This window comes from Mustela nivalis (genome assembly GCF_964662115.1).
Source record: "Mustela nivalis genome assembly, chromosome: 13".
NCBI classification, from domain to species: Eukaryota; Metazoa; Chordata; class Mammalia; order Carnivora; family Mustelidae; genus Mustela; species Mustela nivalis.
The window spans coordinates 14063803-14135323 of NC_139032.1; the positions used below are offsets into that span (position 1 = coordinate 14063803).

At 39.2% G+C, this 71521-nt stretch overlaps 2 long non-coding RNA genes and 1 pseudogene across 4 annotated transcripts; 1 reads left to right on the forward strand and 2 right to left on the reverse strand.

The window, feature by feature from the left end:
• Window positions 1–24682: 24682 nt before the first annotated feature.
• Window positions 24683–41869, forward strand: LOC309846950. Its single transcript, XR_014302216.1, has 3 exons — window positions 24683–24758; window positions 40593–40676; window positions 41654–41869. It is a non-coding gene; the product is annotated as an uncharacterized lncRNA (long non-coding RNA).
• LOC309846947 lies at window positions 40609–60059 on the reverse strand. 2 transcript variants are annotated; one of them, XR_014302212.1, is made up of 3 exons: window positions 59882–60059; window positions 54280–54384; window positions 40609–40712 (listed from the first exon to the last, which is right to left on the reverse strand). It is a non-coding gene; the product is annotated as an uncharacterized lncRNA (long non-coding RNA). The 2 variants fall into 2 exon arrangements; XR_014302213.1 differs by having other exon boundaries at window positions 54280–54468.
• LOC309846165 (ATP synthase F(0) complex subunit C2, mitochondrial pseudogene) lies at window positions 58688–59215 on the reverse strand (annotated as a pseudogene). The gene has a single exon. The product of its transcript is annotated as an ATP synthase F(0) complex subunit C2, mitochondrial pseudogene (transcript).
• Window positions 60060–71521: the final 11462 nt, after the last annotated feature.

Here is a 71521-nt window from a genome sequence, read left to right on the forward strand (position 1 = left end):
AAGATTTATTTACTTTTTATTTTTTAAAAGATCTTATTTATTTATTGGAGAGAGAGCACAGAAGGAGAGGGAGAAGCACACTCCCTGCTAAGCAGGGAGTACAACATGGGGCTCGATCCCAGGACCCTGAGATCATGACCTGAGCCAAAGGCAGACACTTAACCCACTGAGCCACCCATGTGCTCCCCAAACCAGAATCTTAATATAGAGAACAAACTGATACTTACCAGAGGAGAAGTGGGTGGGGCGGACAGGTGAACTAGGTGATAGAGGGGGTGAAAAGTACAGGTTCCATGATAAGCACTGAGTAATGCATAGACTTGTTGAATCACTGTATTGTACACCTGAAACTAATATAACACTGTATGTTAACTACTCTAGAATTAATATTTTTAAAAATTTAATTAAAAATGAAAGAAGGTTCAGAAAAGGCTAGTTATTGTTTGGTTTGGAAGAATTTTTTTCAAGCATATGTTTAATTTCTTTAGGAATTGCCCTCCATAGCTACTGGCATGGTACTCTAGTCCCACCAGTGAGGCGCAGACGTTCCAATATCCCCACGACCTTGACCACACCTGGTATTCCCTGGGGTTTTTGTAATGGCTGCCCTAATGGTGGGAAGTCATATCTTACTGTTTTGATTTTCATTTCTCTGATGATTAGTGATGTTGAGCAAATTTCATGTGCTTTTTGGTCATTTGTGTATCTTCTTTGGAGAAAGGCTCACCCAAGTCCTTTGCCCATCTTTTTCTCTTGGGCTGTTGTGGTGGAGTTGTAGAAGGTTTTTTTGTTTATTTATTTGTTTGTTTTTTAAGTTCTGGATATTAATCCCTTTTCAGGAATGTGATTTGTAAATATTTTCTCCCATTAGTTAATCCCACACAGTTCATTAGTTTCTCTTATACAGTCAATCCAAGTACTAAGTTAACCAGAAATTCACATTTCTAAACAACTTGAGAGATCATTATATGTTAAAAATCAGTATTCTGGAGTTCTGAATATTGGATTATAAAGTTTATCTTATGTGAACGGCTTCCTACTGAATACTGCTGTATGATAAAAGCTTACTACCTGATTCATTTTATTTCTTTGCCATGGTACCAGGTATTAGATATAGGAAGTATTAGGCTAATAAACTGCATCACAGACCAATATATGTGACTGTGATTTATTTGTCAAGCCTGAACACACACACACATGAAAAATTAAGGGGAAACTCATTAATGCTGCCCTTGCTTTCAACACAAGCAGTTTTTAATAGTAATATTTCACACTGGTGATACGAAATTTATCAGAATGAAAAATATTCTGCAGTATATGAAGGAAACTGCTTTTGTGCTTTGCGGAAATTGAGACTGAAGAAAAAATTTAGCACAGTGCAGAATGCGCCACGGACTAAGTCTTGCCTATCTGAGGTAAAATTAATTGTCTGGTTCCTACACAGAAAATTGGATTTTCTAGGAAAGAAGTAGGTGCTGTTAAATTAAAATTTACATTTTATCACATCCAAGTGAGATATAGAAGAAAAAGTTCTCCCTTTTAGGCTGAATCATTCTGAGTAAGGAAGTATAGAAATTTGGTAATACTTAATGTTTTACGAAAAGAAAGAAATGTCCTGCATAGTGCAAGACATAGTTCTTCCCCTCCACAAACTACCTGTTTTGAATGGCCACATGATAAAATTCAGCAGGTGATTTTTCAATGTTAAATTTCTTCATAGCAACACTTCTCAGTAGCACATAGTAGCCACAACATTAACAATAATAACATGTAAAAGTATCATCCATTAAAAGCCTAACTATCAACTGGGCATTGCATACACTTTTTTTTTTTTTTAAAGATTTTATTTATTTATTTGAGAGAGAACACGAGCAGGGGAAGGGACAGAGGGAGAGGGAGAAGCAGACTTCCTGCAGCAGGGAGCCCGAGGCAGGGCTCAATCCCAGGACCCCTAGATCATGACCTCAGTAGCAGGCAAACGTTCAACGGACTAAGCCACCCAGATGCCCCAACACAGATTTTTCTAGTCACCACAGCAAACTTCAATGTACCTTCAGAAAGGACAGAAAAGGAATGCACCTTTAGAAAGGACAGGTGGGTTACTCAGCTAGGATCATGCTCAGTTTCCTCTTCTACATTCTTTGATGTTAAAAATTTTGTATTTCTGGGGTGCCTGGGTGGCTCAGTGAGTTAAAGCCTCTGCCTTTGGCTCAGGTCCTGATCCCAGGGTCCTGGGATCGAGCCCCGCATCAGGCTCCCTGCTGAGCAGAGAGCCTGTTTCCTCCTCTCTCTCTGCCTGCCTCTCTGCCTACTTGTGATCTCTGTCAAATAAATAAATAAACAAAATCTTAAAAAAAATTTTTTTTGTATTTCTTTTTGATGCCAGCTTGTCTACCACCTGACCATGACTGGAGAGGCTCCCCAATCATATCTGCATGTTCCCCCCTAGTCTGTATGCCTTGGAGGATGGGGGATACACTCTCTGCCTGCTACCAGGACTGGTCAGGTCAGAGCACAGGCTATGTGTGTCAGTCCTATTTCCCGAAAGGTTTGCAACCCACCAAAATGGTCTCTTCAAGTAAGGTGAAGTGTTGTGTCATTAATAATCAGAACAACACAAATAATAGTATAACAGGTAAAAACAAGTAATAAGTATAGCAAGTATAGATATGAACATGCTGATAAAAAAGCATGACTTCTAAAAGCATGATTTAAAAATCAAAAGTAGATTTTTAGACATTTTTAACTGAATGAAATGACACATGCTCACTGCCAACAAGTTTAATCAGTACAGCAAAGTCTGAAGAAGTAAATGGTTTCTGCAATTCTCATATGATCACAGAGGATTATGTTTCCAGATATCGTAACTTTATGACTATGTGTGTGTGTCAACTTGGTTTTGCATGGATAATTTTAGAGATGATTTCTTCCTATGCATGTGGTATAGCATCTTGTTTTGTACTAAGCAATACGGTATATACATCTTCATGGTTATAAATAGTGAATTCTTACTATACTTTCTAGGGATGCAAAGTACTCCTCAAAAAGAAGTTATACTGAACAAAGCTCCCTGTCCTAATCTTCGAGCCCACATTTTATGTCCTTGGTTGATTATCTCTTTATGACAAGTCCAAAGACATTATCTGTCTGGGTCCAAGGACAGAAGTATAATATTGCAGTCTATAACCATAAGCCACTCTTAGAAGGATAGAAATGTGTATTAGCTACTTTAACTGCTTTGCCAAAGTTTATACACAATACTTGTAATATGTGATATATAAGCTGACTTCTGTTTTTCATAATTTATTATTGAATAGTTATTGGGTTTTAATGAACAAACTGAGGCTCTTCTAAGGCTACGTGGTCCTTTTTGATGAAGACTTTTGGTTCTCTAACAGAGGCATCAATTACAACGGCCTTTGCGAGCCACAACCATCAGCTGACCTCACAGGTCCCCAATAGGGGTACAGTAATCTACTGATATACTGGAAATACTTGCTTAATGAGGGCATTTCAGATCCTAACACAGATTGTAGCCTAATAGAATGATCTGCGGACCCCTTAGTTCCTGATCTCAGACTCCACCAGATTGAAATACCCTTCAGAAGGTGTCTGCACTGCGAATATTCAAGAAGACATCATTTCAAGGAGTCTAGACTGAGCACCAAAATAAAAGCATAAAGCTCATATTTTACTGCTTCCTTTCCCCATATCTGGTAGCCCCCAAGTGGTTATCACAGAGTTAACCTTTCATCATTCCCTGTGCTGGTTCTTCCTAGTAAGAAAATGGTTGGATCTTGGGAGGAGCAAAGATACACAGACAACGTCTACTACACTTCATCCACAGTTGGTTACCTTCAGTGCTTGCACCAAACTCCATTTACCAAAATGGGTAGCAAATCAGTTTTATTCTATATGATATGCCTACCTGGCAAAGAGGTTAAAGCTACTTTTCTGAGAAGGGGCCCATGTAGGTGGCCTGTATTTGAGACCTCTTGTATACCCCCTACTCACTGTCAAGGACACGCTAGATGTTTATGTGGGAGGGTATTGATGTGTGTGGTGGCGGTGGGGTGGGCTCAGGCTCATGAGGGCATAATCAGATAGAGGGGTGATGCTAAAAGGTAATGTAAGTCTTCTGTATGGATACAGACCTTTGTATTCGTAGATTGTGGCTTTTATGATTATAATTTTGATAAGACAAAAAGAGAAGCATCAAACAAAAGCTCTAATATTTTAAGGAGGAAGCGCAAGCCTTTTTAATAGTACTTTCTCTAGAAAATGTCTTCTGATTTTAAACTTTGAATGCAAGATGCAAAATCCTCCTGGTTTGGTAGGAGTCCAGACCCCTGCCACAAAGCTGATGCGAGACAACAATCAGTTTATAAAAATGCTAAATATCCCTCCAAGGCCGAGACTGGCCAAAAGATTACATGCAGTTGGTCACAAATTCCAAGAGTTGTCTTCAATTGGGTCCCCAAGAAAAAGATTCTGAATGGAAATCTCGACCTAGAAGTCTTGTTGAGGAGGACTTCCAGAAGATACATTTGCAAGGAAGTGAGGAAAGCAGATTTGGGCAGCAAGGGAACCAGGTGGGTACAGCTGTGACCACCAGCTCAGTGGGTCCTCTCAGGCAGTGATGGGGGCAGGAATGAGCCTTTGCAGCTCTCCTAAAGGGAGTGAGGGCAAGGGGGGCTCTGCTTCTCTTCATCAGCCAACCACCAGCTATAGGAAGGTGAGAGCTAGGGATTTTCCTGAAATCAAGGGGCTCATCTGGAAAAATAACTTTGTAAATATAATTAGGTTAAGGATCTCAAGTTGAGACCTGAGCCTTAAACCCAATGACACATGTCCTTTAAGAGCCACACAGAGGCGAAACCGAGGAAAGAGAAGGCCACATAAAGACTGAGACAGAGGGGCGCCCAAGTGGCTCAGTGGGTTAAAGCCTTTGCCTTCGGCTCAGGTCATGATCCCAGGGTCCTGGGATCGAGCCCCGCATCAGGTTCTTTGCTCCTCGGGGAGCCTGCTTCCTCCTCTCTCTCTCTCTCTCTGCCTACTTGTGATTTCTCTCTCTCTCTGTTAAATAAATAAAATCTTAAAAAAACCCAAAAAACAAAAAACTGAGACAGAGGTTGGAGTGATGCAGCCATAAGCAAAGGAGGCCTGGAAGCCCCCAGAAGCTGGGAAAGGCAGAGTTCCAGGGAGCTGGGTCCTGCTGAGCCCTTGATTTCAGACTCCTGGCTTCCAGGCTCTGAGTTAGTGACTTCCTGTTGTTGGAAGCCGTCAAGTTCATGGTAACTGCTGACCGCATCCCCAGGAAACTAATACACAATCCCCCGGCGACACAGGGCAAGGGTGGAACTCACACCCTGCCAGCTAATTTGGAGGAGTCGCCCACGTGATCTTAAGTGAGCATCTCTCACATTAGAAGTCACCTTAATGAGGACGGCTGTCATTAGCGGTAGAAGCCGCAGGTTTCAGCTGAAGATTTCTCCAGTATGAGGTGGGACCCAGACACTAGAGCTATGCTAACTGAGTTCAAATCTCTTCTACCCCCTACACCACTCTGTTCATTTGAGCAAATTTTGTAGGTTCTCTGTGCCTCAGAATTCATCATCAGTCAAAATAGAGAAAAAAGGAGCAGTTCTGTCCCATCTTGGCTATGAGAAGTAACTGGAATAAAATATAAAGCTCACAACATGAACTGCCACAATTATTTTACAATTTCTCTTGACCAATAGGAATACAAGGAAATTCTCATTATCCTCTCTTAACAAACCTTTTAATTAACAGATTTGTCAGGCAATTATTTTCAATTGTCTGTAATATGAGTACTTGCACAAGGAACTAGATATGGGTACATAATGTCTATACACGAATCCAGCGTGGGCTTAATTATATTAGAGAAGGTGACGCTTCATGGAGAAACACTAGGAGTAAAAATATTTAGCTTTGTTTTTCAGTAGCGTAGTATGACACGATTAAATGCTAATTAACACAACTTCTGCCAGGGGGTCAGAAAATCCCTATGGTTTGTAAGTCTTTGTCTGATTTTTTTGGCCATGTGACTTTTAGACTTTGGATATTAGAAATCTATGCCATATATAAATATATATATAGATATATCTATATATATTTTTTAATAGGAATATGTAGCTCAGAGTCTGAAGGTTACTCTTGAGGGAATATGTCAGGTTTCCCGTTCCATTTGGAGGCTTGCTTTCTTCCCTGTGTGAGAAAGTGGGGGCTCCCATGATCATTCTTGGATGTTCTTATTAAAAGCTGACCTCAAAAAAAAAAAAGTGACCTCAAAACCTCTAGTATTTACTCAGCCCCAAATTGCAAAGCTCTAAGAAAAAAAAAAAAAAAACCTCTCATATATTAAGTTGTGGACATCTTGATAGAAAGATGTTCCTAAACCACAGATTGTTTATCTGGTCACAAGTAGAACAAGGAGTCTTTAGGTAGAAAAATTGGTGTTTATCCAGGTTGGAGAAAAGTGCCTAGACACAGAAATATCTTTTCGAGCCAAAGTTACGAATATCATATTCATAAGGTAACTGTTCTAGTTGTGGAAATACAGATCTGTCTAGTTGGTGAAACTCCCAACGGCCTACCCAACCCACCTGAGAAGAAGAACCTAAATGTCCTGGATTTTGTATTTCGTCCATCTTCCCAACACTGTGCCTGCGTGTTTTCCTGGTTTCCGGAAACTCACAGCAAAACGATGCCTCTGTCCCCTGTCTTCTTCCTCCCTGCCCCTTCCCTCTCTGCTACAGGTCTTTCCATCGACCCTGCTTGTCACCAGCAATTTAGAAATGATTAGTCTTTCTGTCTCCTCTGTTCTGTCTTGCTTTTTCCCTAGTTTCCCTAGTCCTCTTCCCTAATTGCCATCCTACCCCCTTCATCAGAGCCCATGGTTCCAGATGTGACGTCTCTTCCGTCACTCACGCTGAATTCTCCCAGCTGCCCAGGCCCAAGTCTGACTACAGAGACCTCCCATCCCTTCGTCCAGCTCTCAAATGCCTTAATGCATCTCTGGACCCCTCTCTGCACAGATCAAAGGTCCGTCCCTCACCCTCTCTTCCTGGAATATTCTCCCCAGCCTTTCCCCAGGCCTGCTGTTGCTGCTCTGACCAGAATGATCCTGTTTCCTAGGATACCCACGGCTTTCCCCCAAACCTTCTCTGTCTTTTGATTCCTCTGCCAGATTCCTCACACTGATGGGCAAGATTTCTGGGCACAGGTGAGCCTTCCAAACTTCATTGTGATTTGGCTGAATGGATTTGTTGATCTCCTTAGCAGGTTGTTTTTCCCTACAAAAGGTCCTCAACCTAGAATGCCCTTTAGTCATATTGAGGAGCTTTTTAAAATGCATCCTCCTAGACCGGTGGGATGTGGACATTGCTATGGCTTAACACTAGTGTGCTTGTCTAGGTTTGAGAATCAGTCCAGAAGCTTCAACCTACACATGCTCATCTCCCCTGGCCCTTCTCCAAGGAGGTTAGAGTTCACCTTGAACTTTTGAGGGCATAGCAGCCCACCTGTAGGAGGCTTCACCCCCTGTCCTCTGCCCTAGTTCACCCCAAAACAACAGGAACAGAATGTGCCTTCAGAGCTTTCCAAGAAAGTTGCAGGGAAAGTTGGCAACCCATCTGGGCCTGGTGAACTACCAAAGAAGATTTAATAAAAGAAAGGAGAAGGGCCCTGGCTGAAAAGGAATTCAGGGTGATCACACAACAGTGACTTACATTTTTCGATGAACTGTGAACTTCCCTGGAAACTGGGGCAAAACAATGGTGCTGGGCAGTATCCCTGTGTGTCACCCCGGAGTTTCTGCCCCCTCTTCCCTCCTAGGTTTGATTGCTGATGGCTGGAGCTGGACTTTGAAGTCTTCTAGTCTGAGGGGTCCATTTCACAGATGAGAAAAGTGAGGCCAGGAGAGATGATCATGATTGGACATAGGTTCACAGCTGCACAGGGGAAGAGGGAGGCAGGAATCAGTCATCTGCCTGCGAGTCCACTTCCTTCCAGCAACACCCATTCTCCACATTTAGTCTCCTTTGGAAATGGGGCCGCCAACCGGCTACATAAAAATTGGTGGTTTGGTAAATGCCTAAGAGAAATTGAATTTTGTAAACAAGCAAGTGCTAGCGGTAATTGGTGATTCATTATTAAACTCGAAAAAAATGTGGGAAATAAATGGGAAAAATGACTCTATCTCTCCAAACCTCTCCACAGCAAGAAGATGCATTACCTCACAGAGGTAGGAACTGGAAAAGAGGGAGCGGATTTAGTGCTTAGTTTGGGACCTGTCATGTGGGAGGAGGACAACATATGGTTGTAGTAACAGGAGGGGTTTTGCAAAATCAGCCCGTTGCAAAGCAGAAACACAATGAAGATCTCGCTGTTTTCCTTCTGAACAGAGAGAAAAAGGAATTTTTGCAAACTGTAGCTGTTGCATTGATTGGGGACTCAGTTTTTTCTTTTCAGTTTAAAAGCACACTTGGGTGCTTTACCCCAACTCCACACCCTGTAAAAATGAAGCTGATCTCATGCTTTTAATTCAATCCAGTTCATTCCTTAGGGAACAGTGCAAACCAAGCTAGAGTAGTTAGTCACATTTGTGACCTTGCAAAGATGAAATAAACATATAAGATAGGTGACAAAGAATCTATTTGCATATTTAGAGTGGAAGCTTTAAAGCATCTTTGATGCTTGGTGCATTTTTTTTTTTAATAGAACACAAATGTACTGGTTTTTACCACCTTATCACTTTCCTCTAAACTGGAAAACAAATTCCTTGCTGTTTGCAAGAATGTTTTTCGGTTTATTAAGACCCCCCCCCCTTTTTTTCACATGTCTTATAAGAAACGATTATACATTTTTAACTGTTTTATTTTGAATTGCTATAAAACATAATGTTAAATAACGATCTTAAACATGTAAAGTGTACAGCTCAGTGGTGGTTAAGTAAATTCGCATTACTGTGCAATAGATCGCTAGAATTTTTTTTTCAAAACTGAAACTCAGTTTTGACAATTAAACTTCAATTTTGCTACCCTACTCCCAGCCGTTGGCAACCACTTTTCTGTTTCCTGTTTCTTTAACTTTGACCCCTTTACATAATTCATGTGTGTCCAGACATCAAGGATTTGTCATTTTGTGACTGGCTTATTTCACATAGCAGTGTCCTCAAGGTTCCTCTGTGTCACAGCCAGTGACAGGATTCCTGTCTTTTGTAGGCTACCTAACATTCCACAGTATATATAGACCAAATGTTGTTTGTCCATTCACCTGTCAATAGACATTTGAGTTGTTTCTACTCCTCGGATTGTGAATAATGTTGCAGTGAACTTGGGTGGGCAAGAATCTCCTCCAGGGGCGCCTTCGGCTCGGGTCATGATCCCAGGGTCCTGCGTTGGGCTCCCTGCAAAATCTCCAGACCCCACTTTTGATTTGTTTGGATGCATACCGGCAGTGGGGTTGCCGGATCCACATGCTAATTGTTTTTTTAATTGTTTGAGGAATCTGCGTCCTATTTTCCACAAAGACCAGACCATTTTACCGTCCCGCGGGGACTGCAGAAAGGTTTCGGTTTCTCCACATCCTGGCCATCCCTTGTTTTCTGCCCTCTTGATGGTGGCTATCCCAATGGGTGAGAGGTGATGCCTATATTTTGAAAGAAACTCTGATGTATAATAATTACTTTTTTGTGATCGGATTAATGTGTGGTTATACTTGTATCAATTCCCCCTAATCCTAAGTGTTCAAATATAAAATAAATTGAAGATAGCAATTTTGCCAATAGACACTTTGTCTCATTTCTTTTTCGAGGTTTGAAACAGTATCAACATGTCTATTTTGGAGTTTTCTTTTTTGATACACTATTCAGAAATTCAGGCCAAAATTCAAGAAGAAATAAGTAAAATGCTTTCAGTTTACAAATATAATTTGATGTAATTATTTTTCTTATTAAGTTAAAATAATACTTTTCTTTCAGGTGAACACTTTGGGCTGGAGTCAGATTTGAAGGCAGGAGAATTTTACCCTGCAGAGAAGTTTCCATAAATGAATTATTCAGACATCTCTCTTTTCTCCTTTTGACTATTTCACATTGGTCCGCATATGAGTCTCCCCTGAAATGGCAACTGATGGTAGGGTAGGAGCATGAGGCATCAAAGGCATTAGAATATTTTAAGAGCCAGGGCACTTGGGTGGCTGAGTTGGTTAAGCCTCTGCCTTCAGCTCAGGTTCTGATCCCAGGGTCCTGGGAAAGAGTCCCACATCCGGCTCCCTGCTCAGTGGGGGGTCTGCTTCTCCCTCTCCCTCTGCTATTCCGTCTGCTACTCCCCTTGCTTGTGCTTCCTTGCTCTCTGTCAAATAAATAATTAAAATCTTTAAAAAAAAAGAATAAGTGCTTTAAAATCTCTATTATATTGATTATTTTAATCTAATTTCACTTTGTTTTGAAACCCTCTGCTGAAATATTTACATAGAACGAAGGCACATTTTGTGACTATTTTTCATAACTGAACTATGACATCATTACTTTTCATCTTATATGGACTAAGTGAGGGAAGAGAAAGAGAAATTCCAAACAATAGATAATCTGGCCATAATATGTATCTGGCTATGAGGTGTCCTACAGACACACTTAACTTTCTCTTATGAACAGCTATAGTCACCTGTGGATGGGGTTTTATATTCAGCAGCTCACAGTTTTACTGGGTGACAGACTAATAAAACCAGTGTGACCACAGATAGAAGAAACAGTATCCATTTGTAAATGTCTTAAAGTTGACTAAAACTTATGCCAGGCTCCCCAGCCTGCAAATGCATGACCGTATAGAGGAGGCAGATCGGCTTTATGGAATCGTAATGCAGAGAGACAAAGTTCCCATAGTTTGACTCTCTTCTCATTGCACACAATTAACATTAAAAAATGAAATTCTCGGGTTCTTTTCTCTTCGCGTCTTTAAACAGTGAAGGAGTAGGAATATCTTTCACTCCAGGAAGCTGCTGTGATCATGTGCTAATTGGCACACCAGGTGCCTAGTGCCCTCAGCCCAGGTGTCCTCCGACACAAGCTGAGCAGAGTCAAGGTCGGACTGTGCCACACAGCTCCTTCTTTGGCATCTATAGCTGCTCTCCATACTCACTCTGTCTGCAGTGATCCCTTTGCTTCAAATGTCCTTCTGGCTGAAACAAATTTCATCTTTAACCAGGAATATATATGTAGAGAGAGAAACCTTGTAATTAATGCATTTCTATACTGAATCAATGTTTAGAATAAATAGTCACTTTTATATTTCAATATTGGTAAAATCAAATTTTATATGCTATACATGTAACGAGACATGGCATGCTATACATGCCATAAAATAGGAGAGTGTGGGTTTTATTATTATTTTTTAATGTAGAATATAATTTGAGCAGCTTATTCCACAGAGGGTGTGTGAACAGGAATGTACTGAGATAGGGAAGTGACCATGCATAGGAGGAGGTAATCCTTCCAAAACGAGATCTGTTGTGTGTCTACCTCCCCTTTGGTTGCATTTTGGGGGCACGCAATAAATCATGTCCATATTATTTGGCGAAGATCAGCACTAGTTGCTTGTGAGGACCATCCAGGAAGTCATGGAGCACCAGATGGAAACAAACAGATCTAATCCAATTCACATATGATCACAGAGGCATAAGGGGAGAAGTATACAGTCTGTATAAAGAAGTCTGAGTATGGGACTAAAATATAGACTATTTGTTCTAGAGGCAACTTAGAGATCACCCAACAAAACTAACATCTATTTCACAGGTAGGAAATGAAATCATAGATTAGGTATGACATTTTCCCAGGTTTTGTTTTGTTTTGTTTTGTTTTTGGTTGTTTGTTTACTGTTTATTAACCTGGGAATGATTTACATTCTTCCTAACCAAACATCATTCCTTCTGTTTCTCTTAAAAGAAACCGGAGAGAAATTCAGTTTTCTCCCCTCACTGATAACGGGAAAGATGAAGTCTTAGTATAAATTCATTCAGGGCGGGGCGCCTGTGTGGCTCAGTGGGTTAAGCCGCTGCCTTCGGCTCAGGTCTGATCTCAGGGTCCTGGGATCGAGGCCCGCATCGGGCTCTCGGCTCAGCAGGGAGCCTGCTTCTCTCTCCCTCTCTCTCTGCCTGCCTCTCTGCCTACTTGTGATCTCTGTCAAATAAATAAACAAAACCTTTTAAAAAAATAAATTCATTCAGGGCCACCCAATTTCATAAGCAGGTTCCCGGGAGATGTGCGAACCTAAGATGTGGGCTCAGCCTGTGTGTGGGTATGGCCCACTGATATTGGAAAATGTAGCCTGAAACCCCCACTGGACCATACGTCATAATGCAGGGTTTGTTTTTCCCCTCTCTGTTTTTGTTTGCTTTTTTGTCTATTTTTCAGTACCTAGATTAATGTCTGGCACAGAGTAGGCACTCAATACACATTTGTGAATAAAACGTCGCTAGAGACTCACCGCTATCAACAATTAACAGGCAGGCCAAGCTGAAGGTGTGTCACAGCGTAAGTGAGGGTCATGACGGGGTTCTGGTGGGAATCTTGAGCTCCGCAGCTAAGACTCATGGAGCCCTACTGTGTGCTGAGCCCCAAATCCTGAACTGCCACCTCTGACTCCCAATAATCACCCCATACTGTGGGACTACCATCACCCCAGTTTTGCAGAAGAAATTTTTCAACCAAGCTAAACAAATCGCTGAAGATCACCTGTTTAGCAGGTAGCAGAAGCAGGACTCACATCTAGGTGCTTAAATCTTGTTTAATGGAAAGCAGATGCCCCATGTGGTCCAGGCTCAGTGTTTCTAGAAAACTAGTAAAGACGACATCCTTATGCACCCAGCGGGCTCTACATACAGCTCCTCTGTCTTCGTCCTCATGCAAGACCTCATCTGGGTGATATCTCCTGCTCCAGGCTGGGGACTGTATTCTGTGCACCTAACTGCATCTTCATCATCTCTGTAGCCAGCAAAACAGAGGAACACAGCATATGGACAGTCCCACTGGAAAACTTAACCGTCAGCGAGAGTGATGCTTCCATTCACTAGACCTGGTGATTATACTGAATGAAACTAAGCTTTGTGAAACCCAGTATGAGAAGAAATACAGTTGGTATAAATTTAATGGCATTTATTCTCAGTGAGGACAAGCTCAAGTATCCCAAGGGGTCTACGATGCCAGGCACTTGTGGCTGTATTGAATATTAAGTCATGTTCAGACAGAGTTTTAACACAGCTGTTGATAAAGAAATGCCCTTGGCAGGAAGGCACTCATTGAAGCTAAGTAAGTATGTGATTCAAGACCTGATATTAATGGAGAAAACATTTCAATTTAACATATTAATGTTTAATCGAAAACAGAGGTCACAAACTCAAGCACCCACTGAGCAGTGGAAAATACCAAAAATAAGAGAATTGCATTCACTGAAACACGGGGAAGTGGTCATTTGTTCTTTCTAATCTAGCCCAGTAAACTGCCATTGTCCCTGTGTTGTCCGCTCTTTCCGTTATGAAACAGAACTTGGAAATGCAGCTTTTCATGTGAAATCTTCTGATTTTTAAATGTTAGCAACAATGAATTACATTTAAAAGATTATGAGAGGAAAATGAAATTTATTAGAAGACCAACTATGACTTCTAGGTCTCCAGATGGCATCAGGTGCAAAGAGAAACATTTTTTTTTTTTTCCTCCTAGACAGAGGGATGACATCTATAACGCAAAAAAGCCCATTGCTTTGTAAAGTCAAGTGGGTCCCCTAGGATGTACTAGGAGACATGCTGGCATTCGTCGTCACAGATAAGCCAAATATGGTGCCTGTTAACAAAATGTGGAGGGGGAAGAGAGAACCAGATGCACAAATTGGGAGCTGTGGGGAACCCGGTCAACCAGGGCCACTTTATGGAAACATGGTTTCTCTCTGTGGTGATGCATGGATGCCATTTCTTTCTTTAAAAAAAAAAAAAAAAAAAAAAAGATTTTATTTATTTGACAGAGAGCGACACAGGGAGGGAGGGAACACAAGCAGGGGGAGTGGGAGAGGGGGAGCAGGCCTTCCCCGGAGCAGGGAGCCCGAGGCGGGGCTTGATTCCAGGACTTTGGGATCATGACCTGAGCCAAAGGCAGACACTTAACGAACGACTGAGCCACCCAGGCGCCCCAGGAAGGTCATTTCCTAAATATGTTTGCAGCACAGTGAGAGGTGTGGCTCCAAGTCTGATCACTCTGGCTCATTTTGCTTAAAGCAGAGCAGACGGGGGAGATTACTCTTCATTTATACCATAATTTTGGAAAGTTCTTATGAGAATTTGGGGGGAAGTCTTGATATAACATTTTAAAAAATTGAAATAAATACTCAAATATCTTATTCACTAATGACTTAGAAGTCATTTTAGTGAAAATTAAGTATAATTATACTAAATCTAAATTTGTCAATAAACTAAAAGGAAAAATGACTTTTACATCCACTATAATTATATATGTAAAATTATATATATTCATAATTACGTAGATACATATGACACAGGTATATATGTACATACATACTGTGTGTTTGTGTATATAAAATCCCTAACAGATATGCCAAAGTTGAACAAAACATTTCATGCAAAACAAAATTATTGTGAAGCTGGCAGCAAAGGTGAAAGTGATAAAATGACTTCCTTTTAAAATTTTACTTTTGTCTACTTTAGACAGAACTATTTGGGATAATCCCAACTTATTTAGACGTCAGAGATTTCTAAACGAAAACAGGGAATGAAAGTCTTGAGGACAGAATGTTGATATTTGGAACGGGGCACTGGAAGTGTCTCGGGGAAGAAGCTGAACAAAAGGAGAGATGTATTTCATCATTCCAGTGGCTCGAGCTGAAGGAGACTGGACACCCACAGGCAACTTAGCCAAGAAGCCAGAACGTATCAACTCCAAACAGAATCCCAATTCTGTTTGCCAAACAGAATCCCAATTCTGTTTGCCAAACAGAAACCCAATTCTGTTTGGGTTCTTAGATTCTCAGACTGGGTGGAAGATTTCTTGTGTAATTCAAAAAGATTAATGGGGTTCAAAAATCATTTGACAAAAGCAGATTAAAGCTCCCACCCCTGGAACTACTACTAGTTCCTGTCCCTGTCTATCATCCTAATGTAGGAAGTGTTTTTTCAAAGTGTGTCATAGCCTCAGTTCTAATATACGAGATCTTGTCTCCTGAGACTCTTCTAAGAAGGTAATGAAGTGTGATGTAATTCGGGGGGTCTGAAGTCCGTGTCTCATGTGGTCGTATTCCTGGTGTCACTGAGGAAGTGCTGTGAGTGGGGAAGGAGGGACAGATGGCTGGTGGACTGAGCCAGCAGCACAGGACTCCGTCTACCTTCTTTTTACCACAGCTCCCAAAAGAGAGGTACACTTGTATCTGTTTTAAATATAGGGATCAGAATAAGAACAAGGTTCTGGTATTAAATATACTTCTTTCAGTTGCCTAGGAAATAACAGATGTTCAAGGAGGTTCAGAGAAAGGAGCTAAAGTCACCTAGAACAGCAAAGAAGATTTAATGGTGATGAGAAGTAAGCTATGTTAGGTATAGGAAGGTAGGGAAAAGCACATGAGGGCCAATTTCTTCAAAACCCATTTTTATATCAGCTCTTCTATTTTCTGTGTTAACTATTTAACTTTGGAGAAAACTGGTGTTTTTAACCATGTCACAGATTTCTTCTCATACCTGCTAAATACACTTGCGTTTTGCTCTGTTAGGGAAACCCTAACAAAATACCAAAGTCTGGGTGCTTTCAACAACAGAAATTTATTTTCTCACAGTTCTGGAAGCTGAAAGTTCAAGATCAAGGTATTGGCAGGGTTGGTTTCTCCCAAGGCCTCCCTTCTTGGTTTGTAGGTAGCTACCTTCTTACATGGCCTTTTCTCTGTGTGCACACATTCCTGGTATCTCTCCTTTTTCTTAATAGGACACCAGTCATATTAGATTATAGCCTCCTCTAAGAGCCTCCTCTAAGAGAATCATCCCAGTAGACCAACGAGCCGCCCCGAGCCTCATTTTAACCTAACTATACCTTTAAGGACCTCATCTCCAAATACAATTTTATTCTGAGATACCGGAGAGTTGGACCCTCAACATACGAATTGTGTGGGGGAGGGGAAATACAGTCCATAACATGTTATGAGGGGGAAAGAAAAGATAGCAATTAAAAAATATATATTTTTCAGGGCACCTGGGTGGCTCAGTAGGTTAAGCCTCTGCCTTCAGCTCAGGTCATGATCCTAGGGTCCTGGGATCAAACCCCGCATCGGGCTCTCTGCTTAGCGGGGAGCCTGATTCCTCTCCTCTCTCTCCCCCTGCCTCTCTGCCTACTTGTGAGTTCTGTCTGTCAAATAAATAAATAAAATCTTTAATATATATATATATATTTTTTTTCAGTGTGGTACCCAACACTAAGTATGTAGCCCTTTAATTAAAAGTGGTAGTGAGCTAATGCATATAAGGAACATAAAATGTACAGTTTGAAAGACCATGTATTTCAGATTGAAGGGTTAAGGAGAGCCATATAAAGGACTTAGAGTCAAAGCTGGGAGATAAGAGCAGATCTCAGATCTAATGCACATGGGGAGGGAGAGGCTCTAGCTACTGACCTCCCCACTAGGACATAGCAATGGAAGCAGAGAAGTTAAAATAATTTGGAGACATCGAGAATTAGTGTCAGGACTGGGTCTTTCTTTCCAAATATACATAAACCCAGCATTATCCTTGGAAATAAACAAATTGGATTGCTTGTCCTTTCTTGTAAAATCTTTTGAAATTATTTATATTATCCCCATGACAGTGTGTCAAACTGAAACTATTCTTCCTTTTTTTTCTGTAAAAAAAACCTGTCAAATCTTCTGTGTACTCAACAATTATGGGGATGACTAGACCACTACAGGAATCTGTTTATCTGGTATTTTCTTTAAAGAATTGTATCTTTCTAGCCTCTTGTTTTTGTTGTTTTTTTCTAAGCAGTACAACAAATATGATTCTATACTTTTATTTTCACACATTGTATTGTAAAATGCTGATTTTCACTTTTACTGTGCTCCTAAGATGTAATTAAATAGGATACTATAAGCTTTTTATTTAATTCATGGTTTACATTTTATGTATTTTTAAAAACATAGATAAAACAAGGAAAGGGAAGTTTATTTTATTTTATTTTTTAAAGATTTTAGCTATTTATTTGACACAGAGAGAGAGAGTGAGAGACGGAACACAAGCAGGGGAAGTGGGAGAGGGAAAAGCAGGCTTCCTGCTGAGCAGGGAGCCTGATGTGGGGCTCGACCTGGGACCCCAGGGATCACGACCTAAGCTGAAGGCAGACACTCAACTGACTGAACCACCCAAGCACCCCAACGAAAAGGAAGTTTAAAAGCAAAATTGGAATAACCTTCCTTGTTCATTTAATATCTAAAAATGAGTAACTTTTAATTATATGTATTTATCTGGAAGTAACATATTTTATACATTATAATCCAAAGCGATACAGTGTACCAAAATATTATATTGAAATAACTTACATTAACATACACACTTTAAATAATCATCTGGAAACCACACACAGAATTCTTTATGACTATAGAGCAGTTGATAGCATATGGACTTAAGCATCAGTGATAATCCAAGATGAGTAAAGTCCCCAAAATCATTACATCTGGAGCAAAAACGCACAGTCATAAGAATTAGACCTCCTGCTACACACAAGCATCTACAGATAACTTCCTGTCCTTCTTGTAGCTACAACCCCTTGGGGCTCTTTGTCACATTATGAGGACCAAGACCCGTCTAGAAACATTATCCACTTCGTGATGTGAGCGAGCACAGAATGTGTCTGCTTCAAGAGGTTTTCAAAGAAGAAATCTTGCACCAAAATTCAGAAAGGCATCGATATACTGCCGTATTGCAATTCTCTAATTTCATCCCAGTTAAGCCCAACATGAAGGTGTGATACCAATCCAGGCAACAGGATGAGAAATCATCCTCTTTTGAGAGGCAGAAGGGGATTTTACCATTTACATAATTACTAATTGGGCTGTAAAGTCTACAGATGCTTCCGGGCCCTCCAGCTAGGTGGATACACGGCATGATATTTCTGATTCACACAGGACTTCCCCCACAAAATCCAAGATTCATACTTAAAGCAAAGAAAACAGTACCCGACTACGTACACCTTAAATCAGAAATAGCTAACGGGAGCTGTTTTATGGCCTAACAGGCTATAAAGCAAATTTTCTGTAGGGAGTACACTGCTGGCTTTCTCTTAAGATAAGAGTAATAATGCAGGAGGCAGGCAATGGATTCCCCATCACATACATTTTTAACACGGAGAGAGCCAAAATAAATAAAAATCATCAAACTTTATAGGTCTTCCCCTTTCCTTCAAGTTGTTTACTGAGAGTAGCTCACTTCAACTCAGTGTGACCCTCGGGCCCCCCCTGCAGGAGGCTACAACAGACACACCATACCACTGCCATTCCTCTCTGTGGATGGAAACATGTGGCATGAATGAATTTTCCAGCTAAGCGAGATAACCAAGCTCCCAAAGGTGTATTTTAATGACTCTTCATAAAAGTCTTTTTGGGTTCCTGGTGTTTGAAAATGCACTTACTACACACACTTTCATATTTTCCAGACTTTATAGTGACATTTTTTTTCTATAGGTCCTGCACTGGGCTGGAAGCATTTTATGCTCTCTTGGTCATACTTCCCTTCCAGGCCCAGTACTTGGTTTGCTTTATCATTTTAATGGCAATCTCTCCAACTTCCCTGCAAACTCCACAGAAACATGTTGGCTGACTTCCCGTTGTAGCTACAGTGTCCAACACCGTTTCAGGCACGGAGCAGACAACCAATTAGTAGTTTGCTCCGTCAGTGGATCTAATTGGAGGAGGAGGAGGAGAGGTTTTAGCAAAAGAAAGGTCTGAGATTTTCTAGTTTGGATATTATTTCCAGCTTGTCTGCTCCCAGTTTAACTTCTACCTCATAGCCTACATCTCTCCTCTGTCTGCAAATCCGTTCAGTCGTCTCACACTTGTTTAAGCTATAAGATGAAAGTCTCATCAAATGAGTCTTTTTTTTTTTTTTTTTCCATTACATTTTTATGGCCCCAGATACCAGCTAGAAATTAGCTGCCTGTCTCTCTCCCCGGAACCAGTGTCAAAGTATATCCCAGGCATTTAGGAAAACTCTCCAATAGTAGCACCTCAAACATGTTCCAGAATGTCACTATATTTCTCCCACTCTAACCTCTTTGTCTTATCAATGTACATACATACTGGCAGCTGACCATGTCATTGACTTCATGAGAAACATCAGTTTTTCTAGTACCATCTGTCACTTCTCCTGCCCACTCTGAGACTGAGAAGCAGTCACTCTTTCCTCCCTATAACGTTTATACTCAAGGATGAGTGTTGGCATTTACCTACTCTACAATGGCACAACCGAGAGTTACTGGTAATTCTAAAGAAAGCCTACTTGAAGGTTTGGGGATATTGGAAAGGACTGCACCCTCTACTCCCCTCCAAAAAAAAATCAAGTCCTGTCACCTACTGCCCAGACCTAAGCCGAGACTGTGCCCAGGACCTCATCCTGAACCAAGTCCCTGCTCTCTTTGTTCCCTATGGACAGGTGCCCTTCCCCCGGCACCCTATCCCCATTAGAACTGTTCACTCCAGCTTTTGCACACTCAGAGGCTGGTCAAACACAGAAACAAATTAGCCTTCTCTCAGTCCTGGACGGGGCGGTGAGGGGGGGCAGTTTGTCTTCTGACCCTTGTCCCAGGCATAACCTCTGAATTTCCACTTCCTACCCTAGGATTAACCCCTGCCAGGGATGACTAAAGCCAAAATGTTTCTTTCATTCAGGGCCAAGTTTAGGTCCCACAGAAGAAAGCTGGTCATATAATCTCAACAGATACTCGTATTTGTGCTTTCCAAAATCTGGGATATTTATTCCCATTTCATTGCCATATTTCTACTAAAATTAGAAAAACAAGCATTTGTCTTGATTTGTTCCACTTTTCTCAAGCTTCTTTGTCCCACTGCCAAAGACAGAAGCTGTAACAGTCTTTGAATATCTTCCGTGTCAGGCAATGTAATAAGCATCTTTAAATTATTAATTTAAACACAAACCATGGAATAGTTACTGATAGTATCTTTTTTGTAGAAGACAAGGCTCAGAAAGAGGAAGTGATATGTCTGAGTTCCTTCTGCTGATAAGAATTTAATCCAGGATGAACATCTACATCAAACTCAATTCAAAGCTTGTATAGTTTCCATGATGGTAATGGTTTCCAGAGTATATCCCTTAATTCACATGAAATTTTGGCAGCATCTTAATATTTAAAATTAGGCTTCTAGTCAAAATAAAGATCAAGAGCTTAGAACTTGGCCCCTTTGTTGCTCATCCCACCACCCATAGGGCCAGAAACCTAGAGGTAATATGTAGGATGGATTTAGGGAAACCATTTAAGTATACATGAAATGATTGAAATACATTCCAAAGTTACATCATTCAGAAAATCAATTTCAGGTAGATTAAAGCTTAAATGAAAAAAGGAAAATTTTGAAATGTTTAGAAGAAATTATTCATAGAAAAATAAGGAAAAATTCTTAAACTAGGTGCAGAAAATGCAATCTGTAAGAAAAATGACTACCTCATTTAACTACATTGACATTTAGAATTTCTGCTTAAGAAAACACAAAAACAAAAGCAAAAAACAAAAACAAAAACCCAAAAGCAAAAACACGCCACAGAGTAGGAAAAGATGTTGGCAACACATACAACAGATAGAGGAATTGCATCCGGAATTAAAAAGAATTTTTTCGGAGCAGTATGAAAAAGATCATCAGTATTGCCTTCCCATACCCCCTCAAAATGAGCAAAGTTTTTGAATAGGCAGAAAAGCAAAAAAAGAAAAGGAAAAGCCAAGTAACATGAGCTGTCACCCATCTCAGTAATAATCAGTGAAGTATATATTAAAATGCCCTAAATTATCAGTTCTCACTTAGTAGACTGGTCACAATTTACAAGTCTGACAATATAAACAATGTTGAGTTTTTGGAGAAATGAGAACTTGCTTTCCCTCTTGTTCAGGGTGTAAAGGGTACAACCAATATGAAATTTGGAGATTTTTAATAAACTTGGAAGATGCACTTACTTGATATTCAGCAATTCCATTAGAGAAGCGGTCGCACGTTTGCATGAGAAGGCACGCGTTGTCCACTCCAGCTTTCTATCTTCTATATTGCTGGAAAACTGGAAACGAGTTAATGCTTATAAATGAGATGCCAGGCAAATGTAATTATGTTGCAATTACATAATAGAATACAACGGTGTAAACCGGTATACTAGCCTTCCATGACTCGTGTACAGGGATAATTGGCACAAAATTCAGTATCTTGTGGATTGTGCATATACATTTTTATTGATTCTATTGCCTGTTGTTACACGAGAAGAGGAAGCTGTGATGTGGATAGAATGCTCACAAAAATACAATTTTGGGGGCTCCTGGGAGGCTCGGTCAGTTGAGCATCCTTCTTTTGGTTTTGACTCAGGTCATGATCCCTATGCCCCGGGATGGAGACCTGCCTTGGGCTCTGTGCTCAGCACGGACTCTGCTTGTCCCTCTTCCTCCCCTGCCCCCGCTCTTCCCCCCACAGGCACACTCTCTCTCTCAAATAAATAAAATCTTGAAAAAAAATTTTTTAAATACGATATTTTTTCTATTTCTGTTTCGGCTTACACTCTGAATATTGCATTTATATAAATTATAAATTCCTTCTACTTCTGTGAACTCACATCAAGGGGGAAGAAAGGCCTATGGATGGCAAATCTGTGTCATAAAATTCATGAATTTGGTCTAGACACGGGGGTGCTCTTCAGACTCTCTGACAAAGGAACTAGACTAAGGAACTTTGACTTCAAACCCCAGGTCACAGAAACTTGGCATTAACTAAATTAAAACGAAATTTGGCAACTGAGAATAGGAAGCAAAAACTATTATAAAACCTTAAAAGTCAAAGTCAAGGATCATTGACTGATTAAGAAGCTCTCCACACCAACAAAACACTTTTGTTTAGTTCTTTTTTTTTTTTAAAGATTTTATTTATTTATTTGACAGAGAGAGATCACAAACAGGCAGAGAGGCAGGCAGAGAGAGAGAAGAGGAAGCAGGCTCCCTTTCAAGCAGAGAGTCCGATGCGGGGCTCGATCCCAGGACCCCGAGGTCATGACTCCAGCCGAAGGCAGCGGCTTAACCCACTGAGCCACCCAGGTGCCCCCTTTTGTTTAGTTCTTAATGAGTGTTTTCAGGTGTCTATTCTAAGCCAGGCATAAAATGGATGACCGAGATACATCCCTAACTTCAGAAGCTCTTCAAGGGAGAGGCAAATATTGATAATTGTGTATATGCATGAGAATATATACATAGTTATGCATACATATTTTTAATTGTTCTAAGACTGGCCGTAAAAAATTCAAGCTTCCTCTCACTCTTCTCATGTAAATAAGGTGGGTGTGCGCTTGAAAATTCCTATGCAAGTTCTGTTTTGTAAAAAGTCCATGACAGGGTGAATGTCCTTTTTCAATCAAGTATATTTGTATAGTTCTGCTAATTCACTTATTTGCACAGCTGGTTCTTTATTCGTTCACGCCTCTGTGCTAACTTGGCCTGTTTTAGGCAGAGCTCTGCACGCTTTGTGGTCCTCACCGGGTCTCAGTGTAACTTGAACTGTTCTGCCTGTAGTTTGACCTTCATCTATCTGTTTAGAATTGCCAAGGAGTCTGCCACATCAGTGTAGGCGAGAACAGGGCCGTTCAGAATCCAGCACCTTGGGAAGAGGGTTTCAATGCCTTTGGAGGGCTGAAATTCAGCTCCAGTCCTAGCAGGGCTTAGCTCAGAGTCTGGAACATAAAGTCATTCGGCATGGACTCAGATGAATCACTCCTGAAGCATTTACTGGCAATCTTCATTGGGTCTTCATGGGCTCTGTGGGCTATGGAAAAGTATTGTGTGCAAAGGCTCTCTGAAGTCAAAGTTGTGGCGGGTGGTGAAATGATTTATAAGGGGATCTCTCTTTAGTTAACAATATACTCTACGTATTTCAGAAAATTGAGAAATGGAACCTGATGAGGGAGCAGGAGGCTGGCTGAGAACGGAGCAGGGGCTGGCGCCTTGCACCCCCTCTCCACCCACTCTCCTTGGTAATTTGTGTGACATTTCACAGACACTCCTGACTGCCCTAAAAGAAGAGCAAATGGTTATCTTGCAGAGATAACAGTCCTACAAGGCAGGAGTCTCTCTTGGTTTACAAATGTCCTTGAGATTTACAACAAAGAAGTTGTCTTATCAATAGCCCAATTTCCAAAGACACATAACTCAGTTCCTCAAGCCCTAACGTCACCCTCCCCTCCATAAAAAACTGAAGGAGACTGAGGTAGAAGGAAAAGTAAATAAAGTTAAATTTCTTTTAAGACCTAAATCTCATTAACAAGGACGTTTGATAGCAGGAATGTAACATTCCACCAGGAGACTCCCAATTGTCTTTATGTTAGTGCCTCATTAGAGGGAAAGTGGCCTTGGCTTGATAATAGCCAGGCCTTCAATATCCTGACAGTCTTCTTTACCCCAATAGCCCTTCTGAACACCCCTTTGTCCTCACCTACCCAACTCCTGTGTATATAACCAGCCACTCCTCACAGGCCCTGGGCAGCCGCATCTCTGCCTGCCCACGGGTCCTGTCCCCGTGCTCTAATAAACCACCTTTTTGCACCAGAGACGTCTTAAGAATTCTTTCTTTAGCCGTCGGCTCCGAGCCTCACCCCACCGAACCCCACCTAGGTTCAGGAACTTCATCAGAACCTAGTATATCAGAACTGTTCTTCGGAGCAGGGACAATAATTGACTTTGGTTTTGAGAGGTGGTGTTTCTCCCTGGCTGTTGGGCGAGGTAACATGAACCCAAGGACTCCGTACCCGGGAAGCTGCCGCTTGTGTTTCTGGGTTAACTGTTTATAAACTATTCTCTCCATTTAAAGAAAGTGAATGGGCTCCCTGCTCCTGCCCATGGCTTCCGGCGCTAAACTACAAACACAAGTCTGCCGGGAAACTTCTTATTAAACCACACACACAGACAGCTGCACAAAGTATAAATTTCAGGTTTGATGCATGTTTACGGACTGAACACCACCAGTGTCCTGGAGCTTCTCCCCCACCGCCATCATTTTGTGCCTTTTCCCAGGTTCCGATCTCGGTGCTCCAATGCTAACCACTACCCTGCCCTCCAATGTCATTGTTTGGTTTATCTGCTTTTGAATTGGAAATGGGGGAATCACACAGCGTATACCCTTGGGGGCTTGACTTCTTTTGTGCTCCCAAGTCCCACCCCTGTTGTGCGCAGTTTTCTTTTCATTCCTTCTCATTGCCGTATTCCATTAGGTGTCTACACCGCAGTTCACGGATTTTTTTTCTGCTGATAGAGGCCACTTGGGTAGTTTTTAGTTTGGGTCTATGATGACCGGTGCTGCTATAAACATTTTTTGGGTGGACCTATGCCTACCTTTCTGTTGGCCACACAAACATAGGACTGGAATTGCTGAGTCATAAAATAGTCATATGCTTCTCTTTCGAACTTCAGCCGGTTTTTCAGCATGGCTGTATCAACGTGTACTCCCACCGGCAAGGTAAAAGAGTTCTCAGATTTTTCCACACCCTCTTCAACAACTGCTGTTTTCTGTAATTTTGTGTTAGCCACCATGATGCCAAACATACCCTCAGAGGTATGATGGTCGGAAACATCCCTGGCCCTGTTACCTTAAATGAACTTGATTTTGGCAGTGTGTGCGGGTTAGTTCTCTCTCAATGAAAGGAATCTAGGGCAGATTAAGTGGATTCGGCCACTTGAGTCCCTCAAAAGTGAATGATCTCCCAACCTTCTGCTACCTCCCCTCAAATACAAATGACTTAGCTCACAGTTACCATGGCCTCCTGAGAAAGCAGGTTTTGCCAACACTATCTTTTTCTAGTTTCCTTGGGAAGAGATGCTATAGGATTTTTCCCATGAACCAAAACAATCTCAGCTTTCAAAATATATCTGTTGCCACTACGTCTATGTTTTGTTCATGATTCCAGGGGAGGGTAGAAGTGGGTTTTTTATACCTGTTGGTCTTGTAGTATATGTCTCATGTATTTTTCAGGACACTGCTTTTCACTGCAACAGTTGAGACTGAAAAACAAGATGTTCCCTTTATTGATGCACATTTCTAAAATTCCTTCTTGGTCAAAAGTGTAAGTCTGCTGACCATTCCAAACTTGTGTCTTTCTGACAGGAAAAGAAAATCAGGGAGGAAACATTTTGAGATCTAGTATTTTTCATTGTCTTTGTGCTTCTTTTGCTCTATTTTACTTCATGTAATTTCCAATTAATAGCATTCTGTTTAACATTTAGCTACTTTATAGTAAAGACTTGAATTAAGTTTCATATTTTTTCTTAAAGTGTCATTTATTTAGAAAGGTTTTGTTTTGTTTTTGGTAATACAAGCTTACATTTTAACTCTGAAGTTCTTCTAGTAATTTGATTGAGAAAGTTAGAAATTTCTCCTTCTGTTGAACACAGTGAGGTGACCCTATGAGTTCCACAGGGATTTTTATATGCAATAATCCTTCAATGATGAGTCTCTCTTAAAAAAAAAAAAAAAAGCATCTTTACCACACTTAACTTATAAACATATCTTTGAACTTTAAATTTGTCTCTTCATTTTGTTTATATCTTACCATAAATACATTTAATTTAAAAATAGCCAAATCCACCTGATGTTTCCTTTATGATTTTTGAGATTCCTACTATCCTTAGGAAAACCTACATTTCCTACCCCAAATTTATACAAATAGCCTCTTACAGTTCCTTCCAATATTAGAAAAAGTAATAAAATAAGGATCCAGTTCTTTCTGCATAATCAATCACAATAGCACCACTTATTAAATTAGTCACTCTTTTTAAGTGAGATTAAAACCACATATATACTGATCTTTCTATAGATGCTCAGTCATATCTGACTAATGTGTTTGTGTATTTTTGTGCCAATATCACACACTGTTGACTGTAGTGACTTTATAGTTATCTTACTATCTGGAAGTCTCTCACTTCACTTTTCTAATGGTTCTTATTCAATATTCATAATTTTCTTGACTACTCTTCAAGATTTGGTCTTCTACATACATTCCAGAATCATTTTATATGGTTCCATAGACAAGTTCATTGAGATTATAATTTGAGTTGCATAACAATTTATATTAATTTTGGAAGTACTGACATTTCTGTAGTTAGTTCTGATTCAAGTGATTTATGTACTTTTTTTGATTTCATACTTTAATTTTTATGTCTAACACTATTCTCGCTACATTCAGGTCCAAGAATTTTCTTGTTTTGTCTATATTATAAATGGATATATTTTTCCACTTTATTTTTAAACATTATTGTGAAGACAGAGAAAAAGCTATTGATTTCCATAAAGTGTCAACATAAATGGGACATTAACATTTCCCTTCTAATGGAGTGATTAGAAATTCACTTGATAATCACTTTTTTATTCAAGGCAATTTTATTAATTAAAAAAACAAGCCCTAATCATAATATTAATAGCATAATCATGTTCTTTCACTTAAGGAAAAGAAAGCTTAACACCACAAGGACATACTGAAATTTCTTTCATATCCATCTTGTTCCATCTTGTTTGTCCAGCTGACTGGTTTCCTCAATATTGGCTTTCTGACAAATCATTGCACAACTCTGATTTTGTTTGTTTTTCAGCTTTAAAGTCGCCTTCAGGCCAATCAACAGTTTGCAAATATTTGATTATATTTGAGATTATATGCAGGAGACTCTTTTGCTTCCTCTTTGAAACTGGTGGAGACTCTGACAGGATTAGGACTGACCATTTATGACTCAAGTCTCAAAACAGAATTCGTGTGTCATTTGATAATTCACTTACGTGTTCTTTCATTTCACTCCGCACAGTTCTTTGGGTGGGTCTCAAAGATCTCGCTCGCATGAAACTTAGATTTCAGTGAGGAAAGACCCAATAAATAAATAAAGTGGTGAGGAACACCAGGAAGTCATGCAGACAGAAGAGGACAGAGAATGACAGCGGAGAGGGGTGGGGATGCCCTTTCATGTGACAGCGAGGAAAGGCCCCTCTTATGAGGTGACGTTCATGCAGAGGGTTGTAGTGAATGAGGGATTAAACGGATATCTAAGGGATATACAAGGAAAGAGACCCTGAGATGAGAATACACTGAATTATACCCAAGGAGGGGCAAGAATGTGGCAGGTCTGGAGTCTTACGAGGAAACAGGAGAGACAGAAGACCTGTGTTCAGGAGCTCTATCATCAGGGACATACTTGTTTGGGGAAGATGGCTTGTGTTTGTGTATGAGAATAGACTCTAGAAGTGCAAGGGTAAAGGGCTATTATCTACTTGCAGTGTCTTTCCCGATTGGATGGGGGGGATGCCTAAATGTGGGGCCAAGGGGTGGAAGCTGGCGGCACATGGCAGTGAAAGGATTCACCTGAGGCAGAACAAAAGAGAGAAAACGACAGAATGCGCAGCAGGGGGGCAGCAGGCGGCACAGCAAAAGGGAGAGTCTGTCCACAAGACGGCAGTGGGTGGGCACTGCATTTAAAGGAGGAAGATGAGGAGGTATGGGGACATAGTGTAGAAAAAAATGAATTTTAGGTGTTGACAGAAAGTTATACGTTTTCCATAGCAGGCTTTTCTGTGTTTTCAGATTCTAGGGCAAAACGAGTGAAATGACTATTATGAGAACACAGCAGAGAGATGACAGTGCTTGGACCAAAAAACTCTAAGTGAGAAGAGGTCAAACTGGAAATACTTTGAGAATAGGTGCAGAGAATTTGCTGGATGTGAAACAGGGCTCATATCTCTCTGTAATTCAGGACATTAAATTAAGATAATCAGAAGTGTGTTTAATAAAGGAATTATTTAGAAAGATGTTGGCAGCAGGTAGCGCAATGCCCTGAAGAATGAAGGGAAGGTGTGGTTATTCAATCTTGGAAGTTGAAAGTCCAGTAAAAAACAAAAACAAAAACACCCCAAAAAACCTGTGTTAAGTGGAGTTAGAACAGACCAGCCTTAAGGAAAACATCCAGCCCAAAGCTGCCTCATAAAAATAGAGACAAGGGAAACAATGCTTTGGCCTCACTCTTCTCCCCAGCTCCCATCTTCAGCAAAGGCTCCGTTGACTGAAACCAAGTGGAAGACAAAGGGCAAGAGACCATCTTGATTTAGTTCCTACACGTGTGCGCTTTATTGTCATGAATCAAGGGGAAGAAGGGCGGAGAATGAGCTTGGAGGACACGTGGAAGACACAATGACCCTTCAGACTTGGCTTGAATACTTGGAATTGCCTAATGATAGGGTGTGTGTGAACGTGCGTGTGTGTGTGTGTGTGTGTGTGTGTGTGTGCATGCGTGCTTTAAAAAAGGGTTAGAAAAGGGGCGCCTGGGTGGCTCAGTGGGTTAAAGTCTCTGCCTTCAGCTCGGGTCATGATCTCAGGGTCCTGGGATGGAGTCCAGCATTGGGCTCTCTGCTCAGCGGGGAGCCTGCTTCCTCCTCTCTCTCTCTCTCTGCCTACTTGTGATCTCTGTCTGTCAAATAAATAAATAAAATCTTAAAAAAAAAAAAAAGAAAAAGGGTTAGATTAAAAGAAATCAAAGTTCAGTTTCAGATAACACAGTTTTAATTGGCAATTTGACAGTAGATGTGAATTTTAAAAATGTATGTCCGGAGGACATGGGAGTAGTTGGGACTGAAGACCGCACAGGAGGAATCTTAAGCATACGGTTGATGTATAAACCCTTGGAACTTGTTGAAATCACCTAGTCAATGAGTATTGATGGAGAGGAAATCACGAAAAGCAAAAAGGACGGCAAAGAAAATTTTTTGAAAAAAGGAGAGTCATTTGTTATGTCAAAAATGATTACTGAGAAATGATATTAATTTATTTCAATGTAGAAGTCATTAATGACCTTCCTAAGATTGGTGTAGAAAAAAAATTGTGTTTCAATGGAAAACGATGCATTTCATCGCAACCTTTCTGGGTGATCAGTTGATTGTTTCTGAGCAATTTGTGCAAATCCTTGTGAACATAGGTAAGTGATAGGGAAATTCTGGCTTGTCTGGCAGTATGTAGTCGACATTTTCTGTCCACTTCGGTGGGGACTTAATTGGCTATGGAAAAACCAGTTTGGTCTCCATTCTGTGATTCATTTCAACATGGCTTTACTCCATACAAATTTCGCTGTTTTGACTTTTCCTTTGAACTGATTAACACCTGCCTGGTTCTCTCATATTATAGGAATAAAAGAAATTCTTTCATGTTCATTTTACATCTGCATGAGAGTCACGATTTTACCTTTTTTTCTGAAAATTGTCTTTGAACATTAGTTTTGGTATAGAGATGTGGGCCGAAGACCGACTCAAGCTGTTTGAGGGGAAACAGGGTCAAGACAGTCGGTTTGATATTCAGCAAAATGTTTTTTGGTAAAGCACAATGAAAATTGTTAGTAGAATTTACAGATCAACTTTTTGAAGCATGGTAGGAAACTAGACACTTGAATAATAAGAAAGCAATCCAGAGGGCTAAACGAGAACTAGTTGTGCCCTTGGGACAGGAAACAAAGCTGGCCACCAGAGCTGGGTAGGAGGGAGGACTCTGAGGGCAACTGAGGACTGGGATTCTTCAAAGGGTCAGCTCTCAAGGGCAAACCTGCCTTCCCTTAAAAACAGAGACAGTGAAAGTACTTGCCTTGTTTTGGTCCTAGCTCTGGCTGAGGCAGAATAAAAGAAGAAACTTCACGCTGAGAATTCCTAACCACAAACTAGCCCACACTATGCATGTGTGAGGAACGCAAATGAGGCAGGTTTAGAGAGAACATAATAAGCTAAAGGAGTAGTCATGTGACCCGAGAGAGATTCTTTTTCTAGGTCCTTGTCTGTCACCTCCTTGCTACCCCGACATGGAATTTGCAAAGGATGACTTCTCTATTTCACTACATAATTCAGCTAGACGGGCGTCTCTCGCTTCACCCTGGCTTATAAAAGCCCAAACATGATTCTTCCATTGCAGTGCACACATACAGGTCACAAATATATTAAAATCTGCAGATTCCATCCCTCTCCAAGTCTCATCTCGCAAGAATTGGTTGGTGACATGATAATGATATTTACTTAAAGTTTTTATTTTGTCATTCGATCTGTCAATTAATCTGTTCACCCAGGCAAGAACCCTAAAAAAGAAAAAGAGTGGTTTGCATAGAATTCTCCTTCCCCTCCTCCCATATTTTCTTTTCTTTTAAACAGACATTATTTTCCTTTGCCGAAATGGTTAAATGAATCATTTGAAGGGGGAAAAAAAATCCCAGGATGAGAAACTAAGTTTGAGGGAAATTATAAATCTTAGCTCAAAATCTCAGAGAGAGTACTTATATTTAAAATTAACTTAGACCTTTCTCTGAGCTCCAGTCCCATGGTAATTCAGTCGGACTCTATCTGGGTGTGAGTAAGCGAGCAGGCATCTTATGAAAAAGGGCGTCTGAGGAAAGGCCTTCCATCTTGCACCCATTGGGATCCCTCTAAGATGCCTGGTTTCAGCTCATACAGGGCTACTGACAACTGAGAGCCTTGGCTTTCTGTTTCACCTGGAAGCCCAGTCAACTTTGCAAAGGCTAAGAACCTGAGCCTAGATTGCGGACTCAGGCAACAATATAGCCCCCCTCCCCCAATCAAAAACTCTCTTCATCATCGGAAATGCTCAGAGGGATTAAGCTCTAGGTTCCAACTGGGAATGCCAGATCTGCTTTTCCACCCTTGCCTTCAGAGGATGCATCCCCTCCCCCCTCCTCTGTAGCACAGGCATTGGTCTCTTTTCCCCTACCTTCCAGGAGGGCCAGAAAGACCATCCGTTCTGTCCTATAGCACAAACCTCCTATGAGGCCAGAAAACACGCAGGGGCTCGCCGCCCTCTTGGAGTGCGCTTGAGTGCGGGAACGTGCATCAGGGACAAAGCACGAACTAATATCCCAATTCTACAATTTCATAACTTTTACAAGCGTGCCCGCCCCTCATAACCGGAAATGCCTGATAAAGGAGGGCAAGATCCTTCCCGAATATACTGCCCAGTTTGTGGGTGAGCGAAGGGAGTGCTCAAAGCCTCCATCAGTGGCCTGACCTTTATAATCTTTTTACAATCACAGTTTTTTAATTTCTGAAATCTGAAGTCAGAGGCAGGAGGAAACTTAGATTACAAATGCTGTGGCGCATTTATTTAAAAAATTATGTCATTCTACTTACACAGATGTTTCGTGTTCTCTCGCCATCTTTCTAAACCTTCTGCACTAGCATATCCTTTAGTGTATGAAAGAAATGAAATCATCTCTTGCCTCCCATGGGCAGGTGAGACTATGGTGGAAAGATCTTGCCGGGAATAATAAGCAGGTGAATGTTGCTTTTGCTAAGAAACCAATGGAGATAGGTTTGCTTTTTATAAATGCCTTGTCAAATAGTCATATGTAGTTCAATGAAAGATATCATTGCAAACGGCAAGTGATCATTCCTCAACAAACCAGAAAGTCTAATCGGCACCAATGAGCATGTGTGTGTTGGAGACGATCCGGGGCCAGGAAGGAAAGAGCTATTATTTTGTCAGCTTTTCCGTTTCTTGGGAATGTAGGACTGTGTCCATTGGTTGAAAATTTTAAAAGTTGGTTTTTTTTTTTACCTGTCAGTGTGTTCTTTTTTTTTTTTTTTAAAGATTTTATTTATTTATTTGACAGACAGAGATCACAAGTAGGCAGAGAGGCAGATAGAGAGAGAGGAAGAGAAGCAGGTAACCTGCTGAGCAGAGAGCCCAATGTGGGGCTCGATCCCAGGACCCTGAGATCATGACCTGAGCCGAAGGCAGCGGCTTTAACCCACTGAGCCACCCAGGTGCCCCTGTCAATGTGTTCTTAACTAACATCTCATATTAGACTGAAACTTTATTGTTCTCCTTCTTTATTTCAGTCTGAGAAAGGAGTTGGGGAACGTGAGCATTTTTTTACCCCCCTTATATTGCGTTTATTTTGCGCAGCTGGGAATCTCTAAAGTTCCACTGGCTCGACCTCGGACGCGGCCCCAGAAAACGTCTCTGGTGAATACTGGAAAGAAACCAGAGAGGAAGAGAACTGGACGCAAGATGAAGATGCACGTTGGCATTCTAGCTGTTCCTCACAACAGCACCCCATTTCAAATAGTCTGCTTTCATAGGGAACAGTTTAAAGCTGGCATCGCTAACATATACTCAGTGCTCAACTTCCAGTATTCGATCAGTTCTGAGATTTTTTTTTTTTTTTTTTTTTTTTTTTGGCTTTTGTTTTGTTTTGTAAGCAGGAGGAAGGCGAACCAGCCAACCTTTTAGATGTTGGAAGATGCATACTCTAGCGCCACCTACTGGCTATTGGTTTACAGTGCCCCAAATTCTAAGGAAAACCCCAAACCTGATTCTTTCCCCAAACATTTCATTTATCTCCTTCCCTTTCCTCAGTCTTGTTGCTTTTCTATTCATTTCTCTTTATTTTCCTTTACCTGTTAGAAATACTCTGACTTTCTCAATGTAATTCTCATACATGATTGTCTAAAACAAGCCCCTTCATGACATATGGAGAGGCTGCAGATGGGGGAAAAAAAGAGGTCCACATCAGGTCGTATGTCTTCACCTTAAAAATGATGCTTCGTGGCTAACTGGATTCAGAAAAGCATTGTTTTATATATGAAGTATTTTTTAAAGATTTCACTTATTTTTTTGAGAGAGAGAGCAAGCACAAGTGGGGGTCAGAGGGAGAGGGAGAAGCAGGCTTCCTGCTCCGCAGGGGCTCAACATGGGACTCGATCCCAGGACACTAGGATCACTACCTGAGCTGAAGGCAGATGTTTAACCGACTGAGCTGCCCAGGTGTTCCTATGTATTAACTATTAATACTTCATATTAAGGCTTAGTATTTCCCTGCCTGGACCCCACTGAATCCCACTTTTCTACTAGCTAGCTATGAGCCTGCCCAATTGTCCGTATCTCTATATTCTTACTTGGAAAAAGGCAGTGCTAACATCACATAACTCACAGTAATGTCAGAAATGAATGATACATATGCACATAAATTCCTCGGCAGAGCACCTTCCGATGCAGTAAATAAACGTGCAGTAAATGTTTTCTGTTATTATTACACCTCTGAGGACACTGTGTTTTCATTCACTTCTAGAGCTTTAGAGTGCAGAGAAGGGGGTTTATCCAAGGTCGAAACTTAGTAACTGCCTTTTGAGTTAAACATTTAGAAAGCATGAAATTATTTACAAATAAACAGTGTTACTATTTCCATCGCTGAAATTCTAAATTTTTTCTTAGAAAAGATATTTGAAAACATTTAATCAGTATTTTCTGTCTCAATACAGGGCAGAAAATGCATTGTGTATAGTATAGTAGAAAAAAACCATTATTACCTTTTTTTATGATGTTTTTAATGCAGTTTCAAGCTTATGATTACCACATAATGGTAACAGCTAAAATGTATTGGGCAAGAACACTCAATAAGGCCTGCCCCTAAAATCCTCCCACTTTTCTTCTCATCACCGCCCTGTGATGGAGGTACTCTTTTACTCTCATTCTAAGATGAGAATGCTTTAACATATAGACAATAAACGCATTCAAAGTCACAGATAGTTAAGTGGACTATCTAGCTTTCAAATGGACATTTGAGATTCAGTTTGTGTATGTTTTTATTCCTACGGTATTATAATTTCTAGACAATTAGGATAACTGGAATCAACTTTTAACTACCCCTTGACATTCCCTTGACAATCCTCTAAGATCTTGCCAGTTTGGTTCGATAATCTTGCTTTGACATCAGGCATTGCTGGTTTCCTCATTTTGTTTTCTTTTGTCTTACTGTATTTATTATGATATCTCCCTTTGCCCATTAACTATGTTTCATAGTCATCAGAAAGGATAAAAATAAATATTGGAAGACTTGTTTTTCTTTGCCTCAGCTTGGATCAAACTAATAAAGTACAGAAAGGGTCTTTGTGATAATGTTCCAGAGACTAGAAAGGACGGGATAATGCAGGAGTCACAGGGAATAGGTCTGCAGAATGGAGAAACCAACTTTCTTATCACTGAACCATAGTGGAATCTTTTGGCCTTGGCTAAATTACTTTAGTTGACTTTCCAAAGAGTTAAACAAATTCATGGTCCTCTATGTTGTTCTATTTGGATTTTTTTTTTTAACTAGGGAGATTGGATCATAGCAATGTAATTTAAGAATATTCTAAAATCAAACATTAATGCTTTCTTTATGAAATAATTTGTTCAATAATATACATAATTATTTTCTTTTATTCATATGGAGTTTTCTAGAAATGCATTCATTTGGATTTCTGACTTTATATTTTCTCCTTGGGATAAAATGAAGTATTTCCCAATATAATAAAAAAGAAATGGGGGCACCTGGGTGGCTCAGTGGGTTAAAGCCTCTGCCTTCGGCTCAGGTCATGATCCCAGGGTCCTGGGATCAAGCCTTGCATTGGGCTCTCTGCTCAGCAGGGAGCCTGCTTCCTCCTCTCTCTCTGCCTGCCTCTGTGCCTACTTGTGATCTCTCTCGGTCAAATAAATAAATAAAAATCTTAAAAAAAAAAAAAGAAAAGAAATGGTAACTATGAGAGATGTTGAATGCATTAATTAGCTTGGTTATGGTAATCGTTTTACAATGTGTACATATATTAAATCATTGTATGTACATTAAAAGTTTCTTTAGAGGGCACATTGGTGGCTCAGTCAGTTAAGCGTCAGACTCTTGTTTTTGGCTCAGGTTATGGTGTCAGGGTCCTGGGATCCAGCCCTGTGTTGGGCTCTAAGCTCAGCATGGAGTGTGCATGAGATTATCTCCCTCCCTTTCTCCCCCTCTATGTCCCTTCCTCCATAAATAAACAAACAAACAAACAAATAAAAGTTTCTTTAAAAATGACTGCTAAAAAAAAGAAATATCCTTCCCCCTCATATATTTAGCACAGAAAGTTATGAAGTAGCATTTAATTCAGTGTTGAAAGAGTTCAGTGTTATAGTCCAAAAATCTAAAATTAAGATCTGGCACAGCACTTGGGATTAGTTGAACAGATTAGAGAAACGATTCCCAAATCTCCACCAATCTGCAGAATTTGCTTGGGATAAATTACATCTTCGACATGCTTTTGAGTTTTATGTCTATGCTTAACCAGATGTTATTAACATTTCTGTTTATGGACTACACCATCTCATTGCCTTCTAAATTAAGAAGAGTTTGACCTGATTTACATTTAATTTTGAAAGGGAGAATTCTTTATTGCTTTATCCTTCTAGTTCTCTTTTAGCTCCTCTGCTTTATGGGCCATCTGTTGTGAGTGGTGTCCTTTGATATACATCCCATGCTAAGGGAGAACAGTATTATTAACGTAAGATATATCCAAGAGTAGATCTAAACTCATTTAAGTAACTTTTAGATGATAACTCAAAAGAAACAAACGAATCCAAAATCAAAGAAATTAATGTCACAAAAAACCATTATCATAGCCAGGAAATTACTCAGATTCAAAAAACAAGATATTTTCTTAAAGTGTTTGTTTTAAAATGATTAAAGTAGACACTTCTATAAACAGAACAAAAACATGTGGCATGATCCTTCTTTTTTTTTTTTAAAGATTTTATTTATTTATTTGACAGAGAGATCACAAATAGGCAGAGAGACAGACAGAGAGAGAGATGAGGAGAAGCAGGCTCCCTGCTGAGCAGAGAGCCCTATGCAGGACTCGATCCCAGGCCCCTGGGATCATGACCTGAGCCAAAGGTAGAGGCTTAACCCACTGAGCCACCCAGTCGCCCCTGGCATGATCCTTCTAAGGCAATGGAAGTTCAAGTGTTTCCTTTGTGGAGCAAAATGAGTACTCTATTTTGCTCAGAAAAATAACCATTCAAATTAAGAGATGTATAGAGATAAAGTCCACAAACTTGAATAAATCTGATGTATTGCCTTGTGTAGCAGACAGAATTCTAAAATAACCTCCAAGATATGTGACCCTTAATATACATGTTCTGTATAATCTTCTATCCTTGAGTATAGATAAGCTTGAATATAATGAGGTATTACTCCCATGATTATGTTACATTTTACAGTAAAAGGAGTTTTTTAGATATAATTAAGGTCCATCATCAGTTGACTTTGAGTTAAATAAAGGGGAGATTATCTTGTGTGGGCCAGGTCTAATTAGGTGAACCCTCTAAAAGAGGGGTTAGGTCTGTCCTGGAAGTCAGAGAGATTATCATACTAGCCTTCAGCAAGTGGGCTCCATGTTGCGGGAGGTCTGTGGGAAGGCCACATGGGAACTGACCAGCCTCTAGTATGTTGAGCTCAACTCCCTGATAACAGCTGGCAAGAAAATAAGAACCTCAGTCCTACAACCACAAGGAACCCTGATTTCTGTCAACAGCCATGTGAACTTGGAATAGGATCCCAAACTCTAAAAAGGACCACCACCTGACCAACATCTTGATTACAACTTTGTGGGATCCTGTTTAGAGGGCCAACTAAGTTACACCTAGACTCATGAATCATAAAAATGGATTTTAAATGCATGTTGTTTAAACCAAGGCTCAAAGACTTTTTATCTAAATCCAGTTAAGTTTGCATGTGTTTGATGAGAGAAGAAACCCTATTCTTTTTTCTCACAACAGCATTTTTGGAGTTTAAAAAAGCATTTGGAACTTAAGCACAAGTTTATCACATGACCCAGCAATTCTACTTGTTGATATTTACTCAAGAGGAATAAGAACATGTCTATACAAAGATGTTTTCATAAATATTTGTAACACTTGTTCACAATAGCCTAACAATAGGCAAATGGGGAAAGGAATTCTAGTCTAGCCATATAGCAAGAATGCTCGCAATAGAAAGGCATGACCTATGGAAATGCAAAAATATGGGTGATTCTCAAAACCATTATGCTGATTAAAAATGGAAAATCCTGGGTACCTGGGTGGCTCAGTGGATTAAGCCTCTGCCTTCGGCTCAGGTCATGATCCCAGGGTCCTGGGATGGAGCCCCGCATCGCGCTCTCTGCTTAGCAGGGAGCCTGCTTCCTCCTCTCTCTCTCTGCCTGCCTCTCTGCCTACTTGTGATCTCTGTCTGTAAAATAAATAAATAAAATCTTAAAAAAATAAAAATAAAAATAAAAATGGAAAACCCAAATATAAAATGGTACCCACTGACTAATTCCATTGATAGGAAATTCTAGAATAGGCCTGTATAATCAAAAGATCAATGGGTGTCTAGAGGAGGGTGTGGGATAGGGAGTGTTTTCAAGTGATGAAATCTTTGTGTCTTGATCATGGTGTTTGTTACGGTATACACATTTGTTAAAACTCACTGAATTGTACACTTAAAGGGGTCCTTTTAGTAGAAAAAAGTTCACCTTTGTGAAGAGCTCATTTTAGTGAAATTAAATCATGATAAAGCTGATTAACAAAAACAGCATCTGGTATATACTAAAATGTTCAACAGATATTGTGTATTTACTTAATGTCAGTTTTATTCTTTAAATAACTTATAATTTTAGGAGAAATCTATTTTTCATAATAGCCCCATGGGTCAGTTTATAAACAGAGTCAGAACACAGATTATAGATGTGGAAAGTAAAGAATTAATGTCACAAATTATCTCACTTGTCAGCAATTGTGGGATACTTCAGGGAGTTTGCCGTTTCTGATACAATCCAGTGTTAATTCCTCTATGTCTTGAGGATTCTCTATGTAGTGAGTTTTAGGCATCATAAGATTTCTGAAAAGATGTGACACAAATTCATCAACAACACAGTTTAGGAAGTCACAAAGACTTTGAGGATCAAAATAATACATTTTGATACTGGAATTAAGGCATTCTGAGTAACAGGTCACATGTTACATTAAGTAAAACTGATTTAAAAGTTTGGAGTCCCATTACACCTTAGAAAATACTACTTTCATGTCTTTGGATTTATTAGGATAGGGTGTCCCTTTGCTAGCCAGGAGTTTAAATTGTCATTTTTTTTTCCTTTTCTTTTTTTTAAAAATTATTATGATGTTCAGTTAGCCAACATATAGTAGATCATTGGTTTTTGTTGTAGTGTACAATTCATTAGTGGTGTATAACACCCAATGCTCATCACAACACGTGCCCTCCTTAATACCCATCACCCCGTCACCCCATCCCCCACCCCCTCCCTTCTGTAACCCTCAGTTTGTTTCCCGGAGTCTAGAGTCTCTCATGGTTTGTCTCCCTTTCTGGTTTCTTCCCATTCAGCTGCAAGAACATATATCTGGATAAATTGTCAGATTTTTAAAAATAAAATTACAACCTTGAGATCAGTTGATATTCACGGAAAATCAAAATAAAGTAAGATATTTGTAGGAAACTTGGCAGTGCCTATTAAAAAGCAGGGTAATATAATTGAGGTCTCACGCTATTATTTCTCTCCTTGCTGAGCTTTCAGATGTTTCATAGAATTGTCTTTTTTATGCAAATCTCCAGTAAGGCAGGATTTGTTACAAGCTATGACTCTCCCTTGAAAGCAATAATTTCATTAACTCGTGAATGATACAAAAAATAAAATTCAAGAATCTGTCTCATACATTCATAACTCCCCAACCTATTTTTCATGGTTCTCTGGTACATCCTTCCAAAATCTTCACGAAATCAACTGTTTGCCAACCTGAGACGAGCTGTTTTCTTGTGCTCAAATACTTCAGCATCATTACGTGAACAGATCATGGATTCCTTGCTGAGCAGCTGACATTTCACAATATGTAACGGGGACCTGCTCAAACCAATTAGGTCATTTCTCACAGAAGCTTTGAACTTTCTGCGTAACCACTACTCAAGTTCTCTTCCACCGTTTGCTCCATGGACAAAGTTTATTTTTATTTTTATTTTCTTAAAGATTGATTTATTTATTTCTTTTAGAGACAGTGAGCATGTGAGCAGGGGGAGGGGCTGAGGGAGAGAGAGAGAAATAGTCCTCCAGCATGACCCCTGCTGAGCTCAGAGCTCCAAACCGGGGTCAACTCCGGGACCCTGGCACCATGACCTGAGAGGAAATCAAGAGCTAGCCCCTTTAGGGACCGAGCTGCCCAGGCGCCCCTCCAGGGTCAAAATTTAAATGGTCAAGAAGCTGGGAAATTACAGAAAGAATTCAATAGTCAGGAGAGTCATTGGATCAGATATGCACGTGACGCCGACTGTGTTTTACACTGACAAAACAGTTCAACGTTGGTTTGCAAATTTTTAAAATAAATTCCAGTAAGTGAGCTGGGACCATGTTTATTTAGGGCTACACGCTCGTGTCTGCATCTCCCAGAGCTGCAGAAACACCAACTCACCCACTGTAACTCCATGGAACCGCAGCGCTTTGCTCTGATTGAGTTCTGTGCTGTTGTAACACAATTTTTATTTCCTGACTTCTTTTTTAGCAAATTATTACTGACATTTTGGAAATAGTCAGAATCGCTTCTCAAATTTTATGCTCTCTCCTTTCAAGGGTGAGAAAAAGTTTTCTCTAAAATGGTCTGCACTTTCTGCTATGATATTATTTGTGGAAATACATATAGACATATAATGTTTTAGCAAATAATCCCATTTTTTTATTTTAAGATATGTCTGCTGTTGAGATTTTTCATTAAATGTTTCATTTTGTCCATGGGTGGTATTTATGCAGCAACCACTTAAATTATTCATCTAGACCATATCACTCCTGTACTTAGGTCATCAGAATTATACACAATAACTTTTGAGAGCAAACTTCATCATTAACCTGACACTAACCTGCTCAACTTTAACTTTCAACCAGTCGGGGAGGGGGGGGTGGAGAATAAAGGTATAAAATTTGGAACAGAATCATGACATTTAAATGTTTATTAAGACATTGGTATTAGCAACAGGATATTTTATAGATAAAGTTGATAGGGGCCATTATAATTCCACATCTGTTTTTAGTAGCCTGTCAAGATTTAAGATTTAATCCATCAACATTTTCTTGCCCTTAGCATTTGAAAGATAATTAACTGCTTTAATTAAAGGCCAGTGAGAGATATATACCAAGCGGCCCACACAGAAATCAAACCTATGATTATCCCAATGTTCTAATCAGCTGTGCTACACACATTAACCACAGTCTTGATTATGGTAAAGAGCACAAGAAAAAGTCTATATTAAAATGTCACCATGTCACCTTTTACTATGTTACTGAGCATCCTTTCAAAGAAATACATTGTATTATCCATGCTTTTCTCCTATAAAAGATAAGAAAAACATGCATACTTGATTCCTTTTTCTTGAATCATAAATTGAATTGAGGTTTGGGAAGGCAAATACAGCGCTGCTTGCACATCTAATAAATGTTTCGTTGCAGTACCTGTCTATTCTGAAGAGACGGGCTGAAGGAAGATATGTTCGAGGTCCTCAGATGAGAAGTCGATGGATGCCAGCTCACCAGGTACTAGCTATCTGTCACATAAACTCCTTGCTGTTCCTAGGACAGAATGAGAGCATTATGTCATTGGTGTCCTGGAGGGCTAGGTTTTCCAGGATTTTCAAATATCTGTCCCTCTAGACTTTCAACGGCTCCATCCCACCAACCACAACGCATCTCCTATCTTCCATCATAATCCTAAGACACTTTTCCACGGTATTCTTCCCCTGGACTGTGGTTATTCACAAATATCCTGCAAGTGAAAGAGACACCATCTCTGCCCCCGAGTTCTCCAATTGTCTTCTAAAATTATTCTCCCATCAAGAAACAATTAATTACATTTAATTAATGATCTAAATGTTAGAGAAACATCACTACATCACCATTAATTTTAGTAGCATAGATTCTTAAAAGTTCTGCAACAGGACAATTTTCAGCAATTATTTTTACAGCCAGTGGGAGTAATATTTTGATATATTCTTTAAGTCACAATTTACATATCTAGTTGATATTTTGTTCTGGTAAATTTAAATGATGTTAGCCAACTGTTCTCATGTTTAATTTGCTACGATGCTATGAAATCGATGCATTAAAGAAGTAGGGAGTAAGAGTATGGGTTTGGGGGTGTAAAAGTAAGTTAAAATAAAATTCATACATATAATTGCATTCTTGAATGTAATTCTTGTCATAAAATTAATCCTCTTCTAAGGTTTGCAAAGTCAAAAGTTACGTGTTTCTCAGAAATTTTCAGGTGTGTCTTGAGCTTTGAACTTGGCTTAGTAACTGATTAATTTGCAAGTCATCTTGAAATATTTCCTATGGACTCCATGGTAATTTGTCAGCTGCTACAAAGCTTAAAAAGTAGAATTATTTGATTAATTTCAAGATCTGTTTTGGGGATACTCTATGCATTTTCAGAAATACTATTTAGTTATAATGTTATTGTTTTCACAAAACTTTTTCCTCTGTTAAAGTTATTTTCCTGTTCTCTCTTGTATCAGAGATAAGTATTGACAGTTCCAGGATTGGAAACATTCTTTCTCCACAACATCTATGGTGGTGTCTGCCACGATTATCCACTAACTACCACATGAGGTCTCAGAGGATCCTGCTTACAGAGGGGAATCTTGTAAACACTGAAGTAAATCTGAGGTCGAACATTAAAAGTAAAATAAATATTTGTTATACTAAAATAAATCTATTTTTATTTTTTTAAAGATTTTATTTGTTTATTTGAGAGACAGCAAGAACGAGACAGAGCACAAGCAGGGGGAGGGGCAGAGATAGAGGCACAAGGAGGCTCCCCGCTGAGCAGGGAGCCGGACCAGGGTTCTGGAATCATGACCTGAGCTGCAGACGGACACTTCACTGACTAAGCTACCTACCCAGGGGCCCTGAAGTGAATTTAAAAATGTAAATACAGCATGGGAATTGATGGCCTTCTGTGAGAAAGTGGATGGTTAAACTGCACCTCTGAAAATCAGTAATTCTATTAGAAATTAAAAATCAGTTGTAATACCAATAATTGAGGGGCAAAGACTCTGATGATGGAAAGAATGCAACTGATGTCCTCTAGTTTTTCCTGGGCAAATACACTGTTTATCTATCTATCTATGTCTATCTATCTGTCTAGATATTCGATTTCAGAGTTTTTGCTTTTATTTTTAAAGATTTTATTTATTTATTTGAGAGAGAGACAGTGAGAGAGAGCATGAGAGAGGAGAAGGTCAGAGGGAGAAGCAGACTCCCCGTGGAGCTGGGAGCCTGATGCAGGACTCGATCCTGGGACTCTGGGATTATGACCTGAGCCAAAGGCAGTCGTGCAACCAACTGAGCCACCCAGGAGTCCCGAGTTTTTACTTTTAAAATAGTACTTAAGCCCTTATGAAGAAAATGATAGTCTTGTTGTCTTATTTCTTTTAAAGTATTTTTCCTCAGCTGTTTTACCTTAAGTAAGGCCTAAATCATTAACATTCAAGATGGGTTTTGTCTTAGGTATAAGCAGTGATTTGGTAGACCTCTAAATAGAAAGGTATCTGTCTATTTCCCCCAAAGTCAGAAAGAATAGATTTCAGATTTCAAAGATATAGTTTCGAAGATTCTCAGGCTGAGATACAGAATTTAATGAGTTGCTTATCTTGAGAATGTGCTTTACCTATAACAGCTAGAGCCTATATCTCCACACAATATGGTGAAGTAATTTTCTAAAGAACTTTTTGAGGGGTAAAAATAGATCTGTAGGAGAATTGGCATATATGTGTTTGTGCATCTGTGGAATAAATGCCTCAAATGTATTCCCCATGGATGTTAAGTAACATGATGGTTTCAGTTTTTTAGCCTGCTTTCTTGTATGACAAATGCAAACATGAGAAGGATATTACTCAAAGGGTGGCCAGATTAACACTGCTAAAGATGATTCTAGTTATTCTAAAGCCATGAGAAAGGATTACACTCCCAAGTTTGTTTATGCTCTCTTGTTCTGGGCTACAAGCAAATCCCAAAATATTATCTTCCCCGGGGACACTGTTGCATTTGGATGGCTATGTGCAAGTTTCAAACTTTCCTGAACTTTTTCCAACTCCACACTGATTTCTTATAGTTCATCAGCAGCAGAAATAAAAGGAAAAGTAGGGAATAGCTTTACAATAAATTATCATTAAAAAATCACTGTGGGGGCACCTGGGTGACTCAGTCAGTTGGGTTTCTGCCTTCGACTCTGGTTGTGATCCCAGGGTTCAGGGATTGAGTCCCACGTCGGGCTCCCTGCTCGGTGGGGAGTCGGCATCTCCCACTACCCCCTCCCCCTGCTCATGATCTCTCTCTCTCTCTCACATTCTCTCCTTAAGTAGGTAAATTAAAATCTTTAAAAAAATCACTGTGGATATTTCATTACTGAATGATTCTAGAAAAATGCAATGGTGGTGGTATCTGATAGTTTACATTCTAGTAAGGGAGAAGAGAAGCAAAAAACGAAACATATATATGAACACAATTAAAGACTGTAAGAAATACCAGTAAAGAAGGAAATGGGGTACTTTGATAATGAATTACTGGGGAGTTTGGATTCAGTATGGTTGGTCAGGAAAGACTTCCAGAGGAGGTGGCTTTTGAAGTGAATCTTTGAGAGTGAGAAGTTGGCCATGATAAGGATGAAAAGCTTGGAGTTCCCAATACACAGGGGTTCCATCACTTTTCTTTAGTTCATGGTTTGCCTCGAGTCTGACTTAGTTACTCTACTTTTCTCCGAAAGCCTAACTCATACTTGCTTAAACTTTAGTATTTAGCTCAGGCATCTATATGCTAGGAAGTTATTCCCGAATCTGTTTTCATTTTTCTTCTCCAAGATGTCTAGATACCCATTCTTAATGTTTCCTTAATAATCCATAAACAACTTTCTTAACACACTTCCTTTACTTCACTGAAATTATATGTCCTTATGCCCACACTACATTGTATTTTTCTTTCTAATCCTAGAAGCTAGCACTTCGCTTCATTAATCGCAGTTGAAAAAAAGGGGTTATTATTAACAAAAGCTAGAAATGAAATTTGAGGCATGGTATAGCAAGAATCCGATCAAAGTGTCTCACCGAAACTCCACCAGGCTCAAATCATGATGAATGAAGTACACCTTTTTGAAACCTGTCTTTTCTCTCTCCTAGTTCCCTTTGTTTGTTTATTTGCTTGGTGAAAGAGATTTTTTTCCTTTTCTTCCCTAAGTTAATCATTTTCTTCATCAGAGCCTACTTACACTGGAAGAAGATGAAAGGAAAAGGGAAGAATAAGGATTTTTCCCATTCAAACATTTTTGTCATCTTTGTAAATGATAGAAAAATAGACTTTAAAGTCAATTATGGTCTCAGAAACTTTAAAGTGTATTTTTGGGGACTAAGAGTAATATCATGTCTGCATGCTGGAGTATAAATCGAGTGAATCGTCAGCATAGAGATGATCAATTCAGATGTAGCATCTGGTCCTATTAGTAGAGGCCAAAATGAGCTGTTAACTCACCCCATTATCTGGAGGTCAGGTTGAAGGTTTAATTCAAGTTTTGTTATGTGGATTTATAAACTGACCCTATATTATCAAGTTTACTGAAATACCACTCACCCACTGTCTCTGCAGTAGGCAGAAGAGTAGCACCCCAAGATGTTCTCCCACGGATGTCCTAACCCCAAAATCCTGTGAATAAGTTATGGTTACATGGCAAAGGGGAACTAAAATTGCAGATACAGTTAAGGTCGCTTATCAGCTGATCTTAAATTAAGGGGTTCTCCTGGATTACATGGGTGGAGCTAATGTCATCACAAAGGTGGAAGAGGGAGACAGAAGCGAGTCGGGGACAGAGATGTGACATGGAAGAGGCATCAGAAAGACGCTGTGTTACTGGCTTCAAAGTTGGAGGGAGAACTGGGGCATGTGGGCATTTTCAAAAGCTGGAAAAGGCAGGACACAAATTCTGCCCTAGAGTCTCTGCAAAGGAATGCCATTCTGCTGACACCTCGATTTGAGTCAATGAGACCTGTTTGCCTAACCTAATTCTCTAGTTAGGTATGTGTGGGACGAGTACTCTGTCTTACAGCATAGGACTGTCTCAGAGAGTAAAGGTTTTGTAAGTGACTTCCAAGGCTGGAAATTCTGTTTCCTCTTTCAGTAAACCAAATATCAACAGGACACTTAAAATAATATGGAATTCTCTAAATGACCTACAACTGCTCTTTCAGACTTTGAAAAATATGTGATTATTTTTTATTATTTTTAAATTATTTTTTATTATTTTAAAAATATGTGATTATTATTTAATAGTTTTCTGCAAATGAGGAAAAACAGTTCAAATAGGGCATTGGCAGTCATAGGAAACCTTACTCTTTAGAACTAGGGTAAGAATCTTGAAGGCTGAGAAAGAACTAGCATTTACCCATTGCATAGTTTACTTTACATGAAGAAGTTTGCTGCAAATCGTTTTGAATCATTTCTTTTCCCAACTGAGTAGAAAGCTAGAAAAGAGCAGAAGAGAACAATGTGTGAAAAACACAGCAGTAATGAAGTTTAATATTCAAAGGGAGCTGTTTATTTTCTTGGCGTGTTGTAATCATCTCTGTGGGCCTACTTAGTATGTTGTGCAGAATTACCTTTCTGGAAGACAGTTAACTTTCAAACATTATCTTCACTATATCTTGCCAGTGTTGGTTCCTTTCTGTATCATTTGGTCATCAAATGCTTCAAAAAGTCTCTTTAGTATTTTTGTGTTCCTCTCATGGTCATTATGTAGAGAAGAGAAAAGTTTGGAGGATCCTTAAAACCTGTGTGAGCTCTGGTCCTTAGTACATGGGTACATGCTATAGGAGGACACCTCCACAAGCCCCTTATGGTAGAGAGATACAGTAACTGTCAAGCCACCCATTTCTTTCCTTCTTTTTTATTTTTTATAAAATGTATTTATTTATTTTTCTTTTTAAATTAACGTATTAACATATATGTATTATTAGCCCCAGGGGTACAGGTCTGTGAAGCACCAGGTTTACACACTTCACAGCACTCACCATAGTATACCTTCCCCAATGCCCATAACCCCACCACGCAAGCCACCCATTTCTCATCGAGCTGTTGTCCTGAAGCAGAAGAGCAGCTGGGAACTCTGGATCTCACGCCTCCCGGTACTCAAGCACTTTTTGACCCAATGGTAGTCAACGCCAGCCTCCAACTCAATGGTAACACAAGAGCGTTCTGTGTCCCGCTCTGGACTTAATTAATATGCTCACATAGCAGCCTTGGGAAGGTAACCTTTTGGTTTCAAAAATCTAATCTGAGTAGCTTAAAAACAGAGCTTTCACAGAAGGTAACCTTCAACACAACCCCCCACCAGGGTCTGTGCACAGGCATTTTTGTTTTGACAATCTTTCCTGCTCTTTCAAGGATTATGGGGATTTTGTAAATCATTCTCTGTAACTCCCTGTAAATGAGGAGAATGATAAATGTAGTGATAGAAATGGCTCCAATACCGGAAGAGCGGAAAAGGATCGAGGTCTTAAAGAAAGATCAGTACCTTCTCTTCCATGATTATATCTCCCACTGAATGCCATATCACAAGCACCACTGAGTTTTACATTTTTCATATCACGATATCTGATTTTCATAATATTTCTATTAGCATTTTTGAACTTACTTAAAAACATCAGCAGGAAACTAGAAATGGATCTATCAACTTCCTAAGAAACAGGTCAACTACAGTGTCTAAGCAGTATAGAAGGATTAAAACTCACATTTCCAGGTTTCATTAAAGGAAAAATTAAAACTCACTTTTACTTATTTGAAATTTTTTATACATTGAAAACTTCAGAGATTAGTGTGAATTAAAGTGAATATTTATTTCTCTCCAATAGAATGTAACCCTCATGAAGGAAGAGATTTTGCTTCGTTAATTGCTCCCTCCTTAGCACTTAGCCTACGGCCAGGCCCAGAGTAGATATCTAATGAATATCAGTGAAAAGCTCAATAAAGGAAGCTCAATAAAGGAAGCTCAATAAAGTAAGATGAATCTGAAGAGTTAAAAATTAATAAATATGACAAAAAATTAATTGCACTTAAACTTAATGCAGACATCGATTTCTGAGTACTTCATACTTGGTTGAAATTAAAATCTAGTCTTGGTGCTTGGAACGCAGATTTATGTGGTTATTATTAAATTGGTCCTCCTGAATTGTACTCCTGTTAGTACAAAAAAAGATGTGAATTGTATCAACTTAACTTCCAGATGCTCAGCATTTGTCAAGCCTATGTATGTGGGACAGGAATGAAAATACGAATAAATGGTGTTTTCGTATGTGTGCACGTGTACATGTGTGTATGGTTAGATACTGTCTCACCCACATACCTTCAAGATTAAGCTCTTAATGATCCAATATGCATACTGTCCTCTACACTTGTGGCCAGTAGGGGGAGCTGTCACCTGTCACTGTGGCATGACTTTGTAGGTGCAAATTCATTTTGTGTGAGGACTTGTACCTTAGTGGTAACTTCTACCAAAATAAATCTATAGATTTTGATTGGCCAATATGTCAATAGGCCAATCAGATAAATTGAGACTTAGGAATGAGTAACATAAGACAGCTTATAGTACATACTAGATTTTGTTTAACAGTAAATCAGTTATAATATTAGATAATAAATTGGATCAATGGTAAATCATTAGCATTTATCTACCACAGCATTCGTAGGGTATCAGATGTTTATCAGCATTTATCTTCTTTTCTCATAAACTCCACTGTTTGGATATTTGTTTGTATTTATGTTGTATGGGTACATATCTTTATCAGCATTTATCTTCTTTTCTCATAAACTCCACTGTTTGGATATTTGTTTGTATTTATGTTGTATGGGTACATATCTTTATTTAAGATTATATTTATTTATTTGAGATAGAGAGCACACACTTCAAAACAGGTGGGGAGCAGTAGAGGCAGAGGGAGAAGCAGGCTCCCCACACGGCAGAAGCCTGACATGGGGCTTGATCCCAGGACCCAGGGATTATGACCTGAGCTGAAGGCAGATGCTTAATCAACTGAGCCGCCCAGGTGCTCCTACTTGGTACATACCCTTACCATCCACAAAAAATAGAAAAATTAAAAAGGAGCAAGAGAAAAGTCCATGTGACCTATAAATCAAATTTTAAAATGTAACATGATGTTTTCAAAATTTATCTCAGAAATTTTTATCATCTACTATGTATAGGCTCCTATCAGACTTTACCCTACTTAATTCTCAAAAATCATGTTCTCGCTCAGTTTTATTAATCAAATTTACAGGTGAGGAAATCACTGCTCAGAGAAGGTAGGGGACTTCTTAACACTCACATGACTAAGAAGTGGTTAATCTGACATATCAGCTTTAATCTGTTGACTGTTATTCCCATGTAATTACAGTTTATCCTAAATTACTCCTCCAGTCAGCTGTTCACCCGGTCCCTGGTACACGCCACGTATATGGGATTATTCTCTCTTGGATATAAGTTTTCTCTTCCTCATTCTCATGCTCTGCTTTTGAGAACAAAATCTTGCCGAGTTTCGCCATGTGCTAAAGGCACTGATGTCACTCAAAGAACATGTGATCTTTATGTTAAGAAATCTAAGAAGAGCCTGTTGTGCTGCTCTGCTCTGGCTGGCCTGGCCTACAGCAGAATGTTCTGGGGACCTGAGGTGGTCAGTGGTCTTGTCACCCACCTAGAATACTGGGAAATTGACTGAGGCTAAGATTCATCAAGAAGCTGAGTAGGGAACGTGTGGGTGGCTCAGTTGGTTGAATGACTGCCTTCGGCTCAGGTCATGATCCTGGAGTCTGGGATCGAGTCGCAGCCACATCAGGCTCCCTGCTCAGCAGGGGGTCTGCTTCTCCTTCTGACCTTCCCTCTCCCATGTTCGCTCACTCTCTGACAGATGCTGATTTTGCATTTGCTTCACCATCTAACACAAAACGCCTTATGATTGCATTTTAGGGTATAAGGAAAGATGTTCTAAATCCAAATCTTCTGGTAATCAAGATCACCATCAGTATATGTTACTCGAAAGCTAAGGTGGGTCCTCTATATCAACACTGTGTTATCAAAATGGAAGTTGAGTTATTAAATGATTTCATTTAATTTTTAGAAATTGCCCATAAAGTACATTTGAATAAGAAGCATGACTCAGAAGCATAACCTCTGTTTAAATAAAGTTATGATTCATGAGGTTTTTTTGTGTGTATTTATATAGTCATTTGCCAAAGACTCATTATTTTATTACGAACTTATCTTAAAGATACTACTGTTTATATTGGCAATGCTTACACTTCGATTTTGTTTGTTATGGGTGGGTTCTTGTCCTCACTTTAACATATTATGTCCAAATTTTTACCATTTTGATTTTGTCGAACGATTCTTGCTTAATCTGACATCTCCAGTAGGCTGAATGACTGGTTCCTTAACAATAGTTAAATATTGGAGTGCCTGCATGGTGCAGTCGGTTAAGCATCCGGCTCTTGATTTTGCCCCAAGTCATGATCTCAGGGTCTTGAGTCTGAGCCCTGAGTTGGGCTCCTCACTTAGCTCTAGATTCTCTCCTTCCCCCTCTCCCCCACTCTCATGTCCTCTCTCTCTCAAAAAGAAAAAAAAAAAAACACCATTGTATCAATTCTATTATTTATTTAAAACTGCACACACATCTCTAACCACCCTCTCCTCTTCCCCTTTTGCATGATTTAAAGGACGGGGCTGTAATAGAGAGGGCAGGCATGTGAGGCAGGGAATTGGAAGAATGAGGATCTAATCCAACAAACTGTGTCCATAACGCGTTGAGATCTCAGGTGAGGCTTGAATTTAGATTAGATAATTCCTCAGGTCCTATGGGGACAGTGTGGCACACTACTTACGATCACATTACTCAGAGGAGGCTGGTTTAAGTTCAAATCCCAACTCCTACGCTTACCAGCTGTGTGACCTTGGGCAGGTTGCCTAAAGCTTCTGCTTCCTTACCTATCCAATGGGAATAAAAATAGCACCTATTTCATAATGTTGACAAATTTAAATGAGTTAGTACGAATAAGGCACCTAGAACTTATCCTGGCTCAAAATAAGAATTGTAGTTATGCCTGTCATTTTTATCTAATTTGCATCAATATTTAGAAATTTATGAGATTCTGAGCAGAGCTCAGATATTCTTAGAGCTCTATTACATGCTGGGTTTTCTACCAAAGTTAAAGGCTATATCCATGAACAAAACAAAGAATTGCCTTGAATTTTCACTTATACCAGTATTTACAATTACAGTCTCCCTCAAATTCCAACCTATGAGAAAAAGTATTTGTTAGTTGCTTTTTTTTTTTAAAGTAGGCTCCACACTGGTTGTGGGGCCTAAACTCATGGCCCTCAGATGAAAAGCCGAATGCCCAACCAACTGAGCCACTCAGGTACCTCAAGGTCTTTGCTTTTTAATCTTTGTTACTAATGTGTCTAGTTGCAGAAAATGGTTATCTCTCTTACCCGATGCTCTCTACCTCACTTCATACTACTTTTTTCATACTATTTTTAAGTCAAATACAGTGCCTGAAACACACCAAAGCCTTAGTTAATGCATGTTTCCTATGTTGTAAAAAAATTGATGATGTCTCATGACGTATTCTGTTTCTTACATTTTTTTTGTAATATATATTCTGCCTCTATTTCAACAATTATGTGATTCATCTATGAATACATTCCTAAAATTTTGGTGTAATATATACTTGTTTCTATCTTTATTTTTATATATTTTTTGGTAAAAAGAAATGTATTGATATTTGAATACTTAATAACAGTATTCAATAACACTGCTAAATATGTTTACAAATCGTAACAGGTGGCTACAGTTGCTTTTTCTTTTTAAGGGGGGGAATGCCAAAATACACTATCATGTCAATTGCATATTATAATGTTTTATCTCTTTCTTTGCAATTTATATTCCTTTCATTTATTTACTTGGGACCTCTGACAATATTGAATAACTGTGGTGATAGTGGACAAACTTGTTCTATGTCTTATTCATTTCAGGGAAAACATTCCATATTTTACTATTATGGTTGCTATAGTGTTTCATTACATAAACTTTATTAAATTAAATAAATGGCCTTCAACTTATACTTTGTTGAGAGTTTTTGTATATCATGGATGGGTTAAAGTTTATAGAATTATATTTGCATCTAGTTGAAATTATTTTTCTCTTCCCTTTTGTTAATTCAGTGAATTTAATTATTTTCAGATTCCTGGAACAACCCCAAACTGGTTATGATAGATATCATCCTTTTTATATCTCTGTATTCAATTTGCCTGTATTTTGGTTAGGATTTTTGCATACATATTCAGAAAAGAGATGGGTCTATATTGATTTCATGTAATCTTTCTTCTCAAGTTTTGATATCAAAATTAGACTAGCATCATAAATAGAGTTAGAATGTATATCCTCTTTTCCTAATCCATGGAAGAGTTTTGATAAATTATTTCCCACTATCTCTTCAAATATTACAACACTCCCTCCCTCTTCTCTGGAACTCTAATTTCACATATGTTAGAACTTCCCACCACATCATTTATGTATGTTTTCTACACAACTTTTTTTTATAATTTCCATCTATTTTTCCCCACTTGAGATATTTTCTTTTGGCCTGTCTCTCAGTTCTTGTCTCCTTTCATCATTGTAAAAATCTGTTTATTAAACCATTTTAGCCTTTTTGTTTTGTTTTGTTTTGTTTTAAGATACCCATTTGAGGGCACCTGGGTGGCTCAGTGGGTTAAAGCCTCTGCCTTCGGCTCGGGTCATGATCCCGGGATCCTGGGATGGAGCCCGGCATTGGGCTCTCTGCTCACCAGGGAGTCTGCTTCTCCTCTCTCTCTGCCTGCATCTCTGCCTACTTGTGATTTCTGTCAAATAAATAAATAAAATCTTAAAAAAAAAAGATATCCATTTGATTCTTTTTCTAGTTTCTAATATTTTATTGAAAATCTCTGCCATCCAATTTCCTAGACTATGATTCTCATCTATTTTAATTTCCAGTAACCAAAACTTTGTTTCTCTCTATTGTCTGGCTTTTGTCTTCGGGTTTTTAGCTATTTGGTCTTGTATCCTGGCATACCTGGTAATTTTTATTAATTCTGGAAATTCAGTGTGAAACGTACATGACAATTTAAGTCTCTTGATGATATTATCCTTTCCACGGTGGTTTTATTTTGCTTTTGGCAGGCAATTAGGGTAGAGGACTACCCCTTTCCAATCAAGGATTGAGATGATTTCAAGCTAAATTTCAGCTTCTAAGAGGACTGATTTCTTTCCACCTCTGTTCCTCAGAAATAGCTCTTAGAAAGAAGAGCTCAAGCTAAAAGCTGGGAAATTTACCAGAGCTCTCTTCCTTAAGAGGACTCAAACTGTATTTCTTCTTTCTTCTCCATTAGCCCCATGAGACAAACAGGTAAGTATTTGCTTGGTATCTTGCCTCTCTGTTGCTTTTTCTGAATTAGCGAAGTAGTCCTGAATATATCTGTTCTCTCTTCTTTCCAAGATCTTGGCCCTAATTTTCTTGCGATTTATTTGGTTCCTTCAAAGCCTCTTCTGTTTTTTTGGAAGTTGTCTGTAGTCCTCTATCCCACGTTGATGTTTCTGTAAGTTCCCAGGATGCGGATGCTTTGTCTCGCTCACTTCAGTTTGTTATTTGGGTAATCCACCCCATTTTAGAGTGCCTCTTTCCAAAACACTGTTCTAAAATTGCAACTGATAATTTATATTTGTGAGCCTCCCACCATTAGGAATTTAGAAGATAATCCACAAAGAACATGACACTAGGGAGAGTGTGAAGGGAGAGGGGCTTGTTTTGTTCTGTAACTTTTGCTTTAATCTGAATTTATGCATGAAAGTTCCTACTACTCTATTTTCAAAAAGAAGACAATTAGCCTCTATTTTTTTGCTCCAATGTCCACAAACAAGACACTGAAAGCAGTGTTAGGATCGCTTAAAATGCTCCAATCTTGTAAACACCTTGCCCCCATAAATATTTTTTATTTATGTATCTCTAAATCTCTGTCCAGAGAAGTAGAGTTGTTAGTTATTGCTACAGATCAGCTATCTTTTGTACAATAAGCTTTTTTTTTAACCATCCTACTATAAGCATTTTTACTTACTGATGCATGCTTCAGAGATTTTAATCCAAAATTTCCCTATTATAAATAATGTTGCAATATACAGATACATATCCCTGATTATTTTCCTCTTTTTTACTATTTCCTTTTGATATATTCTAGAGCTTGAGAAGCAAATAACAACAATAATAGTTAAACGAATAAGCTTTGAAGTATTAAAAACCTGTTCTCCATTCCTAGTTCTACAACATTCAATCAGTTAGACCTCGGGCAAATTACTCCTTTCAGGGCACATTTTCCGCATTTGTAAAGTGGTGAAACCACACCAATACCACAACCCTACTGATTGTTTAGGGTTGGGATGAGGATCAAATGGGCTAATGTAAAATTAAAATATTTATAGGGAAAGTTTTGATGGTGATGGGTACATTTATGGCATAGATGGTGGTGATGTTTTCACAAGCATATACTTACCCCCAAACTCATCCAGTTATATGCGTTAACTATATATTGTTTTTTTGTATGTCAATCATACCTCAATAAAGTAGTTAAAAAAATTACTTTTAAATAAAATCTATTTGCCACCAGATATTTATCAAGCCATTCATTTAAAAGTAGCTGTTATCATTATTATATTATTATCATTATCATCATTGTCAATAATAAAAAGAATTTCTACTTTTTTGGAAAACAAATTATATTTTTTTGACTTACGTCAAAAAAATAGTAGCAGACCTCTTTGTATATGATTTATTCCTATTCTTATCACCTTTAGATTATACCCATTATTGCCATCTTTAGATTTTGTCAATATAGCGCCAAAAGCTGTTTCTTGAATATCCTCTGTCATGATAAGGGGGTTGGAAACATTCTTTATTGTGCTAGAATTAGCAGAAAGAATAGGCTATTTGTATGTTATTTATTTTGCTTTGAGGTGTGCTTTATCAAACTTGTTCTACAAGTTAATACAAATACTTGCCTGTTGTGTAATAAAAATACCTTTTCCACAGTTGTATTCTTTTCTTTCTATCCGATGAGCCACCTGAGAAAACTCAGTGTTCTGTTGATGTCATATCTATTCCCCGGGTACTCCCACCTCTTCCACTTCAAAAGAGATCAATGAACTCAGGTGAAAAACATCCATGGGAATGTATCTGTCAGCGATCAAGGTCTAACTTCAAGCCAACCCTAAGAAAGAGATGTGGTAAGAAATTCCACCCAGTAATGAAGACAAAAGCAAATATTCCTGCAATGAACACTTCCTCACTCTGGCTCAAGCCTTTCTATCTCAGATGAAAGATGCTCACATCTACTGAGCAGGGTCAGACCAAAGCAATTCTACCAGAGACCACTGCATAGACGAGCAGGCTGTTGCGCCAACGGAAGGATGTTGGAAGCTATAATTTCTTGGTTATTTCAAACATATCTAAAATATTTAATTAGTAAGTGGCCTGGGTTATGTTGACTTTACTCTGTTTTGTTGGAAACCCCTCCGGTTTTCAGATCTCCATCATCCAGGTGGAAATACGAAAGGTTTGAGTCACAATCCAAACTAAGCTCAATCCAAGCCTATGGAACTTTTTTTTTTTTTTATGTTGTTAAAGATCTTAGAATTATAAAACATACTATTTCACTTTGCCAGTAACATTCTTGATGATGCAACTTTCCCCTCTGTTATGATCCAAGAGGCATTCATTCTGAGAATCAAAGAGCCTGATTATTTTTTTTTTAATGGCACAAATACATGTCAAATTGTTTCCATCAATACTGTTTTGTGCAAGGATTTTTATTTGGGAAGGAGGGAATAAGGATAAGTTATGCCTCAGGGCCCAGATACATCCTTGCTCTCTGACTGGTTTCGACTTGGTATTAACCAGGCTAATTGGCAACATCTGAATAGTGAGAATATTCACAGGAAAATCATAAAAATGCAAAGATACTGCTCTCTGTGGGATACCCCTAGAAACTAAACTTGAAGTATGTAATACTGAACTAAACAGAAGCCTTTCTAGTGTCTTCTCAAGGTCACTCTACGTTCTATGCCTCCTCTTCCTTTGCTAACAAGCCAGTCTTCTCTCATCTCAAGGACTTGCCATGGAGTGTCAGAGACACTCTTCAATCATGAGAGAAAGGTAAGGAAGGTAACAAATGCCAACAGAGGCCAATTCTCAGACCTTTTGTTATATAAGAAAAGAACCTCTCTAATGCTAACCTCCTTTTAGACAAATTTTATCTTCCTTGTACATGGAAGTGTTCCTCACTGAAATTCACATCTTGATTCCAGCCTGTTGTTTTGGCAATTTTCATTAATGATTGGCCATGTTGATCCATCACTATTTGGTGTTTTCCTATCAGCCTGGTAGAGCACAACGATGTCTGTTTCACTTTATTTTTATAGAAATTTAAAATATCTCATTACAAGTCAGAACAACCTACAAAGCTGATCATGCTTTGGCTCAGTTCAGCATTTTTTTAGTTTTAGAAACATCATCTCTCATTGAGAGAAAGAATTTCTTTTATTCATTCATTCATTCATTTTAGGGGGAGGGCAGATGGAGAGTGCAAGAGAGAATATTAAGCAAGCTACATGCCCAGCACAGAGCCCTAATTGGGGCTCGATCTCATGACCCTGAGATCATGACCTGAGCCTAAAACAAGAGTCAGACACTTAACCAACTGAACCACCCAGGTGCACCGAGAGAAAGAGAGATTCTTTAATCTTTGCTGAATTCTCTCCAAAAGAATACTTCCATGCATAACACCTACCTCAACAATAAAAATCTTCTCTGCCTACCCTTCGGTTGTTGCAGAGACTCACTCATCACCGTTGGACAACTTAGTCCTAATCTTCTCCCTCAGTTTCTACAGTCTTATTTAATCTCCTCTTCCAACCCAGCCCAATCTCTCACCTCTCTTGTACCTGCCCTTTTATCCTTCCTTTTCTACAAATAACTCCTGGCCCTGAGCAGTGAACACTAGTCAGGTAGGTTTCAGCTTATAGATCTTCCTGCTTCATTTCTCACTCATCATTCCAGATTGTGTACATGGCTAAGCCCCCAATTGTGGAGACAAGTATAAGAGGTTCTGAATAGTCACTGTCATTTTTTTTTCCTGGATCATTACAAAGGGTAAGATGTTCAAAAGACTAATGTATTTAAAAGTGATTATTAAAGAAACACAAACAAGGAGAGAACTATTTTATTCTCATCACTTCATAACATGGCCACTTTCTATATTCTTCTATGAAAGATATCTTTTTAAAAAATTTTAATTAATTTATTTTTAAATTTATTTGATAGACAGAGATTACAAGTAGGCAGAGAGGCAGGTAGAGAAAGGGGGAAGCAGGCTCCCTGCTGAGCAGAAAGCCCAATTCGGGACTCGATCCCACGATGCTGGGATCATGACCTGGGCTGAAGGCAGAGGCTTTAACCCACTGAGCCATCCAGGGGCCTGAAAGATATCTTTAAGTCTTCTTGTTTACATTGCTTTGGGTGTTGAAAGTTCCTAGTTTGTAATAGTTCTATGAATTTAAAGTAGTACTGGAATGCTATTTTTCTTCTATTGGCTTAAAAAGGAAAATATTTGGCAATTTAGCAATACCCTCTGTTAATTTATGCTTAGCTGTAGCTAATTGTCCATTGCATGAGAGGGAAAAGTAGCTTTCTCAGTCATAAACCTGACTTCATATATCTTGACTCAAACCAAAGCATCCAAAGCTCAAATCAAAATTATAAATGGTTTCCTCTGACTGTACATTTCCAGTTCATGAGGTTTGGCTCTTCCAGAGACAAGGATGTCTGTGTCCCATTAAGTAACTGCAAACTATGTGCAATTTATGTTTAAACTAATATTTGCAATTACTAAAAGTAGTTTTATAGCCTTGCTTGCCCTAGGAATACTTAACATGAAGCGTTTCCAATGTTAGAGAGGGTCAGACCCTTTCTACTGTTGAATATTTGAAAACACATCTGAAGTCAATATATTAAAAAATACTAACAGTGTCTTTTTCTATAGGGAGTGAGATAATGAGTTGACAGTTCTGTAATCTACATCATACTCAATTAAAAAATAGATTTGAACTTATTTTTGATGTGTCAGAAAAGGCAGTTGAAAGACCTCGTTTAATAAAAAACAAAACAAAACAAAAACAAAAAAACCTGAGTTTGTGAGGGTTTACTATTCTTTTCCATGAGGAAATGACCACTCAGGTCTGCTATGAAAGTATCTATTGGCCGTCAGTTAAAAACACTACCCAGACTTTTATAGGTCCTGAAGGAAAACTGGGGGAAAATGATTAGGGGTATGATAAAATCTGTTCTTGGGAGAACTAGCTCTTTTATTATACTTAAAATGTACAGCAGCTTCTAAACTGGATAGATACACTTCCAGTCACAGAACATTATCCCTGGTTATGTGATGCTATTACTTTGAGTTATAATACATTTCAACAACAGTACGATTCTAGAAAACAGCTCCACAGAACTCCTTCCATTGGAAGACTTGGGCTCTGAAGTGTTTATCTTTCCTGGGGGCATCAGTAAAGATAGGCCAGGTTATGTTGTGGGAACAAACTCCCAAATTTCAAGACTTAGCACATACAATTGGACTCTTCTCTTGCCTGCATAGAGCCATCTCTGGGACCAGGAGCTCCGTAGGGAACAATGAATTTGAGGATCAGGTTCTTAAAAAAAAAAAAAAAAGAAGGAGAAGAGAAAAAGAAAGAAGAAAGAAGGAAGGAAGAAAGAAAATGGAAGAAGGAAGAAGAAGAAGATGAGGAAGGAGAAAGAGGAAAAGGAGGAGGAGGGGGAGGGGCCTGGAGTGGAGGACAAGGAGAAGGAGAAGAAGAAGGAGGAGGAGACAAAACCTTATAGTTCTACAAAAAAAAAAAAAAAAAATTAAAAAAAAATTTTAAAAAACCCTTATAGTTCTACCATTTGGAACTGCAGTCATATAACAGAGGGAGAAAAAGCTTGAAGAACCCCACACTGGCTCTTAAATGCTTCATCCCAGAGGTGACACATCATTTTGGTTCATAGAACACTGGCCAAGAATAGCCTATGTGGAAACTGGGATAGGTAGGAAAGCCCAGGCAATATTTGACAAATTCCATGGTCTGTGCCTCAGGACGCATGACACCTGGGAGCCTCCGCAGTGATAAGTGCAGCCAATCCCCAGGTCTCTTTTTTCCTAAACCAGCAACCCCGGAAATCAAGAATTTTCAATGATGGAGCTATAAGATAGAAAGAGCTTGGATATCTGTGCTGTCGCTGGGAAGGACACAGTTCTAGCAAGCCACCAAATTATATCTGAATTGGGTGAACAAGAAATCAACTTTTACATATCAAGTGGGTGAGATTTCAGGGGTCATTTTTTTTCCTTATCAATAAAGCACAATTTGCTTCCTTCTGTTAAACTCGGAGCCAGCCACTTTCCCCAGGCTGCCTGGGGAGATATAGGAAAAGGAACATACAGGGCAGACGAGACACGGGAGAAAGACCCACGGGAGGTAGAGATGGCTCTCTCACGTGGTGAAGAGGATGAGAAAGGCCATGGTCAGAAAAAAGAGCCCCATGGCCTCCAAGAGGGTACTGCTCAGAATGGTCTAGAAGAAAACCTGTTGCTTCAGAGAGGGATTCCTGCCATAACCAATGATAAGTCTCCCAAACACAGTCCCAATTCCAGCCCCAGAGCCAACTCCTCTCCCATGGCTGCCCAGCCCCGATGAACTTGGCTGCTGTGTCCACTAGTTCAGAACTGTAGTTAGGAATAAGTAAGGATAGGGGATTTGTGGCTGTCAAGCTGCTAAGGCTCTCATCTGTCAGTGTCCTGGGGGGGAGGTGTTTAGCACCCCTGCAGATAGTGATCAGCTCAACAGCTGAGAGGTACTCCGGACTAAGAAGGGGGCAGAGTCAAACTTTGCACAGGCGTCCATTTCCAGGGGATAAGAAAGCTGCTCCCCATGCAGAGAAGACAGAGAGGTGTTCAGGGGTCATCTTGTTACTATAATATAACCTACCTTATCCTGAAAAATCAATTGGATTGAAAATGTCTTGTCTTCCTTGGTCAATGCAGGTCACCAACTTGCTACAAACTCTACTCTTTTCTATCCTCAAATCACCCCCACGGTTTTGTCAGATACTGTTGTTGCAACCTTGGCTCTACACTGTTTCTCAGCTCTGTTGGTACTTCTGGGTTCAAGGGTCTCTGATGTTTTGATTTATATATGGGAATGTGTTTTATGTTTTGTTTTGTTTTGTTTTGTTTCCTTAAGAGAAGCAAGAAAATATTTTAACCTATCAATCTACAGACAACTCTAAATAAAAAACATCAGTATAATTATATATCATCAAAACTCTTCATGCCAGATAAATATAATAACCTGGGAAACCTTATACCTGATCAATTTAGATTGTCCAGTTTCTCTAGAATTATCACTGTTCATGAGTTGAGAGCTCATGAGTGGAAAATTTTAGGAACGTAATGGTTTCAAAGGTGTGTTAAAACATCAGAGATCCCCTTTTTTATAACGAGCATTAAATTAAGATTCATGTACATTGTGGATTAGTTTGATTGTACTAAGCAATTAATCATGGCTTACCCTGTTCATATTCTTCATTGCTTTTAATGCCTTTAGTCACACAGGGCGGAGGAGCTTGCATTTCATCAGAAACAATTCTGGGCAAGGAAGCATCAGGGACAATGACTACCGATGTCAAGGCTCCGATGACAACCCTTCTTAGGTAACCCTTAGCTTCTCGAGAGAGTCACTGAATTTCTTGGAGTCCCCAAGATTCTGTAAATGGATTAATTTTTCGTGACATGTAAAGAAAACCAAATGCTTAAGTCTGGAACTTTTCCAGAAATAGCCAGTCTGATTTTAACTTCATTTTGAATATTTGCATTAAATTTAATAAATAGGCATTGAAGTCCTAATATGTTCATATCATCAAGTTAGGCCCTTTGAGGGATGGGGTGGGTAAGGTAATAACTTTCCTTTCATGCACTCACATTGTTGTTGTTGTTGTTTTTAAAGATTTTATTTATTTATTTGACAGACAGAGATCACAAGTAGGCAGAGAGGCAGGCAGAGAGAGAGGGAGAGGGAAACAGGCTCCCTGCTGAGCAGAGAGCCCGATGCGGGACTTGATTCCAGGACCCCGAGATCATGACCTGAGCCGAAGGCAGCGGCTTAACCCACTGAGCCACCCAGGCGCCCTCACATTGTTTTTTTAACGTGTTTTTCCTTTTCTTTTTTCTTTTTTGTTTTGTTTTCCATTTTTATCACGTTATTTGTTAACTACATTTAAACACAGAGTTATGAGATCACGTTCTTTAGAGCCATTAAGTAAGACAGTAGAAAATGTATCATTAGGAAGGTAAAGTTTAAGGTAACATCTTCCATAAGTTGAATACATAGGTTTTACAAACTATGTAGTCACTGAGATACACATAATGAGACAGTATTTCCTTTCCCACATTTTCACAATGAGTCAATCATGTCATACAACCTTTCCCTTAGTCTCTGGTTGCAGGTCAGGGTGAGGGTGCCTTGACTTTCTCACCGTGGACATTGCCTCAGCAGCACCTTGGTTTGACGACTGACTCAGGAGAGCCTGGGGCGTAGTGGGCCGGAGAGTCTAAAACGTATCCCAGCTAATTCCTCACTTGAATTGTCTCACTTGTTGCTTTTCTGGGATAGGTAAGTTGGAAAATATTTTCCAGAACCTACTCACCCAAATAATGTTGAGACTCAAGGTCCTGCTAACATCAGAGTCCATTTTCTAACACGTCCCCATATTAAACCAAAGTTAAGTACCTGATTTTCACTTTAACGCAATTGAATCCAGAGATGATCGTGAGGTATAGCTTATTCCAATTTATCACTGTGCATTTAACACTCTGGTAAAATTGCTGAATTTTTCTTTTCTTCTTCTTTTTTTAAAAAATATTTATTTATTTAATTAGAGAGTGTGAGCAGGGGAAGGACAAAGGGAGACGAGAGAGAATCTCCAGCAGGCTCCATGCTGAGCACTGAGTGGGAGACTGACAGGGGTGGGTGGGTGGGTGGGGGTGATCTCACAACCCTGAGATCATAACCTGAGCCGAAATCAAGAGTTGGACGCTCAACCAACTGAGCCACCCAGGTGCCCCTAATTGCTAATTTGCCTTATACCCATATGCATCAACAATATTTTTATATGTATGATAAGATTCTATGTCCTCACTATTCCTTTATTTTCCCAAAGTTTCTCTTAAAGTACCTATTTATTTCAAGTGGAGTTATGTATTTTAAAATAGTAACAAACTGACAAGGTCTCATGAAATTACATGAGGCAGATATATTAAGGTCAAATAAATAGCTCTCTTTGGCAGAATGATTATTAGTTCTTTTCAACAGTTGAAACAACATGATTATATGATTCCTAATTATATCAAATAGAAACACCTTTTTGTAGTGAGAAGAACAGTAAGCTTCAGAGGTTATGATTTCACATGATTAGCTTATCAGCCAAGATTCCAAGAGAATAAAGAAAGCATACTCAAACTGGACAATTGATGAGGTTTTTTTTTTTTTTTTTTTTTTTTTTTTAATTTATTTTTTATTTTCAGCATAACAGTATTCATCATTTTTCACCACACCCAGTGCTCCATGCAATTCGTGCCCTCTATAATACCCACCACCTAGTACCCCAAACTCCCACCCCCCACCCCTTCAAAATCCTCAGATTGTTTTTCAGAGTCCATAGTCTCTCATGGTTCACCTCCCCTTCCAATTTCCCCCAACTTCCTTCTCCTCTCTAACTCCCCATGTCCTCCATGCTATTTGTTATGCTCCACAAATAAGTGAAACCATATGATAATTGACTCTCTCTGCTTGACTTATTTCACTCAGCATAATAATCTCTTCCAGTCCCGTCCATGCTGCTACAAAAGTTGGGTATTTGTCCTTTCTTTTTTTTTTTTTTTATAAACATATATTTTTATCCCCAGGGGTACAGGTCTGTGAATCACCAGGTTTACACACTTCACAGCACTCACCAAAGCACATACCCTCCCCAATGTCCATAATCCCACCCCCTTCTCCCAAACCCCCTCCCCCCAGCAACCCTCAGTTTGTTTTGTGAGATTAAGAGTCACTTATGGTTTGTCTCCCTCCCAATCCCATCTTGTTTCATTTATTCTTCTCCTACCCACTTAAGCCTCCATGTTGCATCACCACTTCCTCATATCAGGGAGATCATATGATAGTTGTCTTTCTCTGCTTGACTTATTTCGCTAAGCATGATACGCTCTAGTTCCATCCATGTTGTCGCAAATGGCAAGATTTCATTTCTTTTGATGGCTGCATAGTATTCCATTGTGTATATATACCACATCTTCTTGATCCATTCATCTGTGGATGGACATCTAGGTTCTTTCCATAGTTTGGCTATTGTGGACATTGCTGCTATAAACATTCGGGTGCATGTGCCCCTTTGGATCACTACATTTGTATCTTTAGGGTAAATACCCAATAGTGCAATTGCTGGGTCATAGGGCAGTTCTATTTTCAACATTCTGAGGAACCTCCATGCTGTTTTCCAGAGTGGCTGCACCAGCTTGCATTCCCACCAACAGTGTAGGAGGGTTCCCCTTTCTCCACATCCTCGCCAGCATCTGTCATTTCCTGACTTGTTGATTTTAGCCATTCTGACTGGTGTGAGGTGATATCTCATTGTGGTTTTGATTTGTATTTCCCTGATGCCGAGTGATATGGAGCACTTTTTCATGTGTCTGTTGGCCATCTGGATGTCTTCTTTGCAGAAATGTCTGTTCATGTCCTCTGCCCATTTCTTGATTGTATTATTTGTTCTTTGATGAGGTTTTAATAGAAAAGATTTCTTTTTTAAAGGAATAGGGTGAGGCTTTAGGAGGACAATGAGGAGGGTGCTATTTCCTGGGACCACCACCAACAAGGAGCTGGTTCTTTCCCTAGGCCAGAGGGACAGAGGACAGAGGAGAGGACAGTTAGGAGAACCCAGAAAGAGCGGTTACATGGAGACCATTCAACAATGACTTCCAAATCTTCTGCCAAACTTTTCTTTTGGCCAAACACAAAAGGAGGTTAGAGGAAAAGGGAACCATTGAAGAAGTTCCTGTGTACTAATTTCCTAGCACACAGAGCAGGATGAAAAAGGGTGAAAGGTCATCTGGGAAAGGAGGAAAAAAAAATATAGATCTAGCACAACTAATGTATATTTTTAAAAATAAATTCAAATGGCAGGCTTGCTTTCTGGGTAAGCTGGACTCTATCTGCCCTTCTATTCCTCATGTTTTTGTTTTGTCCCTAGAAAAGGAGAAATACATTTTCATGGTTGGCAGGAGGCCCTTAAGGAGCAAAACAAGTAAGAAAAAGTATGCAATAGTGTTTATCTCTTACAAGGCTTGTTGGATTCATTTTGAGACACCATAAAGAAGTCAGTAAGATAGACTGAAAAGCCATGGAAATATTAAGAGTTTGCAGAGTCCTAGTGGCAAAATGAAAAGTTGAGACAGGTTATTCTCACCATCTTTGCATGGAATCTAAGAATATTCTGGCAATCCCAAGACTGGAAGTTTTTGAAGCATCTGTAAACTATACTATGGGCATTACTACTGAACTCATGGAAAAGAGTGACAATGGTTTAGCTCTTCCAGATGGCTTCATGGGCAGTGGAATAAACCACAAATGAGAGCTGGCAGGAAAAAAAGGCCAGTGGAAACCTGGTGAGAAAAAGGCATAGCTCTTAGTTTTTGCCCCCATATTCAATGTCAAGCTACCATCATAAATTCACTGAACACAGACTTGGGAAGAGATGTACACAGTTGGGTCTTGTGAGCTCATGGGAACACACCCCAGCACGGCATTAATCACAGACCGCATATCCTGATTGTAGCTGAAAACTGACTTAAGATGCACACGGTGGTCTTACACTTTCATGATCATTACATTCTACCAACCAAGTGGATGGACTATTGCATCATGATTTAGGAATCAGAACACCTTTTAGGAAGTGTTACTTAATTCTTTCCCCTATGGTCTGAGGTCGGGGAAATCTGAGACATCTGGGAAGCATGAATAACGTCATAATTATGAAAGGTCCTGAAGGTATGTTGAAGAGCTTTGTGTATGGCTCAAACAGGAATACAAGTAGAATGGAACAATAGAATGTCTAACACAAGGTCATGTGGGTCCCAGGTCTTCTTCCAGTTTGACAGGGTTATTTCCCTTTCAGGTCTGCTTTAGTAACTCTCTCTTCCCAACTTAACACAGTCGTTTCCGTGGCTGAGGATTTTCCCAAAGTACCATGTGACCACTCACGCCTGCTTTGACTCAGCAGTGACTTCTGAATTTGCATGGGTGAATTGCTCGAGTCCCATCTCCTATTTCCTGGCCCTGCAATTCCCTTCTTCACAGTGACTCTTGCCTGCCTTTGAGGTCCCTCAAATTATCTCAGGTTCAGCTACACCCTCTGATTCCGCTCCTTGGCAGGTTCTTGGAAGTTGCTGGTAGACTGGCTCATGCCGGGTCAATGATGACACATCCTACTGAGAAATTAGATCACTGCCAAATACTAAAACGGCATTATCCATTTAAAAAGTTCAATGTAGGCAAAAGGGGTCTTCTGCACCAATCTGTGTCTTCCTTCAGTGCCATTTTAACCTTCCTTGTCTCTTGCATAGTCGGTAACCTGGCAACCAACTTTATTTAGCAAGTAAGTGTCTCTTGAAAGCTAAACTCACTTTAAGCCATTAAGAAGACTAAGGAAATAACTCTTACTGGCTTTCTACTTACAAAATATTGAGGTCTAGAAGGCATTTTGGAACAAGGTGACCTCCCTTATTCTCCATAAATCATATCACAAATTAAGTCAGCACCTCTCTGGTTAAGAAACCAGCCTTGTAGTAAAATATTATTTATATCTGACATTTAATCTGCTCACTTTGCTGGCCTGAAGAATTGGAACATTAATTCATTCATTTGGCCAACAAATATTTATTCAGTGTGGATACTTTGGGAATGAAAATATGAACCAGATATGGATTCTTCCATCAAGTACCTACACTTTACTAGGAGAGATAAGGAAGGTACACAAATAACAAAGCTAGCAGGTGAAAGGTAGAGACTGATAAGGGCTTTGAGGAAAATGAAAGAAGGGAGAAAACATGCTTTCAGAGGACTGGATTATGAGGAAGAGGCATTTGGAGGATGGGGACTGTAGCTGTGGGCCAGCTGGGCGTGAGGCACTGAGTGGGGCATTCCAGGTAGAAAGAAAAGTTTGAATCACTTAAAAGAAGAGCAAACAAGCTGTCTGAGCCAGAATATGGTACTCAGTATAATGCACAAGGGGCATTAAATTAGAAAGGGAAAGTGATTGAGGTGGTGGCAAGTCTTGAATGCCTGATTAAGGTAGGAAGTCATTAAAGGCATTTGATCAGTAACCTGAATGGCCCAGAATTATTAATATATAAATTATTATATAAATATTTATTTATTATATAAATATAATATAAAAATTTATATAAATTATTATATAAATATCAGGACATTTAATCCTGGCGGTAATACATAACACATATGGGAGGTGAGGGTAGGTTATATTAGACATGGAAAAACCTTTTGGGGAGGCTATTGCAAATATAACAAGGCAAAAAGTACTAAGATTCTAAACTCTGGTAAGCCCAGTAGGATACAGAAGGGGATCAGATAATAACAGTAGTTAATACTTAGTGATCACTTACTACATACTAGGCAGTGTGCAATGAATTTTGCATGACTTATCTCACTTTAATGTCACAACAAGCTTATGAGATAAAGTGGAAGAACCAAAGCTTTCCACTGTGGAGAGGGTCAAGCAAAGGCTGACTTGAACACCTGCCCGAGACAAGTCACTTCTGAGCAAGTGCTTCTCTCCTGTAAGAGGTTTCAGATTGGTTGGAAGATCAAAGGAAAAGAAAAAAAAAAAGAACTCTTGAGCTTATTCACAAGCTCACTGATTAATGAAAGACAAAATCTGTGAACATCGTTTTACACAATGAATACAGTTGTCATTTTAATAACTTTTTTAAAAAAATTAAGATTTCCAAGATTTGGGGTTAACACAAAATGATGGTCTCTTTAGTAAAATGATTTGATATATTGGAGAGTCTTGACTATCTTCACACTGAATGTCAGGAAAGATAGAGAAAGAGTCTGCCAACGTCTGATAGAGAACAGCACATGTTCTAATTTTTTCTAGGGATCAGTCCAAGAAGTCAGATAACAAGTGTCTTTGCTCACTGGGTTGTCCTTAATTCATATGTTTCTTTATAATTGTTCATGTCAACAGAGGCAATCTTTATCCAAAATCTGAGTAAGGTATGTGTAGTTCCATGATTTCGGTCTACTTAAGGCTCTATGCCCAGTCTAATTGTGATTTATAATTCCCTTCTAATAAAGGCTAATTTTACCTCAAGGAAGAAAAAAAAAATATATATATATATATATAAAATATCTACAAGGCATATAAGACATATAACATATATAACATGTTATTTATTACATAAAACATATGTAGCATATAATGTTATTTATTGTATATTATATGCACACACACACATACACACACCCATTGGTAAGCAATATTATCATACCCATTTATAGGTTAAAGACATAGCTGAAGGGGCGCCTGGGTGGCTCAGTGGTTGGGCCGCTGCCCTACGGCTCAGGTCATGATCTCAGGCTCCTGGGATCGAGCCCCACATCAGGCTCTCTGCTCAGCAGGCAGCCTGCTTCCTCCTCTCTCTCTGCCTGCCTCTCTGCCTGCTTGTGATCTCTCTCTGTCAAATAAATAAATAAAAACTTAAAAAAAAAAAAAGACATAGCTGAAGCTGAGGCTTAGAAGGGTAAAAACTTACTCAAAGTTACATGGTAAGATTCAAGATTTTAAGATAATTACTAAGTTACTTTTTCACTTATTTATGACTATTACACCAATGAAAATATAACGTTGATGAAGACAAGTGAATGAATTTCTGTTCACACCTCTATCTTCAGTATCCAAAATACTGCCTGGCTGATTGCTATTGGCTGCCTAGGTTAGAAGGTAAGTGGATGTCTGTCCTCCGAGGAACTCTCCTCAGCCACTGGACTCCGTGACTTCCCTAGGGACAATCAGAGATATTGAGGGATGAAGAATAAAGGAGAATGTCTGCAGGGCAGGGAAAATCAGGAAGATGGTAGATTCATGAGGTTTAAATGAGGTAGTAGTAGAACATATACTAATTTGTGTTTTTATAAAATATTTCCACCATCAGTTCATAACTTGCCCAAATATGTAATAATTAGGCAATTTTTTTTTCGTCTTTCATCATGAACTAATACCTTATGTGCTATCAGTTTTAGGAATTTTGTTTCATTTATTTTTTCCTGCATGTGTTCATTGGAGATGGGCTGAGTTGGGGCGTTAATATTTTTGTGTATGTTCTGTTTTTAGGCTCTGAATACTAACTTAGCTTGGCTCCCTGGGAAGAAAACTGTCTCTATATTTGTATTACAATATGGAATTCTGCTGCTTTAATTAATAGGTATAGAAGTTAATTAACATTGGATATGAATAAAACACTTGTGAAACTACCATCAAAATAATTATTCATACAGAACATAATGTAAGATTTATTTAGAGGCTTATTTTAGTTTTGAAAATATGTTGAAGATTATTCTATCATAGGTTGAATTATTTTAGAGTATTTTCCATTCTATGGCTATAAACAGTGTCTCGAAGTAAATTCATCCCTGCAATAAGCTATAATTTTCTTAAATCACCTATAGAGTCACACAAGCAAAAATTTCAATTTCTATTATTAAAAATTATACAAAATGAGTTCGCATTCATTGTTAAGCTTGACAAAATCAAAAACATAATTGTCTTCTTTTGTATATATTTACTCAAAGTATTCCTGATTTGAAAAAGAACAACATTGTAATATTGCATTTACCATTTTGTTCCTTTTTCTAAAATAGAAACGCAACTTCTACATTTTACTCTTAAAGGTTTGAGAGCTGAATTACCATCATTGTGACAATTTTCTTTAAATGTATAATAAGATACTCAAAATATAATTTAATTTTTTACTTAACAGACCCATAGTAACTTCTTTGTAGGAAATGAATATATACAATTATAATTTCAAGTAAAGTTAAAATTGTGCCAGCAATAGAGCTATGATTAGAAATGACTAAAGTAAGATCAACTTTGCAGCATCATTAATATTGTATTATACAGAACACCCTTCTGGTGACATACAGTACTTAGATTTGGAAACAAAAACATATGAAATCAGAATTAACCTAATAGACTATATGTTAGTGTTACAATGAGTCCTTTATAGAAGCAAAGAGTCTTTAGTGTAGTTTCCCATCTACAGACCACGATGCCCCAAATATGGCCATACCTTTCATGTTTTAGAACTATGATGTAAATCCCTTGTCGGTACAAATACAAAAATAGAATTTAAGATATACTGAACTAAGCAATGAGTTTTTAGTAGTAACCAATCAACAAAAGGCTGTCCTCACTCCTCTATTAATTATCCCACATTTTCCTCATTGCTGGTTACACTGTACTTGGTCCAGGCTGATCACTTTGTGGAGTGACCCATTTCCTCAATTCTGAAGGGCCTGTTTTCTTGATTCCTTGCCCTCCTCCTATGGCCATTGCTGTATCAACCCATTCACTGCTATTTCCAGGTGTACAACTCATCCAGATGAATCTCCCAAGGTCCTGATACATGTGTTCCCACCTCCATTATATAAAAGCAAGCCTTAGTAAATGCCTCAGAGACCCCTCTGACAAAGGATGAGTCACAACTTCAGGTTCCAGGAGAACCTTTATTATGTCCTTTCTGGAAACCGGAAGGTCTAATGGAGTAAAGGCCAAAGTTGTAGAGACAAGAAACACACATTCTAGAAACGCTTTACTGGGAGTTAAGGGTCCCAGGCTAGAGCAGACACCATGGGTTCTCTTTCTACATGCCCTCTGATTTGTCTTCCACTCCATGCATAGCTGCCCCCAGTGTGCTCTCACTTCCACGAGCTGGAACCTACAGGTTTGTCAGGGTGAGTCTGCTTGGGTTGCTTTAACGAAGCACCAAAGACTAGGTGGCTTAAACAAGAGAAATTTGTTTTCTCATAGTTCTGGAGGCTGGAAGTCCAAGTTCAAGTTGTCAGCAGGCTTGGTTTCCTCTGAAGCCTTTCTCCTTGACTGGTAGATGGTAATTTTTTGCTGTGTCCTCACACGGTTATCCTTCTGTCTGTGTGCAGTCTGTGTACTAATCTCTTCTTATAAGGGCACCAGTTGTATTGGACTAAGGATCGCCCAGATGGCCTCATTTTACCAAGCTTCTAAGCATGGCTGAGTTTTTCTGGTGATCAATGTCATCTAGGAGCCCACTAAGAGTCACCTCATTAAAACAAAAGATACTGCTATTATCTAATAAATTCCAAGGGAGTTGGGAGTGATGCTCCTAGTGCTCTTATCACTGAGGACATCACAAAGATTAGGAGTTCTATGTCAGGAACCCAGGACAGAAATATGTGTGTGTGTATATATATATATATATATATATATATATATATATATATATATATATTTTTTTTTTTTTTTTTAAATATACTTATATATATTGGGTGCCTGGGTGGCTCAGTGGGTTAAAGCCTCTGCCTTCAGCTCAGGTCATGGTCCCAGGGTCCTGGGATCAAGCCCCACATCGGGCTCTCTGTTCAGCAGTGAGCCTGCTTCCTCCTCTCTCTCTGCCTACTTGTGATCTCTGTCTGTCAAATAAATAAATAAAATATTTAAAATATATATATATATATATATACTTACACATAGCCATATATAAATTATTAAATATAATTATATAAAATGTATAATATATATTTTTCTATTATTTAACATGGACTTTATTGTAAAAATAATAGAACTATAATGACAACTGAATCCATTGATTTGGCAAGTCTTTTTTTTTTTAGTATATGTGCTGCTGAAGCAAGCATGATTTGGCAAGTCTTTAATGCTAAAATCAAACCCTGCTAGGAAAGGAGTGGGGCCCTAAGGCACTGAATGGGGACATGGATGGACCCCAGATTCCTCTGAATCACTGGGCCTGCTGGTATGGCCTACTTTGTGTTGCTGCAGAAGAGCAGCCTTCTCTTGCCTGAAGACCATGAAAACATCAACTGAGACGGATGCCTTGGAAAATAATACTTGTTCTCTTCAAAATCTGACCCACTTCCTGTAACTAGGATTAAGTCTCAGCACGAGCCAGCTAGGGAACTACTTTCTTGATAGAGGAAAAAAAGAATTATTCACGAAAGGAATTTCAGGACATGATTAATTGCAGCAGAAGAAAGCAGGGGTTGGGAGAGCATGCCGGAAAGTAAGTCTTGATAGCACTGGACTTGGGTAGGGTCTGGGGGTGGTGAAAGATAAGTTCAATAAAGGAGAATTGGCCAATAAGAGAGCATTCTCCCATGACTGATAAGAGCACCTGGAAAGGGTCCTAATATACTGCTTGGATGGTTACTAGAAGCTTGTGGGAAACAAAAGGCTCATACCAAATTAAGTGCAATGACAGAGCTACCCTGGCAGGGTTTTGAGGAAGGGATCAAAAGGCTCAGAGGAGTGAACATGCTAGAATGGTTGTATTGTATAACCCTTGAGAGCCCACCAACTGGCTGGGTTCTTTGGAAACCAGAGAATGCTCTCGGAAGGGCCAGAGAATGCTGTCATCAGTAAGCTCATAAGGAATATGCTAGTGATAGAGGCATTGGCATGTCTGAATGGCTCAGCGGCAGCTGTGGCAGGGTTGATGATAGACGGTATTGTTAGAGAACTGTTGTCCGTGGGAATGACAGGATTCCAGAATAGCAGACGGCAAGGGCAATACTGAACCATTAGGGATCTATGGTGATGGCTAATATACCAGGGGGTTTCTATAGGAAAAATAGATGGGCAGCCAACAAGAGCATGGTTTGACACACATTAAAAAAAGCATTAAAATTGGATGAGCAGAAGCCTGATATCATTATTGCCTGTGGAACATGACTTCCTCATCCAGTTTAGAGACCTGAGCTAGTGCCTACACCCACAGAAGGCCCCTACAATGCCACAAGTACAGCTCATATATATTTCTGTAATATAATTTTATATATTTTGCATATAATTTGAAATTACAA